A 72,089-nucleotide genomic window follows, 5' to 3' on the forward strand; every position below is an offset into this window, starting at 1 on the left:
CACTGTCTGCTACGAGGAATTCCCTCTCCACTTTGGCGAAGTCAGGCAGAGGGAGAGAGAGTTGGTAATATTAGCTCCCGTTTTATTGAGAGATCCATTAATCGTAGCCTTCTGCCTCTGACCCTTTGACCCCTGCTGACCTCCGGACATCATGTTACCAGCCGGGCAAACTGGAGTTAAAGCCAGCAGGGCAGACGCAGCTCCCCCCAAAAAACAAATAACAATTTTCAGCTCACTTGTTTGTCTCCTTTCTTTTTACATTTGTCCAACTTCTCACAGCAGTTCTCGTTATTAGGAATGAAACATGGCATCTGAACTCGGTGGGTCACATTCTACCCGTATTGACAATAAATGTGATATTTAAAAAATAAAATACTAACATGCTGTTATACTTCTGTGCATTGTTTTTTTTTTCCCATCATACTTTACTGTATTTAATTATGTTGTTTATGTTTTCAATGAGTTTTAAGAGCTGGGGGAATCAAGAAACTTCACCAATGAAAATGATTGAAGATAAATATATTGTCTGTGTTGTGTGAATAAGTATTCTTAGGTTTTTATTGCATCAAAAATAAATATGTGTAGATAGTTTTCCTGTTTTTCCTCATTGATGCTCATATTTGTTTGAACATTTTTATTATCTGTTCAATCTTAAAAACAAAAAAACATTCTTGTGGTCTTTTCTCGAAAAGCTTTTGACAGTTTTATTGTGTCGATGTGTGTTATTATTTTTTTGTACCCCAAAAAATAAGCTTCTTAAAACAGGGAAGCATTACAGGAATAAATAAAGCACTTTTTATTTATTTATTTCCTTGGTGCTCATGAACTTTTTAGAATCATACAGATACAAGTGATATCCAAAATGTCAGGTAAAATGCCGACTCTCTGTTGTGTCCATTTCTGTTTTAATTAAGATACAGAGGGTGTCAGCAGTCTGAAAGATGACAAATGCTGCTTCCAGAGAGCCGCTCAAAGCAGAAAACATTAAGGCGGCACGAGAGCACATGCATTAGGCGATGGAAAAACATCCAGCCAGGTGGGGTGGGGCTATGTACAGTAATATAACCCCATTAACTATCCTACTCATCTAATGCTACCATTAAGTATGCCACGTCTTGAGCGTAGTATTTCATTGAAATAACCCTGACATGATTGTGAGGACTGCGTGCAAATTGTGCTGATAACACGTGTTGACAATGTGAACTTTTTATAGAAGAATACGGGCACGCTATTTCATTTCCAGCTCCTTGACAAGCTATTCTCCAAGATGATCACTGAACACATTTATTGCAGCTTCATGATGGGTCATTTAGGAAGTATCATTCCTCCGGTGCTTTGCAGAATCTCTTTATCAGCTGTCGAGCGCCCCACAATAGAAGACTTGTGTAACTTTATATACGCCTTTGTCTGATGGCTACATAAACTGCACTCTACCTGTTTTTTCGACAGCCGAGGCCCGGGCCCGGGACGGGCGTTGAAAGCAAATACCTGATTGTATTAGTGTCTCCCCTTTAAGCTGTTGTCACCTAGCTGACCGATTATGGGCAATTACCTGCTCTGTCGGAATCCTAGCCGAATAGATTGAATTCAGATTGATTTTTGCCCAGGAAAGAGGAGGGAATTTAAAGCCTTTTTTAATTGGGTATTTGGTGTGTGCTGATCTGAACACCGTGGCCTTCCCGAGGGATCCTTTATGGGCCAATAATGGCATTGGAGTGGGGGGGCGCTGCAGTCTCGTCTGCCGACTCCCTCCCAAGGCCATAACCCTGCATTTGCTCTGAGTGCTTTTCTATTATGCATTGATAGTTGAGCATCAATCAATAAGAGGGGAAACAGAAAACCCAGCGAAACCAACTTCTTAAGTGTAAAATGCCTCTTAATACCCGGGGCCTTTCAAACAACTTAACCTGGACGCTTTTTACCCTCGCCCTTCCTCCCTCTGCTCTTTGAGGGACACTTACCGGCGCCTGGCGACACAATGTTTTATTTAGGAGGGCTGGAAATGTGCAGCTCTCAGGTGAAAATGTACCGCAACCCTCTGGTTAAACCTCAGCAATACATCACTCACGTGTGTGTGTGTGTGTGTGTGTGTGTGTGTGTGTGTGTGTGTGTGTGTGTGTGTGTGTGTGTGTGTGTTTAGACGCAGACACAAACACAGACATACAGAAGTAAAATAGATCATTGCATTTGCATTATATATATACGCAGTCTGTTTTTTCTCCTGCTGTAAAGAAAACCTTTCTGACAAAAGACTCTGAAAATGTAGAAATAGGAAGTTGCCTTTCATTAATTTGGCCTGTTTGATTTTGCAGTAACATCAAAAATAATAATAAAGAAGGTCAGCAGAAACCCAGTTGATCGGATTGTGAACATAGCATGTCTTGAAATCAAATCCTACAAATGATTTAAAGACGATACTGAAAAGACGGCTTCTTTACTTGAACTTTTGCACACAAAAAAAAAAAAAAAAAAAAAAAAGGCAACAGAGTCACCTTTCACACGAGCAATGCCACAGTTCACTGAACTGGGGACGATTCCGGGAAGGAAAAGGGGAAGAAGGTAAGTCCAACCCGCCAGATAAGAGGAGCGGTGGGGATCGGACCCCCTCAGTGGACGAGATAAGAGAGAGACAGTCACAGCAATGGCCAGCCACATAATACACAGGCCCACCTCCAGCCGTCTAAATCTCCCATCAGCACCAGTCCCCACCGGCCCTCCTGTCACCACTAATGCACCTTTTCCTATAGGACGAAGCCCCAGATGCAGTAAGGTTATCTGGGGCTTTGCAGGATTTCTCGGAATTTGCAAGTTCACCTTTCCTTTAGTCCCGATGACAGGAGATGATACAGTTGGCGGGGCGGGGGGGGAGGTCGATTGTTGGTCGCACTGCGCGTCTTCATTCGACATCTTCGATCTTCATCAACCGTTGATTACTGCTACGGTTAGAATGTAGACTTTTGGATACAAACAAAAAGATCATTTCTTCGTTCCAGTGATTATATTAGCAACAACATGTTACACAACGCTGGTGTGATTTCACACAACAACCCTGTCTGCTGCCAAATTACATTCCCATACAACTGCACTCTCAATTAGGTTTCAAGGGAAATATATATTTTCTCCTGGATTACTGTCGCAGTTTGAAAATGTTTGAAACACGTGATTCATGTTTCAAAAATCAGTTCAAAACTTTTTGGTTACGTTAAGTAAAAAACATCACATTTCTGCTTAAAATGAAACGAAAGCAAAAACTAAAAATCTCAAAAGAACAATACAAAAATCCAACAAACTATTTGGTTATGTTAAGGCTACACATGTACTCAGTTAACACACTCTCCTTGGTGATATATCTGTGTTTTTTGACCCAACAACCACCCTGACCTTGTTTTTGGTTTGTGCTCAGAGACACAAGCCAAAAACTAATAAAAGAATACCAAACATAACTTAAACACATCCACATCAGATAAAGGAAATAAAACCTTCCTGGCGTTTCTTTATAAAGAAAACTAAAACACTGTGCATTCACTTTTTATGCTCTGAAAAAGTAGAAAAAGTAGGAATCGTGTGGCAGTCTGTAGACCAATTTAAAAGTTATTTGTGATCCGTCAAAAACATCGTTTTTTAAGAGACAGTACTACCCAGAAAGCATCCTACTCCTCTGCAGTCCTTGGTAACATCACAGCCAAAAGTAAACCATTAAAACATTTCTGTGTGATTGATTATCCCAATAGAAAATGCCCCATTCCAATAACCAAATCATTTTGTAATCAGCATATAAAAAAGCTTCATTGTCTTATTCTTGAAATGCTCCCTTCATTGCTATTGAAAGACGGGAATATGAAGCCGGTTGGGGCGACGGTGTGGGGCCAAAGAGACGATGCCCCCAAACTACTTTGGTTACACAAACTTTGTTTTCGGCCCTCGATGCATCAGAGCCCTCTCCCTCCGTCTGCCATCTGCTGCTGAAGAATCTGTTTCACTCGATGAGCCAAGCCCAGCCTTTATTGGTCCTAATGGCACTATCAGCTGAGCCGCCAAACCCAATTACCTTTTAAAAAGGGAGGCCACCCCAGCTAATCATAGCTGCCTAACCTGATTTGCCTGTGATGAAGAGACGGGATAAAGAGCAGTTAATGGAGGGAGAATGATCTCACAAATACAAAAAACTCAATTCATTTCTCCGGGAGAGCAATCTGTCCGATTCAGCGGTAATGGAGTGGAGATTCATTAGTCCTCGGGCCTTAGTAGCAGCACCGTTCCCTTATCAACTGAATGACAAAAGAACATTCATGGTGCTCCTCTTATAGACTACATGTTGTTGGGAGGTAAAACGGGAAGGTGCCAGACTGGCAACTGAAAATGGACATCAAAACAGGGTGGTGTTGAAGACTTGAAGTCATTGTAATGAACTTCAAATACAAGTTGTGCTAGAGTTTGAATTTCTCTTTTTCTAGCAAATGGTCTGGAAAATACATATTTAATAGACTTGAATTAATGAAGCTGTAGGAGAAACTACTATTCGTTGCTTGTCTTCTTTGTGGGTGGATAATTCTGCAGTTAGCTAATGGTTTATATGTTTGCAGAAATAATTTGTATTTTCAACATTATTTTTTTAAGTCCATTTTGGGCACTTCGCTGGTACTCTTCTAGACTTGTAAAGCAGAGACACAGAGAAGGAAGAAGTGCAGAAGTGTAAAATTTTAATAATGTTCTACATATATTCATTATTCATTGTTTCCCAAACATTTGGTTACATTTTATTACTTAACGTAATGTGATGTTAAGCCAGTTTTTTATGATGTTGCACCACGGTTGAGCCAAAGTAGATACCATGAGTGATCTGTGAACTGTGCATCCAGCCACGGGAGATCACTGCCTCTGCAACAAAACATGGGCTTCTACTGTCTGTTCGCCAACTTTGATCGATGTCCACACTGTCTCCTAAAAAAAAAATCCGAGCTCTCAAAGGTCTCATCATTCAGCATCCAGGCCTAAACTGGAGCTACATGTCACCCGAAAAACATCCAACATCCGCTCTGTGCTCCGGCTCCGGCTCCGGCTCCAGCTCCAGCAGCCTCATTCACACGCATGTTCCCTTGATGATGTAAGTGACACACATGAATGACCAATTGATGCCAAGAATGTCGTGCAAGGGATGAGTCACCCGAGAGCGCGAGGCGAAGGACACGGATGACCCCTGACCCCCCCAACCCTGCTGAATCCATACAGCACTGCGGCTCCAGCTCGGCCTGGCCCCAGATATGATCCAGAGGACGTCGGCTGGATGGGGCATAGGGCCACAGCCAGGGTTTGCAGACGGACATTAGGCCGAAGCCAGAGTTAAAATCCTATTAGTTTGAGTTGGGAATCCGATTATCGTCGTCGAGAATCACTCGTCTGGCAACTAGTGTCTAATTTACGCCAATCAACGGCAATTATTGAGGGGAAGGGAGCCCCTATTAGAGAGCCTCATCCACTTAGTCTAATGAATGGGGAAGATTCAATCTTGGCTTGGTGGAGACGCATTGGAGAGCTGCAGCTGAACGCGGCTGCTCCAGCAGGCTGAAGAAGAGCTGCTGTTATTTATCAATGGTGGGGTGCTGTCAGAGCAAACGTGCATGAGCCATGGGGGCGCTAGGCTCTGGTTTCTGATGGTCGGGGGGGCACTCTGTCCAGTAAAGCGGTTAGTGTGGCTCTCTACAGCCCATTATGTGTAGCCCATATCATACGTGGAAACAGAGGCAGTAGGGTTTAGTTCTGGAGGGCCCGAGGCTCGCAGATGTGCTGAGCTTGTCAGATTTGACAGATTTTGCGCCCGAACTAGCTAACGTGTATCATAAGGTCACCTCGCATGATCCAACAGAGACTTGATAATGGTTACAACATATATATATTACCCAGCAATAATCATTGCATATCTGTATATCACAAAAATACCAAAGAAGTGAGAAATAATTAATTTAATATAGAAGTTATTTTGTATAATTTATGTAGAATTAGCATATATTTACTTGTAGATGTTGACTACTTTACCAAAAAATAAAAGATTAAAGTCGTGACTGAGATAGGTCTGCATGTTTTAGAGAATGTATAGCAAATAGTTCCAAATTGGTATAATGTTGAACTTGGCCTCAAAGATATATATACTATATATACTATACTATATATATTTATATATACACTTGATCATCAAGGTTTTGCTCTTTGCTTATCGCTTTGTTGGAGGGCCTGCTGTTCTAAGACACCTCCACCACACAGGCCCCAGTGAAACCAGACTGTCTGCACTGACTGTATTTACCGCCTGCTTGGAAAGAAGTGCCTATGTGTGCATCGTGTGATAAGCCCTGAGAGCGGGCTATTTTATTTCTTGTCATAAATCTGAAATATGGAAGTCTAGAATGTTAACTTTTAGAGCAAATTTGCTGTCTCAGGCTGCTCTCACTGGGTGCTGAGAAAATACTGTGAATGGCATTAAATATAGCTGACTAAATTCCCAAAATGATTATGTTTTCCATATATATTCTGTTTTGAGCACAATAAAATAAAAGTTTAAATAATTGCACCTTTGCAGTCTCATTAAGTTATTTAGTTTCATGATTTCTATTCCTCTTAAATTTAACTTAATTATGCATGTATTTCATATATACTTTCATAGAATGTGGAAGTCTTTGATGAGGTCAAAACCGAAAAAAAAAAAAAAAGGTCAAAACCGAAAAAAAAAAAAAAGCCTGCCATCATCACTCCTCACCACCAGTATTTCACACTGAAAGCGTCCTCACATTGTACATGATTGCACATGAAGTGTGCAACATTCAGTTTGTGGCGTTGACTGTAGTTTTTACTCCACTCTTACACTGCCCTCTACTGTTTCAAAAATAAAATACCATGTTGTGACTATTGGTGGAGTTTGAATTAAACAAACACATGGATCAATAAGTGACATACTGTGTTTTAATGACATCAACATGTAAATGATACTGGGAAGTATTAAACAGTGTTAGATGTTGCTTAAGATAGCCTGTTATCGGTATATTAATTAAATTGCTGCTGTGGGTGGAAGCAAAAATAAACCTGCAACCATGAAAGATTAATATCTAAATATACATCATGCATATGCAGTGGTTTGTTGGTATCTCCAGATAGCATCAGATTCTGTGTGTCATGACCTCTTGACCTCTCGCCCTTTGCCTTTTTGTATGAATGCATGCTTAATTAAAGGGGGAAAAAAAGGTTCTTTGTGAGTTTGATTGTGATGATGGAATCCTGAAAATCTCACTCAGTGGGGGAAATTCCGCTGCCATTAATGGCTGTCTGTTGGGGTTTAGGCTTTCCAAATTTGTAAGAGGGTGCAAATGTGCATCAAGTTATTAATAACAGAAAATATTTCCAGAGTTGAGGGTTTCATTTCCGATTGAGGCTGTTGTGATCTTTCCGTGCCGAACAAACAACCCCACAACAGATTGATAAGCTCATTTCAACCTTGAGCAATTACTCCTTCCAGAAAGAAGACAAGAAAAGAACAATAGTTTCTCCCCCAGCTTCACTAATGGGAACACAGGGTTGTGGTTATGGCCACAAGTCAGGTGACTCAACTTTTTCCTTTGTCTTAACTGCTTGTGGGGAGAGTAGCAGAAGGATGGAGCGTGCAAACTCATTTCAGACCACGTCCTTTCCCTTTTTCAAAGTGTGACTGATGAGTAAAGTCAATTCAAAATACGTCCCTACAATCTGCGGGGGTGTCAAACCGTATTTGTTCCTGTGGTGACCTTCACTGCTCGTTGGCTGTGGGCTGCTTGTTCCATTTATCTCGTAATTGCTAACTGTTGCCCCCAGTGAAGGTATTTCATGGTTCTAGGGTGGGGGGGATTGAAAACACTGACGCCAGTAGCCTTTCTACAACCCCTTAACATACACAAGTTTCATTTCTGGCAGTTCCTGTCCACACGGACCATCAAGCCCCTAACCACAGCCTGCCACCCCCTCACAGTCTGCTGCACGAAGCCCACTGTGTCATATTGCTATCTGTGTGGAAAATACATAAATCAAAAGCCCCACACCAGGTTAAGCTATTCTCCACACTCAACTAACCTTAAAGCAGAGGCTCTCTTACTTTTTCTATCATGCCCCCTGTTCTCTTTTTTGTCATTAGTAACTGCTTTCCACTGTGCCTGCAGGTTGAGACAAGAAAATAAACTTTATCCCACCTCCTTTACCCTGACGAGCTTATGATGCTGAATGAAATGGCAGATAGATGGAGAAAACGTGACTAAGAGGGCACTGAGAATCAGGACAACTGATTTGTGTCATTTTATTTTTGTGAATGTACCAATAGGAGTCAGAAGAACACAAAATATGAATTCACAGTATCAAACATACAGGTTTAAATCAGTTTCTTAATTTAAGACATAAAATATACATCCTTTATTAGTGTTAATAAACAGATTGCACAACAGCGTCACAATCAAAGATGATATACTTATTTCACTGCCTCACAGGATGTTTAAACTTAATCTAAAGTATGATGTCAGCAAAGCGTGATGAAGTTATCATCAGCGGGTCTGCAGTGTCTGTTGTTCTCATGGTGATAATACAAGGCCAAGTGTCCCGTGACCTGCCTCTTCATTTTATTGTTGACTATGACGAGACCAGGCCTTTTCTATAAATAACAAAATTGGAAAGTGTAAACCCCCCTCAGTGTTAGTATCAGTATGAGGTGACACAACTATTTTAAGTGACCTGGATGTTGTTGGGAAATTCCTGAACTAGTAGTTGTTGGGACTAAAATGAAAATGACTCCACTGAAGGTATTTAAGATGAGTTCATTTTGTCTTACAGAGGGTACATGACGTTTGCAAACATCTAGAATAGGAGGGTGAGCGTATGTCTGAGAGGACGAGAAGGAAGCTGCCCCTGTGTACCGCTACAACACCACTGTCATCATGCCAGCGGAGGTGGTGGGAGGGGAGAGAGGAAGTCCCTTTTCAATTACCTCCCACTTCAATGTTTCATAACTTACTATTATTATTATATTCCTTTATTGATCCCCATGGGGGAAATTCAAGTGTTGCAGCAGCTCAACTACACAGAAACAGATAATAAATACACATATTATACAATAAAATAAAAATAAAAATAGAATAAAATAAAAAATAAGAATACAAATAAAAAATGTACAGTATATCCACATGGGGGGGGGGGCTGGTCAGCATGATGACAGACTGTGGTCTCCGCTGTTGTTGTACAGTCTGATGGCAGTGGGCACAAATGAGCGTCTGAAGCGCTCCGTCCTGCTCTTTGGCAGAATCATTTGGCTGAAAGAGCTGCCCAGCTGCCACAGTTCCTCATGGAGCGGGTGAGAGGGATTGTCCAGGATGGCTCCGAGTTTGGCCTTCATCCTCCTCTCACCCACTGACTCCAGACTGTCCAGCTCCAGACCCACCACAGAGCTGGCTTTCCTCACCAGCTTATTGAGTTTGTTGGCATCTCCAGTCCTGATGCCACCACCCCAGCACACCACAGCAAAGAAGAGGGCGCTGGCTACCACAGACTGGTAGAATGCCTTGAGCAGTTTATTGCACACATTGAAGGACCTCAGCCTCTCAGGAAGAACAGCCTGCTCTGTCCTTTCCTGTAGAGGGCATCAGTGTTGTGTGTCCAGTCCAGTTTATTGTTTATCTGCACCCCAAGGTACTTGTAGGACTCAACCCTCTCCACTTCCCCTCCCTGAATGAAAACAGGGACAGGGGGTCTTCTGTTCCTCTGGTAGTCCACCACAAGCTCCTTGGTCTTGCTGATGTTGAGCTTCAGGTGGTTGTTGCTGCACCATGTGATGAAGCTCTCAATCAGTCCTCTGTACTCGTCCTCGTCCTCGTTGTCCCTGGTGATACATCCAACAATGGAGGAGTCATCGGAAAACTTTTGGAGGTGGCAGGAACCAGAGTTGAAGCGGAAGTCCGAGGTGTAGAGAGTGAAGAGGAACGGTGCCAGTACAGTTCCTTGGGGTGCGCCGGTGTTGCTGATCACAGACTCAGAGACACAGCCATCCACCCTGACGTACTGTGGCCGGCCTGTGAGGTAGTCAGTGATCCAGGAAGTGGTGTCGGGGTGCAGGTTCATCTCCAGCAGCTTCTCTCTCAGTAGGGAGGGCTGGATGGTGTTGAAAGCACTGGAGAAGTCAAAGAACATGACTCTCACAGTCCTTCCCAGCTTCTCCAGGTGAGAGAGGGCCTTGTGTGTCAGGTTTACAACTACAAAATCACTTAAATGCATCATTAATTCACTGGAAACAAATCTAAAATGTCATTTAAATAAATAACATTCCTAAGTGAAGTTCATAAATAATAATAATCATTAACAAATAACAAAAACATCAGATGGTATCAGACATTCCTCCAGGAGAAAAAAACTCAATCCACAATTTTCCAAACAGTGTAGTTCATCCTCTCTAGGAAGACGATCTCTGCACGTCACTGCGTCAATCAAACGTCAAACGTCAACCGCCGACGTCACTTGTTCCTGGAGAACCACGTGATCGGTGAGGCCGCTTTGAAAATGTTCAAAATGATACAAAAAATTTTTTGTTTCAAATATTTGTATAATTACTGTTCAATTTAAATAATTCAATGTAAATGTAAGAAACAATTCAGCATTATTTATGTTGTTTTGCGTCATAGCAAGTTGCCATGACAACGCAAGTGATAGCTAGCCGGCTAGCTTGGCTAACCACGTGTGTGAAGCTAGCTTTAGCTTTAGCTTGGCTAGCTAGCTTAAAGTCACAATAAAGGGCAGAACTGTCACATTGTGGTGATCTACTGCCCTCTGTGGGGAATTATGTTTATGTTTTATGTGATATTCTATCAAATGTTTGAATGTGGGATAAACTAGCCTGCATTGGTTCATTTTCATTTGGTCTTGGTATTTTATCTTATATTTGTTTACTATATTTTACCATTATCACTTGATTTTATTTATTTCATTATTTTATTTTATTTATTTCATTATTTTATTTTATTTATTTCATTATTTTATTTATTTTATTATTTTATTTATTTCATTATTTTATTTATTTCATTATTTTATTTATTTTATTTATTTATTTCATTATTTTATTTCATTATTTTATTATTTTATTTGTTTATTTGATTGTCACTTGTTATTTCATTTTGTTTCTTATGCACTGTCTTGCTGGCTGGTTTGTCAAAGCACTTTGTAAACCTTGTTTTAAAAGGTGCTATATAAATAAAGTTATTATTATTATTATTATTATTATTATTATTATTATTATTATTATTCAACCTGTGGGAACCATAGCAAAGATGACGTCATAATCAGTGTTTTCATTGAGTAAAGTTTGTTTTTTCTCTTGTGTTTCAGTATTCATTCAAAGCTCTCAGGATGTTCCAGGCCCGTGGGTCATTCAGAGGCTCCAGAGGACTGTCTTTGGCTCAAGTCCTCATGAAGAATGCAGCTTCCACATCAGGACTGACCGACTCCTTCAAACCTCCATCTGTCCTGAATCATCCTGGCAAACATGGTTTTGACCACCAAGGCAAAAGTACATTTAAACGTGGTGGGTTTCAGGACATGGTTCACGTGATCAGCAACATCCATTACATTACATTACATTACAGTCATTTAGCAGACGCTTTTATCCAAAGCGACTTACAGGAAGTGTATTCAACATAGGTATTCAAGAGAACTACTAGTCACCAGAAGTCATAAGTGCATCTCCTTTCTTAAACAAGCATCTTAAAGCATAAACCAGAGCAAAAGTATAGTGCAGAGGCAAATTACTACGAAAACAATAATTGCAACAGACTAATACGAATACAATAAGTGCTACAAACTACTACGAATAGGATAAGTGCAGTAAACGAATACGAATTCAATAAGTGCAGCGAACTGATACGAATACAATAAGTGCAACAACTGATACGAATGCAATAAGTGCTACGAGGAAGGCTCAGGGTAGTACTTCTTGAAGAGGTGAGTTTTCAGCCTGCGTCTAAAGATGGGCAGCGACTCTGCTGTCCTGACGTCAGTGGGGAGTTCATTCCACCACTGAGGGGCCAGGACAGAAAAAAGCTGTGACCGGGTGGATCGGCCGCAGGGACCTCTGAGCGACGGGGCAACCAGTCGCCCCGAGGCAGCAGAGCGAAGTGGTCGGGCGGGGGTGTAGGGCTTGACCATGGCCTGGAGATAGGAAGGAGCTGTTCCTTTCACTGCCCTGTAGGCTAGCACCAGAGTCTGTAACTGGATGCGAGCTCTTACAGGGAGCCAGTGTAGAGAACGGAGAAGGGAAGTTGTGTGAGAGAACTTGGGGCGATTGAACACCAGACGTGCTGCAGTCATTCATTCAGATAATTACATTAACAACCAGCTCTGCTCCCAGCAGACCACATGACACGTGTGCAATACAATACACTGTGCAATTATAGCTTTAATAGTTTTTCTGTCTGTACATATAATATTTCAGTTATTGTGGATTTTTTTATTGCTTATTTATAATACTTGTTTTTTTATTTTATTTCATTTTATTTTTATCTTGTCTTTCTTTTACTATGTATCTTGTGTGCACTTTTCCCCACTGCGGGACTAATAAAGGATTATCTTATCTTATCTTATCTTATCTTATCTTATCTTATCTTATCTTATTAACACTGCATTCTCCCCTGTGAGGGCTTGATTCTGTTGCAGGGCAGGTAACACGACCAAAATGGACAACTATGTATAGGTGTACATAATGTTTCGTTTTAATTGGTTTTAGTATATTATCTTATATTCGTTTACTATTTTATGTTTACCTATTTCGCTACATTTTAATTATTTTGTTCGTTTATTTGATTGTCACTTGTCATTTCATTTTGTTTCTTAGTTTAGTTTTATCCTAACGATTGTTCTTAATGTTTCTTCTATTGCACTGTTTTGCTGCCTTGTCTGTTGAAGCACTTTGGAAACCTTGTTTTTAAAAGGTGCTATATAAATAAAGTTATTATTGTTATTATTATTTAAATCTGCCTATTTTTCTCATTTCACCACCTAAGGTTATGCTGTCAAGTCACCAGCTTCGCCAAAAATGCTGATTGACAAATACGCTCAAGGCGAAACAGACGCCGTGTCTTTGCTCCATCAGCTTGCCCGGATTTTGCAGTTCCACCTGGAAATGAAGGAAACCGTGACTACAGGTACAGTAAAGTTCAATTCACTCCAGAGACCACACCTGTTGTTATTAGTCCACAAAAGCCTGTTGATTGATTATACTTGACAATTTAGGATTTATATGTTGCCTGTGTTCAAATTCTTATTTGGGTCAGATGACTTCTGTCATTAAGTAATTCATCAAAACAGTAATATGTTTTACGAACAATTATTTTCATTTTTGACAAATTTGCCAATTGTTTTCTTTATTCATTGTTTTGTGTTCACAATTTCCCAAAATGGTGAAAAGCTCCACACAAAATCCTAAAGCTCAGAGAGTGGTCTTCAAAGATTTAGTCCTGTCTGAACAATATTGCAAAACCACAGATGCTCAATTTACCATCTTAAAAAGACAACAAAAAGTAGCAGATCCTCCCAATTAAAAAAAGCTAGAACTAGTTCATGTTTAGCATTGTAGCAGAGCAGATTTTTCAATTTAGTCAAGCTTTTTAAACCATTGGCACTGGTTTCCCTTTCTTTGTCCAATACACAGTACAGCACATCAAAATAAAACAGCAAAGTACTTTGCTCAGAAAGATAATTTATTTTTTTATTAAAAATTCATTTGTCATGACTCTTGTTTCCTCAGGCAACATACCAGGCCTTTATTTTGCCTTTTGTGTGGTGATTGATGGGGTCAAGTACAAGACCGGCATGGGGATAACAAAGAAGGAGGCTCGGCTCAAAGCGGCGCAGCTCGCTGTGCCGGACCTGCTGCCCACCTTGGAAAGTCTGAAGTCTTTCCTCCCTGAAGCTTCAGGTTAGGATCTAATGCTGGTCGTCAAAGTATAATGAGTTTCTGTAGCAGACTTCATGATGTCTCTAGTACTGACTCCGACAGTTCGTGTTGATGTGACAGTAAATGTCATTATACATGTTGAGCCAAAATTTGACTTCAGTCCCTTTCGGGCAATATAGCTTTAAATTCTGTATATGATCTATTCAGTTTCAGGCAGGCAGAAGATTATTGAAAATGGTCAAAAATGACTTTAAAAATAATTGTAACAGTAAAGTGTAGTATTGTATAAGGTTGCTCTCATCCTCATTCTTTTCCATCACTGTTTTCCCCCCCCCTAGATGCCCCTCCACCACTGCCAGTAAAGGAGGAGCCCTCCATCTCTGATATACGTCCCTGTAGACCCATTCATGGTAATTCTGGATTTCTAAATGACTCTCTCACTCTTGAATCTCCCATTTGCAAGATGTTAAATATAAGAACAGTGTCACTTTTCTTTGTTCAGTTTTCTCAGTACTCTGTCCCTATAAATCCCTACTTTCCAATGTATAACCAAAAGACATCTCCATATATACCTCTTTCATAGTGGTATCTACAATGAGATCATTTAATAAAGTTGTTGTTCTTTTGTCTTTCTTGCTTTTCAGAAAGGACGAGTTCCGTCAACCTCCAGATTCCACACGCTGTCAGGGATCAGCTCACTAAACTGATGAACAGCCACCCAGAGTTCTCTCCTTGTGCCGGCACCACAGCAGCTTTCATCATTCAGACTTGTAAGTGAGCTCTCACAAAAGCCGGAGGGCATCATGGTCCGAAGGTTGCTCTGCTAAAAAAAAACTTTTGCGTTGTTGAATCATTTTATTGGAAACGGCTGCAGTTGATACGTTTGTCATTGGCATACACAGAAAAAATATTTTCTTTAATAAGCCTGTGGATACTTTACTGACTACATTTTGTTCAGAATAATTTTGATTTTAAACAAAGGCAATTAACATTAAAGAAAATGTTATTTTGGCTAGATGTTGACTATTCAGTACATTGACTCTGCAGATATCTTTGCTTATTATGTTTTTTCTCAGCCTGTTTAAGTAATTTTGTTCACAACCTATACAGGATGTCACTGATAAGAAATAGGAAAAATAGGACTGGTATTTTTAGTAGGCTCATTTGAAGTGTTAAGTGATTGTTGTTGACATAATAACAGTAAGCTTAGAATTATAATGCATTAAATCCAACCACACCACAATCTACTGCATAGCCTCAAACATGCAACTTCCAATACATTGGAGTGAAATCACCATCTCTCTGACACTGTCTCTGCAGAAGGTGGACTTAAGCTTTACAAAAGTACTGTTCATGGTACTTTGTCGACCGTATGATTTATAATAAATATGATGACCTATATAAAGTAAATGTCATCCCATGCATTTACCGGCATATAACCTCCTCTCTCTCCAGCCAGCGGTTGCGAGGTGGTCGCTCTAGGCACGGGGAACTTCAATACCAAAGAGAGTGCCTCGTCTAGTGGGAGAATCGTACACGATTCACATGCAGTGGTGAATGCAAGGAGATCACTAATGAGGTAAGTTGCCTGCAGCCCACATAGTCACACAGATGACACATTTGTTAAATGCAGACCTTTTGCCGGTGAGGTAAGCAGGTGTACGTGGACACGCTTGTAGACCACAGCAACCTAGCAGCCTACAAACGTCCCTGAGAAAGAACTATGTGAATACATTTCCTGTTTTTTTTTTTTTTTTTTGTTTGAGCAGTCCTCTGAAGCTCTTGGATCACACGTATGTTAAGATTTACCCTATTAAGAGAGGGAGGAAGAGAGAAACCGCAAACCGCAAAGGGCCAAAATAGGCTTCCCCAACTTATTTTAGAGATTCGTACATGAATCAAAATAATAATTTCTGTGCTCTGGTAGTGCTCGTTCTTATGCGAGTGCTCTAATTAATAAATGTAGGCATATTCTCTGATTCTGAAATAGCCATGTTGTTATTTATAAATGAGGAATGATTCTTTGTTTCATTACCAAATTCACACCCATCACTGTGATGATTTGACTATGATATTGGCCGTTCAATCAGGCTCCCTTGGATTGAAAAGTCAATTATTCTGGGTCACAGCTAATTTGGGTTAGTACTTTAGCTTTAAGATTAAGTTACAATATTGTTTTATTATTATTTAACTTTTAGAATGTATGAATTTTGCCACTTGGAATATGTTTCACACACAAATCTTTTTAGCTATATTCTAGATGGTTTGGATTGTTCATAGGAGACGAAGTGATGACCTAAAGTCCTTTTAACGGTGTAGGTCTTCGCCTATAGTCACCGTCACTTATTTCACGTTATTTCAGTTGTCACATCATAATGAGCATCTCTCATGCTGCACCGTCAGGTTTCTGTACCGGCACCTGCTGATGTTCTTCAGCAAAACGGCCAATCTGACAGAGAAGTCCATCTTCCAGCAGAGCAGCAGCAGCGGCCTCCTCAGCCTGAAGAGCGGCATCACCCTCCACCTCTATGTGAACCAACTGCCAAAGGGTGCCGCTCAGATCCCCTCTAAGCTGTGAGTGTATGATATTGGCTTCATTTTTTTAGAGGTTCTCACTGCGGTTTTCTCACGAGGCATTGTAGATCAAGTGATAGCTTCACGGTCGCATGTAAGGGAAAGTTTATGACAACCAAGTATTGGGAGTTGTTTTTTCACTCTACCTTATTTTTCGCGGTTAGGTCTTTGTGGCTACGTTCTCACAAACGTGGCCTAAATTTTAATGTTTTTGCGAATGTGTGACCCAGATCAGTTTTTTTCCATAACAGTTTGAACGAAACAAATCACATTGAATCTGACGTTTTCAATTCTTATTTGGGTCCTGGATCAGAAACAGGTCAGATTTTTTGCGATGCGTAATATATACGACTTTAACGTCTTTCACTCTGAATCCACACTCGCCTCCGTACAGACTTAGCAGCCATTGCGTCACAAAAAGCCATAAATGTGGCTTGCTTTCGCGTCATTATCCTCTGCTCATAAATTTGCTGTCTTCCACTGCAAATCTACTTTTAAATGAAACATCTAAATGGCCTTTTATTTTTATTTCCGTACCACACCGTGCTTCCTGTGCCGTCTTTGTTATCATTTTTCACATGTTTCCCATTTTAGACCTGTTCACACTGGAATTTAACATTGACAACCTTCTAAAAACTAATGTGAACCGCAAAACAAACACAAATTGGAGCCAGGCAATAAATCTGGATTGAGCTAAGGCTTCCAGTGTGAACACAGCCTGTAACAGCCACAACATGCCAACTCTGGGTTAAGTAGCAGGAACTATGTTAGTAATTCTAAATGCTTTTTCTCAGCTCTGTGCTCTATTTTTAGGCGCCTGAACCCGCTCTCCATTTCAGCATGGCAAGTCAACAATGAGATCAGCCTACACCTGTCAGTGGAGGGAAAGGTGTTGTACTGTTACTTTCTCTCATCTATGGGATGTCGCTTTTATGACGTATGCAACCAAAGTGACGTTGAATATTGCATCATGGAGCTTTAATACAAATGGCATTGCAACTGTTACCTGCACTATCGCTGCATAATTACAAGTTGGTTTGTTTCTTGTTAAAGGTGTTCTCAGTTTTCTCGTCAGCCTTCGATCACTCCACCTCCAAGGTGGTCAGCATGTCCGCCACAGACAAGCTCACTCAGTGGCAGGTGCTCGGGTACCAGGGAGCCTTGCTCAGCCACTTCATTGAGCCCATCTATGTCCAAAGCATCCTCATAGGTAAACAAGCCAAGTCATAATAGGATGACTTGATTAAGAGTCTTTATTAAGAGCATTTGTCTTAATAAAGCACTTGTAAGAGATCATTATGAAACTTTAAAGGTACCTCCATAAAGGTAGTAAAGGAAGTCTATCAGACAAATAGCACGAGAGGAAATTGTCTTTGTGGGTGTCAGCTCAGAACCTACTCTCTGTGTGCAATGATGTCAAAACAAGGTGTGTCATTTTGTGGTACTTTTCGTGAAGATCATTCTTAAAAGAATAAAATAAAGATCACCTTCAGGTAGTAGAAGCTAGTAGAGGCTGAGTTGGCAGTGGGCCTCTTGCATCTGCTAAGGAGCTGGTGTACTTTGGAAATATTTCATTAAAAAGAAGAAAGACAGGGAGCAGGGAAAGATGTCTTTAAAAGTAGCAAGACACCAGCGTTGTCACATTAGCAATGTATAAATAGCCCCTTAGGTAACACTGCAAAAAAATGTTTGCACCCATTAGCTTTTTAACTACTTACTCATGCACTGATGACACAACAAGACAACATTTTACATTTTAGCAGGTGTGAAAATATCCTACTCAAGTTTCCTAGTCAGCTTTTACAGAAGACAACAGTGATAGATATTATTTTCCATGTGACTCTTCTCCCCTTTTCATAATCATAATGGCTATATGACCCACATAATCTATAAGAGAGGGAAATTCCAAAATTAGTTTGATTGTAAATGTGTGAAATGTTGCAAAAAACTCCTACACGATTGATTTAAGTTAAATTGTTGCTCTGGTTGAGTGCTCTGCTAGGTGACACTATTGGGTCAGTTTCAGACGCACACAATAAAAGCATTCAAAGAGAGAACAAAATTGGAAACCAACTACTGGAACATTCACTGTTTGACAGATACAGGTACCTGCCATTCTTTGAACAATTGAAACCTCTCGCATCTCATTTCCTGACTAACATCACTGCTGGCCTACAAAGAACCCTTTTTCATTTCCATTCTACCTACAGACACGAAAAGAGTGCCAGCCTTTTTTATTTGATAGTTTGATGGAATAAGGAATGAGTTCTGCATTTTGTTCAAAAGCTTGGAATTCCGCAAATAAAACACAAGATGGGTCAGATGTAATACCACAAAGACCGTGTTTACGCTTGGTTTTAACATGTGACTTGGGCGATGACATCACAAGTCGACCGCTAAATAAAAGTGTGATTGCTCGGTGGTTCGATCACTCAAACCGCTTGCCATGGTGGTCTGGGACGCGTTTGATCACCTGTCTTCTGTAATGTAAACACTGATGCGAGTCCTGTAGGGTTGAAGCTTTCAAATATTCTAGTTATCATGTATTCAACAGATCATTACATGGATTATTAGAGTAATTGGAGAAGAAATACTTTTGCTTCATCTTTATTATTAACGAGCAATAGTAAATACACAAAAGAGAAAATCAGACGGGTCTAATAAAAATGAACAAATAATTTGTTTCCTTTTTTAAATAAATTAGCAATTTTGGGTTTTAAACAAAACATTTTCTGCAGTACAAACAAAGGAATTAAATAAATAAATAAACTTTTAGTAATCGAATTACTCAAGGAATAGTCTCAGCTTTAGTGTCTTAATGCATCCCAACGCATCCTCAACAAGGACGTAACAAGAAAATTACGTCATCGAAGCGGCAGCTCTGCTTCTGTTCTTACTTTTTCTCTTCTTCAGTTGTTTCTCAAATCTTGTAAGCTGGCTTGGTCCACAACGTCGGGAACATTTGTAAATGCCCAAAGAGATATATGAAGGATGCGTGAAATATCTCAGGTGATATGGTTTGCCTGGACCATGCTAAGGAATAGACCCAGTCTGCATTGTTTATAGTTTATTCTTCTACTTCTTTTAGTCTTTGCAGCCTAGTCACTGGAAGTGCATTGCTCCCTCCCACCGGGTAAAAACAGAAACACATTTGGTCTTTGCAAACCGGCATTTTGCACTCCTGTACTTGCATATAGACTGGAGAAGTGAGATCCAATCTTTAAAGTGGTCCCTCGAGACGCATGTGGGGACACATTCTAATGTCAGGTGAACAAGGTCATAGAGTCAATATTCAACAATCCCCAAATTGTAGAAAGAGAATGAAGTTTGCTAAAAGATATTCACTTTCAAAATCTTAAATCTCACAGGTGACATTGGCTGCAGTGATGTCCGTTGCATGAAGATCTCTGTGAGCCAGCGCGTGGAGGGCATCACCTCCCAGCTGCCCATGTTCTACTGCATGATGAGACCGCACATCAGCCTGGTTCCTGCTGTGGCTACCAACAGCACCGAGGGGGGCCGGTTGACCTACGGTATCAACTGGAGCGAAGGAGACAGCTCGTTGGAGGTCGTGGACGGCCTGGCGGGCAAGACCATAGAGGAGTAAGGATCACTGTATAGGAGGTTGACCGTAGGGTTCAATATGTGGCTGCCAAATTTAGCATTGAGCTATTCAGTTATATTAGCTGGCAACTAGTTTATTTTTAGTCATGGTTTTCCATTCTCAAACTGTCTTGGATTGCACTAAAATTAAAGAAAACCCTTCAGAGCTTCCTGTTGATCACAGCATAATTAATGACAAATGACAAATAAGAAATGGATAAGTGGATTATATTCATTTCAAGGTTTAAGCGATGCAGCCTGGAAATCAAATTGGTAGGTTAAGAGAGGTGAGAAGTTCAGCTGCAGCCAGTGTCCCTCAGCTTGCCATGCTCTGCTATTTTGATAGCTTTTGTTTACACGGATTCTCTTGTGGTAGATCTCCCTTTAAGAGTGGATCTGCTCTTGCAAGCCGTCTGTGCAAAGCGGCGATGCTGCACCGCTTCAAGTTGGTGGCCAAAGAGGCCCAGAGGCAGGACCTGCTGGCCACAAGCTCCTACAGAGAAGCCAAGGTAACCTCTAGCAGCGCCTCCCCACACCTTTTGTGTCATGTTTAACAAAGTAACACTTAAAGCATTAACAACACTGATCCACTGACATTCACTCTATTTGTTACCGTACCTTGTATTTCTAACTTAATAACACACATACATGCAGTATAATTCTCAATTGTCTTTTTGCAAACACTTCTCAGGCGTCACGTCTAATTTCACTTCATCATTTCATATTTAAAATTGGATTTTGTAAAGATCGTTGCATTATTGCTTTAGAAAAAGCGTTCTGTAAGAATCGTAGTGATTCTTATTACTTCTATTGCTATTTTGTCACTGAAGCGGATGGCGAAGCCGTACCAGGAGGCCAAGAACGTGCTGCGGGCGTACCTGTTGCAGCAGGGCTTTGGTCCCTGGCTGGTCAAGGTTTCTGTTAGTGATAACTTCAACATGTGAATAAAAGCCCATTATTCTGGGGATGAAAAAAAACCTCAACATTCTGGAAGTTTTTTAAACAACAAATTTAAGTTAACAATAAGCACTTGTTGCTGTGGGACTTACCGTGCTGGTAATACGTTTCTGTTGTGTTTTCTAAAGGGATTAAAGTCAATCCCTGTTCATTTTAAGAGCTATTTTTTTTGTTTGTGAAGTGATGTCTATGGCCTTTGACCTGACTTCACAAGGTCTGATTTTCAAGTACAAAATACTAAATATTTGTATAAAATAGCCATTTGAAGAGGCAAACATCTTGTGTTTCTTCTCACAACAGACCTTTATCTGGGTAATAGTTCTGCTATCTTCAGTTTATTCATGTACATGTATGAGTATGACAAGTAAGTTATGATTGTTATATAAAATACTTGAATTTGACCTCACTAAAGTTACTGTTTGTGTTTTCATCACCTGGAGAAAAATCCCCTTTTTGGTTGATATTCAGTGATTTGACTTAACGCTTGATACTGATCAGTGTGTGATTTGAGCCTTAGTTATCCATAATGCAATAATATAAATCAATAAAATAAATCAGTTCAAGCTCAAATGATGATAAGTACATGTTTATTTTGCAGAAATGTCAAAATTACAAAGAAAAAACACTGTAGACACACAGGAAACCAAAGCATTTCAGAGCACAGAGCAACAGTGCTTTACTCTTCACTTTGTTATATTCATACATCGTAGTCTGTTGTGCCCATCAGATTAAGAAATCCGGTAAGTTATCTCTGTCATTGTCTCTATTCAACTTGACAGGTTTGGTGTATTTTCTGATATACTTCTTTGATATTATATAATTCTATTATTAATCACAGAATAATGCAACAGATGTGTCTGTGACTACAAACTTACTAGAAAAAAACTTTCAAGAAAAATGTATAGTATTCTGCATCCAACAAGTATCAGACATGTTTTCTATTTTCCCAAATCTCTTTGTTTGATTAAAGAGACATGCATTTGTGACCTCTAACATGAATGATAACAATTTGCTAACACATTTTCATATTCTGAATGTGAGCAGTGATAACCAGAGGTGGAAAGAGTACTAAAATATTTTACTCAAGTACAAGTACTGTTACTCTGTTGAAATTGTACTCAAGTACGAGTAAATTTACCGGTCAAAAAATCTACTCAAGTAAAAAGTAAATAATTTAAAATGTACTTTGAGTAAAAGTAAAAAGTTACTTTTTTACAATCAGTGTTTTCTGCCTCTACTGTGATGTGCAAAAGCCCACCTGGGAAATCCAAAGCCCACCTGGCAAATTCCCATTGTCATTGTGACACAGCACACAGTGCTCACTGCACACAACAAAATTGCATTTATGCCTCACCCATGCAAGGGAGCAGCCCCAAATGGCAAAATGACTACTCACGGTAAAATCATTTCCAAAACACATTTCTTTTTATTTAAAAAAGTGCTACATAAACTACATAGTGCTACATTCAGCAAAAAGTGCTTGTGCACTGACTGTGGTTTCATTTCAGTTTCAACTCGCCAATAAACATTCCACAGAAACATCTAACATCTTAACAGAACATCTTCATAGAAAAACCTAAAGAGACTCATCAAAAGTGCAGACATTTAAAAAAAAGAACAGGTTTCAAAACATTCCATAAATAAACAATGGAAATAGAAAACAAACAAATACTCTTGTTGGCTGTTGTGGCTGTCTGTGTGTGAGAGAGAGAGCGCGAGAGAGCTCTGTGTGTGTGTGTGTGTGTGTGTGTGTGAGAGAAAGAGAGAGTGAGAGAGAGGGAGCTCTATGTGTGTGTGTGTGTGTGTGTGTGTGTGAGAGAGAGAGAGAGAGGGGGAGCTCTGTGTGTGTGTGTGTGTGTGTGAGAGAGAGAGAGGGAGCTCTGTGTGTGTGTGTGTGTGTGTGTGTGTGAGAGAGAGACGCTAGATGGACTATGAATTAATCTCTAAACTTCCTGTTCAGTTTGAGCAGGAGTTGGTTCTCAAAGTTCACTGCGTTCATCCTAGCGCGCTTCGGGGTGAAAAGCAGGCCGGCACAGCTAAAAAGCCTTTCACAGGCAGCTGACGCAGGCAGACCTGTGTTGAGTTTGAGGGCGAGTTTCTTGATGTGTGGAAATGACTGGAGGAGATCCATCTTACTTGATGCACAGGCAAGATACCCATCCAGCTCCCCCGTGCCTTGTGATCTTCTGACCTTCATGGATGTGAAGAAGTCCTCCTCATCATCAGATGAAGTTTGCCCAACGACCTCTTCCACCTCTGCCATCCTGTCAAGGTGCTGCCTCACATAGGTCAGGCCTGTTGAGAGCCAAACACACAGCATATGCACATATTGAGTATTTCTGACATGTTTTGATTAATTAGACAAGAGGAGTTTATACAAATGCAGAAATCACAATACAATTTTTAGTAATTTATTTCCAGAATTCATGCATGCCTCTCGTCGCTGTTTCCACCCCCACCACCCATGCTTACGTACGCGCCAACACTCTTTATAAAAGAACTAGGTTCTAGGCTAGAATTCTAGAGCTGCCGGCGCGCAGGGGCACAACGTTCAGTTTTTTACATCCCATAATTCATTACCAGAACACGTTTTTTTTGTTTCAGTGAGATTTTTTTTTACTCAGTAACGCTTGTGCTGTAAAATGTACCGAAGTACATTACTCCAAAGAAAATGTACTTAAGTAAAAGTAAAATTACACATTTTAAAAAGTAGTTAAAAAAGTACAAGTACACAAAAAAGCTACTCAATTACAGTAACGCGAGTAATGTAATTCGTTACTTTCCACCTCTGGTGATAACCCACTTTGAGCTGGGACAGGAAATGTTGAATGTGCTAGTTATCAGTTGATATCACCAATGCTATTGTTTGTGTTTTTCAATTCTGTTTAAGTTCAGATTTTTTGATGTGGGGTAGTATGAAGTACTTACTTAACACCTGTACAGATGCTATAATGCGGTTAGTCAGCTGTAATCAGAACATTGTCACAGAGTGACTTTTCATCATTTACGTAATGTGCAAGACACTTAAGTAGTGACAACATGAGAGACCTATTTAAATAGAAGTTAATGCACGCTTTTTCGTGTGCTGATTTCTCATCTCCTGTTGTCATTGTATTGTGCAGTGGCCCTTTCATATCCACTGTAAAAACACAGACTGTGATATGCAAAGATCTGGCTGCTTGCCACTGGATTCAAACTGGTTGACCCCCCCATGTTGATGCAAAGTGTTGATTGTCTCACTTTCTTAATACTTATACGCATGCAGGAAATGCTTTGGTTTCCTGTGTATGCGACGCAGTGGATCATTTACTCTTGTAGTATTGAGCTTGTGAATGGAGTGGTGTGTTTCCCTCCCACTGGTTTGGGCAACAGATGGAATTACCAGTGCATTCAGGGAACTTGTTTCCAAGGATCAAGCCTTGCAGTTGTATGTACAGCTCCAGGTTTCGTACTTGTTTGTTTTACTATTTTTATTGGATCACTTATAACTTTTGCGTGGCGATGTTTCTGCTAATGTTGATATCTGATACTTACGTTTTAGTTTTTCCTGCATTTATTGACAATGCAGTGGGAAAACCTGCATGGCAGCACATTGACAAAGTAGTATACATGTTATACTAAAAGTTTGTATGAAGGCGCTGCATGTAAATTGCCTGCCTTCCTGCTGCAGCTAGTACATCATTGTAAATATTTTATGTTGGAAATTCCTTTGGTGGCTTCACAGTCATAAGGGGAATTCGCTGCCTTGTAAATCAGAAGAGTCAAGTCTTCCTTAAATCCACCTTTCCAACTGTCCATTTTTAAGACTTGCTTAAAGCTAAATGTTGTGTGTATGCGTCTAACATCAGGCAGCCAACTCACAGTTGACCTTTCTGTTTAATGACACCAACCCACATCATTTTAATATTGTGATCTGAATGTTCGAACTGTAATTAAATTCTGCTTTCTCTTGTAAATCTTGTGTTGAACTTGAATCTATTGTGGCTCATAGAATAATTCATGTTGTCACTAAACTTGTAATGTTAAAGGCTAATGCTATTATTATTAATATTATTAGTTTTTTATGTAGTAGGTTTACAGGTGAGTCAGAGCATTGTGTTGGTTAACTCCACTAGGATCGAGAGAATATAAAAAAAAGTCACTGATTCAGTTCTTTATAAACAGTAGCAGATAAATGCAGTGTTCAATGTGTATGAGCGCCCATCAGTCACTGAGGTGAGACTAGTAGGTTTAGAGATAAACAGGATATGCAACCCTTTTGATGTGGTTACAAAGTGAAAGAATTTGAGACCCATGCTCTTAGAAGCTGTGCACCTATTCTGAGGTGTTGTGCAGAAGGATGTGTGATGTGTATTGCATTATTGTAAATCGTGGCTGGATTGAGAAAACTCAATTGGTGCATCTGTGTGGCTTTACGTTTCTGGCATTTTTTCTTTGAAATCTACTACTTAATATTTCAATAAAAGATAAAACAAATGATCTAAAGGGGCACAAAATGATTTCTTACTTGATAATGGTGGTTTCAAATATGGAAACATCCCATTGAGGAAAAAAAAAAAAAAAAAAAAAAAAAAAAAGCATGCTCAGTGTTTTTTTAGGAGGTGACTCACACTAGTCCTGGTGCCACCTATGGCACCCTCTCCATATGATTAATATACTTTTCTGTAATGATTTAGTCTAGATAACATTAGCATTTGCTTTTTTGGCAGTACAGCTAGCCATACACAAGCTAATATGAATAGTCATAACATAAACTTTTAACATAAACAGAGCGCAAACTCGGCAACGAGCAGGATTCATAGGGTTAAAACTATCCATAGAATGAACAAAAAGCTACATTTTGTCTTTTTAGGATGGGACTTGTAACCATGCATGAAATTATTAATGTATTGGTCCATTGGGGCTGGTCAATGCATGAGATTTTGATAACCACTGTGCCCCAACCTTACCTACTAGAGGTGTAACAGATCATAAAACTCACGGTTCGGATCATATCTGTGGCACATGAGGTAGAGCGCTTGTCCCGTAACCACAAGGTTGGTGGTTCAAGCCCCTCTACCGGCAACATGCCGAGGTGTCCTTGAGCAAGACACCTAACCCCAAGTTGCTCCCCGGGCGCTTCATTGCAGCCCACTGCTCCTCCGGGATGGGTTAAATGCAGAGAAATAATTTCCCCATTGTGGGACTAATAAAGGATTGATTATTATTATTATTATTATTATATCAAGGATCAGTCACGGATCAGATCTCAGTTTGGATCAGCACAAAAGAAAAAAGGCAGCAAATATATAACTTTTAGATTCCTGATCACTTTTCTTTTGCCACCGATACTAATAATAGATCATTGATGATCCATATAAATAAAAAATCCTTAGTTATCATGCTACTATATTATGAAACCAAATAACAGCAAACCTGCCGACACTGGCAAAAAGTAAAGTGGATCTACCTTTCGGCACAAACCGCTAAGCTCTGTGGGACTGTACAGAGTCTGTGTTTGTTCTAAAAATGACTTGACAGTGAATGTATCACTTTGACTTTCCATGCTCAAACTTCTTGTGGACAGCCTGACTGTCTTCATTTGCCTGTAACGTTGAGGAAACTCAGCCTCCAGAGCCTATGCATCCACTCCCACACCAATTGCATCACTGCTAAAGTTAGGAGGGGAAATCTGCCTCTGAAGGCCCTTTACGCACTTTGGGCTGGGTTAAAAAAACGATAAGAAAATGCAAAATTGATGCGAGTACTTTGCATCAAAATTGTTCAAACAGGCAAATAAGCAAAATTGCGACGTTTGAAGCACTTTTTCAGTAAAAAGTTAGAATAGATTTGTGCAGGCAGAGAACCATCTACCAGGATCCTTTTGACCCAGTGCAGCGTCTGTCTGAGCTAAACTGTTTGTACAGTCTAAACTACTGTAAGCCATTTAATTGAGTCTCCTTTTAGTGAAATACTCTGAGTGTATTTGTGTTCCCTCTGGTAGATCATAACGCAGTATATTTAGGGCTTTTATTTTGAAAGGTAAGAGTGGATCTGTTCTGCTGTTATAAGAAGTAATAAGAGTTTGCCGTCTTGGTACTGTGTTGTTTACACACAGTGTGATAAGTTGATGCCTTAAGTTGCGGTGCGAAAGTAGAAAAACGTAAAAAAAACGTTTTCTGTGTGAAAGTACACGTGTACAAGTATATTTTATAGGAAGCTTAATCCAAAACATAATCCAGATAGCATTTTTATGCCACAGAGTCTCCATCTAACAATTCACAAGAGCTTGGACAAAGATGTTTAGCTTGTTTTCCATAATTTATTCATGTTCTTAATGGCAATTCACAAACGATAGAAAGATAGCCTTTCATTAAGTTATACCATCAGGTTTAGCGCACCAACATACATTATATTAAATAAATAATAAATACATAAATAGAAATTCAGAGCTTTACAGGAGCTTACATCAAATACATCCTCATTGTTGTAAAATTGATCGAGAACTTTTAAATACATTTCACAGAGGAAAACAATATATATATAATTGTAGAATTATAAGATTAATAATATGTAGTAAAAAATACATTCAGAATAAATAGTTGCCATTTCTCCACATTGCAATGACTTGGTTACAAATGTAAATATTTGAAAGCAGTGTTAAGAATCAAAGGATCTCTAAAAACAGATATACCTGAGATCACTCCATTCGACATGTGTGGAAGTTGCTTGATTACATCAAATCCTTAAAACACCCGGATACATTCTTGAAAGGTCCGTCTGCTTCGGAACCGATTGTTGGTCACATCATCTCACACAAGAGAAAGTTCAGTTGTCCTTTTTCTTTTTTGCATTTCATAATTGCGAGGATTGAGTTTTATCACATTGAAGCAAATTCAACGTCTTGTCCAGAAACTCATTGTAAGGAACTTGAGGCCATTTCTCGCATGCACATTCTTCAGAGTCTGACAGCGCCTGGGGAGGAAACGATAAGTTAGTTCAGTCCAATGGAGCACATTTCTATTTACTTGGCACTTGATTTGGCAACACAGTGTGTAGAAATACTTACACGGTCTTTTCCCAATCGTTCTAAGTAGTCGATAGCCATGTCAGTGTATTGATTGGGGTCGTTGCATTCGTGTTGCACGGTTCCTTCAAGTTCTCTCCTAACGCAGTCCAGTGCTTTAGTAATGCATTGTGGCTGTTTGAGAGAGAGAGAGAGAGATGTTTTAGCTTCCTTTTACTGCTCTGACTGAGGCAGATGTGTGGCTGCACGGGGTAGAAGTCAGCAAATAGAAGCTGTCACATATGTGTGAAGTAGCAACACCTGCCAAGCTCATTTCCTGTACTAGAGAACCTTTACATGTGGTTTATAAAAGTTCATCTAAACCCTGACACTTTGGCTTCTTTGATGCTGGGGAGTACCCAAAATGACTTTTTTTGTTCATGACTTAGTGTTCACAAACCGATCAATCCATCATCATCATCATATTTGGTACAGTATATATATATATATTGCATTTTCAAGTTTTTTTGGACTGCAACATTATATTCTAGATGTAAAACAATACAAAATATAGCCTTACCTTCACATCTTTTGGAGCATAGAAAGTTGAATCTGATAGCTGTTTGGACAGAAAAAAGAAAAAAACATCAGACTGTATTAGCAACTGGCAGAAACTTAGCAGACTGAGCAGGTAAATACATTTGGCTTAAAAGGACTCACACATTCAACCTTCCGCAAAAGGTGTACACCGAAGTCACTAATGGGTAGGGAATTTGTGAGAAGGCAACCAGAGAGAACTATCCAAAAGGCAATCCTAATGAAGTACCCCATCTTCAGCTTCAAGGCTTGTCAGTGTGATAAGCAAGTTGTCTTGTGGAGGTGTGGTACTGGTTTACTTACCCCCCTGTGTAATATATATATATATATGTGGGGATGGAAAGGGTGGGCTGAATTATTTGTATATTGCCTAATGCACACAGCGTAATTTTTTTCCTTTAGATGACTCTTGGAATTTTTTTTTTCTCACAGTGCTACTACAACATGGTAAAATCCCTCAAGTGGCCTTTTGTAGCACAGCATTTTTGACTTCAAGCCCTTGTGAAAGTAGGTTGGCTTTCCCTAGTTTGTGGTAGCAGAGGGTTTTTCTCTCTTTCTCTGTGTGCTCTGCTGGGCCATGTTTTTGTCATGAACTAACACTTTATGCCTTTTTGAACATATTGAAATATAGTTTTTTTCTTTATGTGAATTACAATTAAATAAGGCACAGCTCACTGAAGAGAAAAAAAATGATAATGAAAAGCCTCCACATATTATGACAGAATGCTTGGCCTCTGTGTGCCGCATGAGTTTGGTTTAAGATGTTAGTTGTTTTTTTTTTTGTGTGAGATCTTATCTTGCGGGCTCAAATTATTTCTATTAATCTGCTTTTTCAAGCAAGCAAACTAAAAGTGGCTACACACACATTTTTGCTTTAACTTATCATTATGAAGTCAATGTTGATTTGTTTCACTACGCAGTTCTGTCTGCCACCGGGATTAATCTACCGGGTAAATACATGCTTGATTTTCAGCACAAAGCTGTGGAACACAAAATGCAAATTGTCCTGTGCATCATGCCAACTGTTCTCCAATGAAAGTAGCTAGTCTCAAAAAGTTGCCAGATGATGTCATGCGCTAATTGGCATATTGGAGGCGCCATGGGGGCATTTATTTGCATAAAGTGTAGTGGTTTTGTCGGTTGCAGCGAGGGAGAGACGGCCTTGGAGAGATTAGGAATGAAATGCAATATAATATATATATCTGAATATATTTCTTGCTTTTTCCCTGATTGTCTGAATAATTAGCTAAATTTGTTTTTAGTAGAAGAAAACAAATAGAAAGCGTTATAGTTGTCTTTTTGACAGTGGCACCAGCAACTATCGCATCTATCACAACGTTTATGTATATATCGTTTTCAGACTAGAAGTTAGAGGAAGAAGAGGAAAAGGGGAAAAAATTCATAGAGTATAAGAATAGACAATATATGTTTACAAACAGTGGAATAAAGTGTACAATTCACAAAATATAATGATATATATAATCCGGAAAATATCCTAAACCAGATAATTAAAATACTGTTACAGAACTCTTGAAGTCGCTCATAATTTGGACTATATCTGCTTTGACAATGGGGAAACGGGCCCTTAAGGTAATTTTATCATGATGTGATCAGTGGATAATATTCACTTATCGCACCACAATCAGTGGGTAATATTCACCACAGTTTCCTCAACGTGGAGGTATGAAAACCTTTTGGTGCCTATAGGGGAATTTTCCCAATGAGACTCATTAGTGAACATCTTTGTACACCAGATATGTATTTTGCTATAAAACGTAAAATCTCAAGCTTAGGTTGCATAATCTAGTTCTGTAAGCATAGAATTTATTAAATGCCAGTTTTGAGCAGTTAAATGCTGTGTGCGCCTCCTTTGTTTGCGTCTTGTGCATGTTTTAGTATTAGTTTGTTTCTGCACTGTACTTTTGCTCTGGTTTATGCTTTTAGATGCTTGTTTAAGAAAGGAGATGCACTTATGACTTCTGGTGACTAGTAGTTCTCTTGAATACCTATGTTGAATACACTTATTGTAAGTCGCTTTGGATAAAAGCGTCTGCTAAATGACTGTAATGTAATGTAATGTAATGTTTTACCAACGTCCTTATGGTCAAAGAGCATATTCAAATTAGGTCAGCTATAATTTTTGTATCCTTTTTTTAAAATCTACACATAATTAGACTGATGTTTCATTGTCTGATCAGTACGATTTCTAATCATGAGTTTTAAAAGCCTCCTAAAGCTGTGTCACCTAAATTTCATCAGTCTACAAAATGACTGGGATAACTCACACAGTCATTGATATAAAGAGTGAAAGGACGCAGCCTTGTGGTACCTTTTTTATGTGGCGCCTCATTTGCTGCACAAATCGTAGATTTATTGTGACTTTATATATCTATAAATTTGTATTTGTATATATCTCTAAGTGTTGGTTGAAAGGAATATGTCGCCCGCAAAATGACCAGTTCTATATCAATTAAACACCCTTTTTTACCTTAAATTCTTGAAGAAAACTTTGTTTTTCTCACAAACCTCCATGGTGAACGAAAACTGAAAAAAGTACCACCCTTATTTTAGTCTTGTGTGTAGTAGCAACAGAAGTGGATAGAAGAGGCTCGTCTTTTAAATAGTTCGTACACAACCAAAGGAAAATCTTTGCGTGTGCACATTGACAGAGAAATTGACAATATCTGACAAGCAGCCATTTTTTTTCCTCTTCTGTCACTATGAAAGACCACCACCATTATTATTCTTTTACAGATGATTTCCCTTTTTTTATGAGCAAATTAATTAGTACCTGAAGACAAAATCATGACTCACAGTTGTAATCGCTCACATTTTATTAGCAAATTTTCACATATGGTGTACATAGAAGTGGTACATCAGTTGCATAATAAATAAATATATAAATAACTTGAGAAATATATAAATAACTTGAGAACTTTTTGCAGTGTTTCTAAACCGTCACTTAACGATTAATCGAATTTTAGTGCAGTGTGTAATATTAAATAATGATAGTAGTAGAAGTAGAGGAAACATCAGTTGGTTTTGTTCGAGTTGAGAAGTTGAACTACTACGATCAGGTCTTTCACAAGGTCCTTGAACTGGCGTTCCTTCGTAATCAATTTGCATTCTTCAGAGTTCTTCAATGTCTGAGGAGAAGAGGCAGCTTTAGTTTCGGATCATGCACTTTGAGTGAGGAACTTTAATCCAAATAATATGAAGGTAATACTTACAGAATCAAAATATGTTTCCACGGCATCCAAAGTGGAGCCAATTCGTTGGTTTTCATCTACACACTTCTGTCTGGCGTTATCAAATTCATCTCTGAGGTGTTGTAGGGCTTTGGTAGGGCAATCCTGACAAAAACACAGCATTCAGCATTTAGTACAGTGAAGTCAAACGAAATCATGAAAATGTTTTAATTGGATTCAACTGTTGTTCCCCATCAATGTTTAAAGCTTATTTCAGATGTTGGTTTTAAGGTTAGATTTACTGTCAGATAGGACAGGCCTCTATTTACCAGAGATAATCACATGCAAACAGATTTTATGTTTAGCAATTTTGAGAGAACAATCTCTTCCCCTGAGCAGTTGAAAGTAGGATTGCTAACATGTGAGGCCGGTCTCTCAATTCAAAACAAAAAGTGTGCACAAGCAGGATCAACATGCTTAATAAGCACTTAAACCCGATATGCAGTGATCTCTTACCTTCAAGTTTGTTGCTGAAATGAAAGTCCAATTTGCCTAGAACAAATTGGAGAAAAAGACAGTATTAGCATTCACTTTCAGTCCAATGAATTTCCTTAATTAGACCACCTGATCCTGGTCAGTTTACTAAAAATGTAAAAAAAAAAAAAAAAAAAAAAAAAAGTTATCATAAAATAACTTACACATGTGACTTCTTCTAGAAAGCCAAAGCCATAGTCGCCCTGTTCTTTGGGGACAGGGTTAGCTTGAAGATAGCCAATGAGAAAAAGCATCCAGAGGGCAGTTCTGAAACAGTGCTCCATATTGATGGCTTGATTTCAGTATCCTGTGAAGATGTACAAGAGGTCTGTAAAAAGTGGTTTGTGGTGTCCTCTGCTGCAGCTTTCTAATTTATAGGGTGAAGCACACAAGAAAATGAGTAGGCTGGTTAAAGGGGTGTACTTGTAGGTTGTCTTATTTTTTCCTATTAATCATGTCGTATTTTTCCCTTATCCACTGCATGGTGAAACCCCAAAGTAAAAAAAAAAAAAATCAGGTGGGCACAGTGTGCCCTCACTGATCTGATTGTTGAAAACTTTGGCAGTGTGTCCACATTTGAACAGATAATTGTTTCTAAATAGTGACATCCATAGTAAAAAAAAAAAATAGTTGTGTTAATGACATTTGTAGTAATTGTAGAGATTTGTTTTGTTGATGATTGCTGTGTTGACTGGTGCTTCACAGCGTTTTTATCCATGACAAAGTGAGCATAACGACAGATAAAGGAGGTTTGGTTTCCTCTCTTCAGAGAATTTTGTTGGTATTTCTTTTTGTTCAACATGAAGAACGGCTCGCAAAAACCACACACTTATCTTTGAAATGTGTGTCTTTCTAGCTTTGGGGTTTTGTCTTGAGGTGTATAAGCATCTGATTTCTAACTCTGTTTGACATTGTTCAATTTCAAAACTCTGTCTTACCTGGTGCACTATGCATTACAAAATTGATTGTGGTACTGCAAGTAAATGAACTATACTCCAAATGACAAAAATCTGAAAGGATCTGTCTGAATTCTCTCATACTAAAATGCAAAATACAAACAATAGAATAGCATAGGTCAGTAAAACATGTTCTAGGAAGTCTATTTATTTAGTTTTGCATCGCAGTAAGAAAAGTGTTGTAATGTAGTAAAATTAAAAATAGACAGGAGCATGACTGGCCGTATCATGAGTTACGTCACTAAGCCCAGCAGAAGTGAATGAAGGGTTTCTCTTACACCTACGACCACGTGGGGATTCCCCACAGCAATCCCAGGTACCAGAGGAGACAACCACTGCTTATTTCAGCTTGTCACATTGGGCATAGGCGTCACTTTTTTTTTTTTAACTTTGTGCCTCACTGGTTAGGTTTCAGTTTTGAGGTTTCCCCAGGAGTTGAGGAAACTAATGAATGTGACAGGATTTTAACGTGAGCGAAGGGGGGCGGGGAAATTTTCTATCCATGGAATTTGTCGCTACGTGGGGGCATCCCTGCTGTTTCCGTGTCTTACCATGAAGTCGTTGCCCACGCCATTCAAGATGCAAGCGTCTCCTTTAGTGAGTGGTCAAACACAAAGCTAAAAAGGCACATTTTACAACTCGCTTGATACCCTTGTATTAAATTATTGTCTTTTTTTGTAAAATAAAGATTACACTAAACCAAACTGTTGTGGATGCACAACATTTGAAATCCGGGGTTCAACTCCAGTTTGACCCTGTGCAGATTTCCTGTTTTTAGTTGCCTTCTTGTTCAGTGAGGTTCCGTGTTGTGGGTTTCTTTCATGTTTAGAACCACAATCTTAAGAAAATTGAAGATGCAGCTTGTTTGTTCACACACAGTGAAATATTGTTCCCTGTAATATTTAAAGTTCTGAGCTCAGTTCCTCTTTTCAGTATTTTGATGTGTTTTCTTTGTTTCATTTTATTTCTTTTGTTGTATTTACAAATATAACTGATATTACTTTGTTCTTGTTCCTTCTACTTTCTCTGCCTTTTTAATGTTGCAATAGCTCGAAAAATGTTTCCCATGTGATATTTAGGCTTCCGTGACGCAAATTTTTCATAGTGGGGGATATATGCAGAGATAAGGCCTGAGCTAATCACAAATCACTTTTTGTGACAAGCACCAAGTGAGTTTCCTTGGCGCAAGTTCAAAGGCTCCAAAAAAGTACTGCGTCATCTTTACCACAAGCACACACCTACTGTTCTGCATGTAAATCATGCTGTCCAATTTGGGAACTTCCTCCTGAACTTTTCCATTAGTTTTTTTCTTTTTCTTTATTAACGCTATAGATTAGAACAGAACAGAACTTCAAGCATTGCTTTATTTCTTTTTTATATATCTTATATATAAATATATATGAATGACTGAATGAATGCTCTTAATTTATATGTTAACTTTTGTGCACAGAATGCCGCACAAAGTGCTTTAAGATTCAGCAGCAACACCAGTTTAAAAGCCATACACAAGGATAAAGGGAGAAAGAGTGTTTTATTATCAGTGTTACAATTATCAAAAATAAATAGAGAAAATCACAAAAGATAAAAACAGTCGAAAATATATGTTTTAGAGAGGCCTTTTGAAACTGTCCACTGATTCAGCAATTGTGATATTTTAAAGACTGCTTCATATATTTGGGGCATTATGCTTAAAAGTAGAATCCCCAAAGGTTTAAGGAACAATTAAAAGAGCAGTTATCGCGGATATTAGGGTTCGTGAGGATTATTTAAAAATGTTGTAGGTATTAAATCCCTGGCATTAGAATGCGCCTCGACTGACCACTTGTGATCGGATCTCACTTCCCTGATCGATATACATATTAACATATGAATGCGTTAACGTGAATGCGTTAATGTTTTTTAACCGTTTCTGTTTTGAATGATTTCATTTATTTTACGTGTGCCCAGCAAATATAGCGGTTAGCTAGCTAAACTCACTGTCGAGGGCTACCAGCAGCTACCAGCACCTTTTTTAAGGTGGAATGTTTTTTTGCATGTTACTCTATGCATGAGTTGATGTTGTGAATCTAACAAAATGTCAATATGTGAACTTTAAACCTTTAACATCTATTTTATTTGCTCTCATACGTGACATATACGCTTTGAGTGAGGACAACATCTTCCAGGGCTTCAGAAAGTGTTTTAACTGTGTTATGCAAACGCCAATATTCTGTTTTCTCACTTGGAGATAAAAAAGAGGCCGAGCGTCGTTCCAGTGCGTTTACAGTAGACAAGACAGCTAGAAACAAAGGCATGAACAAGCTTCTCACCTTTGCTCTCTTTCCCAAATGATTAAATGCAGTTTGGGTCAACGAATTAAAATGAGCTTTAAAATTGAAGTCAGAATCTAAAATGACACTGAAGTTTCTTTCTTGTTGTCGTGTATGCAAGGCCACAATTTGATGTCTTGTATTTTCTGACTTAATAGTCCATATATATTCACTTTGCTCTTCTAGTAGTCCTAAAAATACAGTGGACAGTGATGACATTTTTAAAAACTGTAACTGTAACATTCTCTTTTTTTTAAAATACTTTTGGGATGGTAAAAAAAGGAAGTGGAGCGTGTAATATTTTAGGCCTAAAATGAGGAAGAACAATGGAGTGAATCTCTTCCCTGTTTCTCGGGGGCAAAAAAACTGCAGGATGTCTGTTGAATTGTGATTCATTCACTCTGCAAAGAGATGTAGTGGATACAATTTTTGTAAAAGTGATTTGGTTGTTTCACTTCCTGTGACGCTTTGTGTGTGGGGGTAAGGTTTTCTGAATTGCACGCTGACCAGAAAATGCACTTCACCTAACGCATGAAAAAGGAAATAAAATCGTTTGGTTTCCGTGATAGTAATGATGTCAAGGGAGCCGGTGGAGGTGTGGTGACAGCAGCCCACCACAGCACAGACAAACCCTCATGGTCATGATGCTTCTGGATTACCAATAATTTTTTTTTTTTTTTTTTTTTTGCATGGTACCCACAAGCTTGTGTCATTTAAGGGAGAGGGGGCCTGTTCTTTGTTTTAGTCAAAGGGATTTTTTTTTTTGAACAAAAGGCACATTTTTGTTTTTAAATTTTTCCATCTCACTTCAGCAACAGTTTGGTCAGAGATTGGGCGCTCGGTAGCATAAAGTTTGAGAGTACTAAAATAGAATTTATGTAATCGTTGTACCTCGAAATAAGGGTGTGGCCACAATGACATATTATCATCATGCTGTATACACTCATATATCCACCCACTTACACAATGGTATTAATCAGTGATGATTAAAAAAGCTAAGAATATTTACTCAAGTACTGTAATCAAGTACAACTTTGATTCTACTTTCTACTCCGCTACATTTCAGATTGAAATAATGTATTTTTTACTTCTCTACAATTATTGTTAATGAGTACACGAACTACAATGCAGATTTCACAGTCAATTAAAACTTCTCAACTGTATAAAATTAGCTTTAGTGGAGCCAGTTACAACATTTAAACATGCATTAATAATATTCATTTAATATTATACTTTATAATAATGTAACAAATGGAAATCCAATTTAGCTGCATAGTTAGTACTTTTTAGTACTTAAACTACGTTTTCTTGATTATATATACTTGCATACTTTGACTTAAGTAAGATTTTGAATGCAGGACTTTCACTTGTAACAGAGTGTTGTTTTTTTAAATAGTTGTATTAGTACTTTTAAGTAAAGGATCTTAGTACGTCTTCCACCACTGGTATTAAAGGTGATTGGGAGCATTTCGATTGCCTCGCAACTGCTCTCAACATAGCAAAGGTGAGCTGCCGGCTCACAGCTAACAGCGCTAACCATGCCAAAAGTGTAATTTCCTAAAAGGGTGATGGGTGCGCTTTGTCGACAACGCTGTTTCTTTACATAGAAATAGTTGTTTTGCTCCTATATTAATCCTCAGAAGGTTAAAGCTCCTTTAATCAACGACACCTGCTAAGTTTCATCATCCATGGCGTCTTAGTTGGAACCTCTGGTTGTCTTTCCTTTCAAACCAGCCTCCTCCTCTTACTCCTCATTGTGCTTTTTAAAATAATCAGATAGACAGCCTGATTATTGTTTTGTTTTTTTAACATGGTTAAATGGATTGTTTTGTTGAGTTACGGTCCCTGAGTACATGTATGGAGTATAATTATCCTCAACCTGTGCAGATACAAATATTATTCACGTAAAACCTGCCCACAGAGTGAGCAGAAAATCAACCTCAAGTAGGAGCATTTCTGCGGACAAATGCGGTCTTGTTAGCAGAGAGCTCTGAAGAGTTGACCTTTGAGACTTTGGAGGCTGAGATGAAATAGATACAAACTATTTTCTCCACTCCATAATGATCATCACATACTTTTTATACATATGTGTATCTGTACAGAGTGACACAAAAAGACTCAAGTTCCTTGTATGTGTACACATAAAACTGATTAATATTCTGATATTAGCCATTACAAGATCTCTTCCTTAAGCAATTTTAATGCAAGTGATGGGGGACACCATTCCCAGACCTTTTTCCAAGTAAAAAGTTAATATGAGACTTCTGCAGTCCGAATTATTCACATCAAGTCGGTATCTTACAATGTTAATTGTGTTACTTTCTCTCCACTGCAGGTAGGCAATGTAAGATAAGATTTCGTAGTAACTTGCCTCTGCACTATACTTTTGCTCTGGCTTATTATTAAATCTTTATTATGGACTCAGATGGTCCACTCACATCCAACATACACACACACATATGACACATTAAAATACATACTCAAAAATACTGTACTAAAATAGGTGCAAGCTATCATGCCAATGCTTTCGAAGCCTGGATGTGAACCGATAGCCCATCATAGGGTTGGTTAAGGCTATAATGATGCTATTTTCTGATAAATCCAATCGACACATGAAATTGAACATTAACTTTCGTAACAGTGCCTGACATGTAGGTACATTAGAGGACACAAATAGCTGGCTAGCACTGTGCCACCTAGGAACATGGAGCAACAACCTCATGGCATCATTATATGCCACTTTAAGCCTCTGCATACTTCTCACTCTGTAAGAAGACCAGAGATGAGCTGTACAGCGGCGTGACATAAGCCCTAAACAAAGCACACTTAACATCTGTGGAACACATGGAAAATTTCCTCAACATCACGTTGGCCTGTGCATATATTTTACACCATTGACGACGAATGTCACCGTCATCCATGAGATCATCTGAGAAGACATGTCCTAGATATTTTAATTCCCTGCATATTTCTAAGAGGCCATCTGCGAGGTGGAAAGCAGGAAAAGAGGATTTTTTGTCCTCTCTAGATCTCACCACAACAACCTTACTCTTTTTGGAATTATAGTTGATGTCAAATTCTCTTCCATATTGTGTGCATATCCTCAACAGCTCTTGTAACCCAGCAGAATATGGACAAAGTAAAACCAGGTCATCAGCATACATGAGATGATTCACAACTTGATCACCCACAATACATCCTGTTGTACATTCATTTAGCTGTCTTGAAAGGTCATCAATATATACATTAAAAAGAATAGGGGATAATATTCCTCCTTGACGGACCCCATTCGCCACATGAAAAGGATCAGAAACAGTATTATCCCATTTGACCTGGAATGTTTGCTGAGCATACCAATACATTAGAATTCTGACAATATATTTAGGAACATCTCTCATGAGTAGTTTTTCAAATAGTTTTACATGGTTGATTCTATCGAATGCCTTAGAGGCATCAATAAAACAGAGAAACATAGTGGTGTTTTGGCGTTGATATTTAGCGACAATCTCCTTTAAAGCATAAATGCATAAGTCAGTACTATGTTTTTTCTTGAACCCAAATTGATTGTCTGTAGTTAATACATACATTTCGATCCTATTTAAAATAATTTTTTCCAGCACCTTAGACAGGGTACTGGCAAGGGCAATTGGCCTATAATTGTCCATGCTGTTTAATTTGCCAGCCTTCTCCTTAAGCACAGGAACCAGCAAAACAGACAAGATGGAATCAGGGAGAACACCATGCACCATGATACCAGAGAAACACATGGCTAACAGTGGAGAGAGCCTATAGCTGGCATGCTTAAGATGCTCTGCAGCAATACCATCTGTACCACATGATTTGTTGTTATCAAGCATCTCAATAGCATGTGCCACCTCCGCTGGCCTTACTGTAACATTAGTGTCCAAATCAACATTATTAACAGCAACAACATTACTCTTGACACAATTGAACAGCTTGATATAATGCTCACGCCATAATTTTGCAATATTATCTGAACCAGAGATACCTTCAATGTCGTATGGTAAAGACGTTTTATGGTTATTCATCACTTTGATTGCTTTCCAAAAGTCAACATAGTTGTTCTTTTGTAGATTCCTAGCAAGCAAGTCCGCTCTAATAGTATTCTCTTTTGTCTTAATATGACGAAGAGCATATTTATATCTGGCATTAGTTTGTTTTTTACACTCAAACACATCACCCTGTCTAGGCCTTCCTGCATCAATCCAAAGTTTAAAGGCTTCCCTTGCTGCAGCATGGTGTTCAGACACATACTCCTTCCACCCAGGTTTGATGTTAACCACCTTCTTATGATTGCAGAAAGACCTAGCAGAGGCATTTAAAACTTTTGTAATGTTATCATATAAATCACAAATGTCAGCAGCATGCTGTGTGTCAGCACAGTTCATGTTAAGACACATAATGGCATCCTCGGCAATACAACATGATTTAGTAGGCTGTCAGTTAAGCCAGTATATCTATCAATGTCCTCTTTAGATAGCTTAGCCCAGTTTAATTTCACTGAGTTGCCTGAATTCTCAGTATCCACCAGGAAGGGCACAGTGTCAACATTTAACAACATAGCTATAGGTATGTGGTCAGAGGTAGCCAGACCATAGCAAATCTCCATATTTTCTAGAGAGGCATGAGCATCTGCTGTGCACAGACAGTGGTCAAGCCAGGAGGTTGTGTGCCATGCCTCACTTACATAGGTAAAACTATTATCCGGTAAGAATATTTTACTAGATAAGATAAGTTTATTGTCATTACAAAAATGTACCAGATGTTTTGCAAAAAGAGAATTGCTATCTGATAAATCAGCATTAAAATCCCCATAGACATACACACAAGTAGAATCATTGTCCTCAATGAAGGAGTGGATAAAAGCTAGTCTGTTCAAAAATTCATCCTCAGCCTTATATGATTCACATGGTGTATATATATTTAAAATGGTAATCCTCTTGCCATTAAAGCATACTTCTAACCCTATGGCCCAATCAACATTTAATCTAATCACTTTCACCATTGGGTCATATCTACGGTTCCAAAGGATGGCCACTCCACCTGGTATTCTACCTTTAACTATTTTCATGCTTAGATCAGTAGTGGATTCCCCAGCACCATGAAAATCCTTGTGTATTGTATTTAACTTGTCTAAATCCTGTTTGGCAAGCCAGGTCTCTTGGAGACACAGAATATCACACTCATTCAACAATTTATCAACAACAAAGCGTCTTGATTTATCTGTAGCAGTGTGTCCCACACGTAGACCGCGTACATTGTACGATACAATCCGCATATTGTTCTTCATTACGGGATATTGCTCGGGCGCACGAGTCACATCAGCATTCGCTTGTTAGCTGGCTGACAGCAGAAAGGGACTCCACATCACAAACCACAGGCTGTGGCGCAGGTAACTGGTAGCGCGGATTAGTTTCCAATCGAACCGCCCCCCCACCAGCGACTTTAGCCCGGCGTGGCTCAAAATACCGGCGAACAAAAGCACCAGCCGGCCACAGATGAGGATCATACATCTCCGCTACATTGTCACATTCAGCAGTGACACAAAAAGAGCTGAATCTACTTAAAGTTGTTTCGATTTTGCGACATTTCACTTCCCGATTCAGTTTATCTTTCAAATAGTCAGAGAGAGTGATGGCATCTAGATTAGGGTCAAACTTTGAGACAAAGACACTCACCATCTTTGTTGTGATAGTTTTTATGTTGCCCGCCGTGCCCGTACCAATTATGCTTTGAGATGCTTGTTTAAGAAAGGAGATGCACTTATGACTTCTGGTGACTAGTAGTTCTCTTGAATACCTATGTTGAATACACTTCCTGTAAGTCGCTTTGGATAAAAGCGTCTGCTAAATGACTGTAATGTAATGTAATGTAATAAGATAAGATAAGATACGATAATCCTTTATTAGTCCCGCAGCAGGGAAATTTACAGGATTTACAGCAGCATAGGGTATAGTGCAAACAAGAGACATAGTAAAAACAAGATCAAAAACAAGTATTATAAAACAGTTAAGAATATTAAATAAGTAAAAAAAAATAACTAAAATTGTATATATACAGACAGAATAACTATTATATTGCACAGTGTATTTGTATTGCAGAGGTTGTTAGTGTCATGTGTCATGTGGTCTACTGGGAGCAGAGCTGGTTGTGCAACCTGGCAGCAGCAGGAAGGAAGGACCTGCGGTACCTCTCCTTCACACACCGGGGGTGAAGCAGCCGGTGGTGAAGGAGCTGCACAGAGCTGCCAGGGTGTCCTGCATGGGGTGAGAGGTGTTGTCCATCAGGGATGACAGCTTAGCCATCATCCTCCTGTCTCCCACCACTTCCGCCGTATCCAATGGACACCCCAGGACTGAGCTGGCCTTCTTGACACGTTTGTTCAGTCTCTTCCCGTCAGCTGTCGAGATGCTGCTGCTCCAGCAGACCACTGCATAGAAGATGGCTGATGCCACCACAGAGTCAAAAAAAGGTCATCAGGAGTGCTCCCTGCACTCCAAAAGACCTCAGTCCCCTCAGCTGTGAGCCATAGTTGGCTGCCTATGTACAAGAGGTTTGTACACAGGCAGGATGTGTACCAGGCTGTGATCAGATCTTCCTAGGGGAGGGAAAAGTGATGATGTGTATGCCTCTTTGGCGTTGGCATCCTGATTTTGTTGTCTCAGGTGTGGCATGTGACGTACTGGGGGAATGTGGGCAGAGTGAAGGACGGAGGGGCATGGTTCAAGTCACCAGAGAGAAGGACTTGGTCTTGGTCAAGCCCTACACCCCCGCCCGACCACTTGGCTCTGCTGCCTCGGGGCGACTGGTTGCCCCGTCGCTCAGAGGTCCCTGCGGCCGATCCACCCGGTCACAGCTTTTTTCTGTCCTGGCCCCTCAGTGGTGGAATGAACTCCCCACTGACGTCAGGACAGCAGAGTCGCTGCCCATCTTTAGGCGCAGGCTGAAAACTCACCTCTTCAAGAAGTACTACCCTGAGCCTTCCTCGTAGCACTTATTGTATTCGTATCAGTTGTTGCACTTATTGAATTCGTATCAGTTCGCTGCACTTATTGAATTCGTTTACTGCACTTATCCTATTCGTAGTAGTTTGTAGCACTTATTGTATTCGTATTAGTCTGTTGCAATTATTGTTTTCGTAGTAATTTGCCTCTGCACTATACTTTTGCTCTGGTTTATGCTTTTAGATGCTTGTTTAAGAAAGGAGATGCACTTATGACTTCTGGTGACTAGTAGTTCTCTTGAATACCTATGTTGAATACACTTCCTGTAAGTCGCTTTGGATAAAAGCGTCTGCTAAATGACTGTAATGTAATGTAATGTAATGTAAGGAGGAGGGCATTGGGGTGCCTTGTGGCCAGACAGACTTAGCGGTCACCATCATTGGCCAGCTGCCCTGTCACTCACTGTAATAGGCGAGTAGAGGGGCTTTGACAGTTTACATTAGAGTGTACCCTGTGCCAAATTTAACCCCAGAGGGGAGGGGCTGTTTGATGGAGGGCAGGCTGGATATGGTAGAGCCTAATTTTGTCCTCAGCTGAATTTAAGAAAGTGTTTGAATTGGATCTTGTCCCCCATCACTTATGTTGTGAAATTACTTTAGGAAGGGATCTCTTTAGGACTTAATCTGTTAAAACAATCTTTTTTATGTGTGGTGTTACATACTGTAGTTGGAGGCTATATCGTTCCCCAACTGTACAAAAAAAAATACAAACATGAAAATTGTTTCAGTGATTTTAGTGACACAAATAGTTACTATAGCAATACTGTCTAACAGGGTGAGGCAGGGATGAGCAACCAGCAGTCACTAAGACTGAGGCACATGGTTATCTGGTTTTGTCAGATCTGTACGTTTTATGTTGAGTTTACCCATATTACTAATGTTACTGTGAGCACTGCGGAAAAACCCTTAGACCCGCTGAACACAACCACACACAGCAAGAGGGAATTGAAAAGCAAGAGATGTTCATGGTCTTATGGACAAGATGTTTGGCAGGTACACAGCTGTTTGGCTGTGCACTCATCATCTGTACAACACAGCTGCTCGGTTTGCCTGCTTTCACCACTGTGTGGTTTCAGCTGTAAAGAAGGCAATACCACACTGGATAGCAACATTTTGCTAGAATTTCTGCACTTTTTTTCTGAACAAAAGCAAAACCAGTTTTTGAGTTAATCAATATGCCTCATATCAACAGTATGTTTCACATGAACTCTGATTCTCTTAACAGTCCACTTAAGATATAATCGCAACATGGATATTAACACAGTTATGTCATTTCAGGTTTTAGATCCTGAAAATGTTGAGAACTTTAGAAATTAAAAGGAGCCATCAAAAACCCAATTGTTTTGTATGGTCATAAATACTAGTAAACTTTGTTGCCATCATAGGCCATATCATTTTATGGTAACTATTAATATTTGTAATGTTTTTGAGGTGGAACAGGTGCACTTGCTGAATTTCAGCTCTCTGATTTGCATCTGAAAGATAATTTCAGTGATCGGTAGGTAAAAAGGCGACAGTACCATTAGTGATAAAAACAAAAGAACGTTCACACCTATTTTATCTACTATAAGCTGAAAAATCAGATTTGTTTCAGTGTAAAGCCTTTAAACGAAGCGGATGTAACATGAGCAAAACGTAAATCTCATGAAATCACATAGAGAACATTTATACATGTGAGGATTAGAAACGGAATGTAGCCTACTATATTGAAGATTGAGTTATTCAAATCACGTGAGGACAAAATGTTATGGAGATTAACTAGCATTTCTATATCACGTCAATAAAGACACCATTTGCATGTGGACGTAGTCTTATTTGTATCCATTTGACTCCTCTTCAAATCAAGCTATATCAAGATTCCACTCTAATGTGTAATGTTCTACAGACTTCTCAGCATAATCTTAAACTACTGAATGCTGACAAGACTAAATGTGTATTCTTATGAACACCTAATTTCAAATAGCATGTCCCTGCCATCCATACACTTCTGTATAAACAGTTTCACCCTTGCATTGGTGCACTACTGAACCGTGCGAGTCCAGATTGTTTTAGATAATAAGGTTTCCTTATATAACTGGATTAATGACACTTGGATTATAATGCAAATACAGACTTTCTCAGTTTTTTTTATTCTGTTTGCCGTGGAGGCATGCGAGGAAAAACTAAAGTTATCTTAAAGAATTCAAAGTGAGATGAGTAATTGATATACAAATGGTCATTTTCTTTGGGGTGAGGCATTCACTTAACCTTGCACTACAATACAAAAAACCAGGTTCACAGGTCCTCTGTTGTAATGGCATGGCGTGATGTTATTTGTATTAGGTTTATCTAATAGATTGAGTCAACACAGGCTGCTGTGTTGAAGAAAACTTTGCTCACAGGTGTGAAATACATCTCGGTAAAGTTTGTTTTTGTGTTGCTGCTGCTGAAATCCCCCTTGTCATCTGGGAAGTCCACAGTAGTGGTGTTTGTTGTGAGGACACCTGCTTGCACTTCTGCACCTGTCATTGTGAGAGTTGTCAGAGGTATCTGGATTTCTTTGTTTCTGCATAAAGCTGCTTTTTTTGAAGTGTTTGAAGTTTTTTGTGGTAGGTTTCTCGTCGCAGAATTGATCCGTGTCTGCAGCAACCATACATACACCTGGTTTTAATGATTTAAGACCATGGTGAATTACAATATACACTGACAAATTGTATATAGATTTGGTGACACAAGCTTGATATCATGTTGTTCTCATTAAATATACAGTAATGTGAATACAGTACATATAACAAGAATAATTAAAAATACAAGTGTTTTTATTGAGTCTGAACAGTGTGAAAGCTGGATTTGAACATTACATTACATTACATTACAGTCATTTAGCAGACGCTTTTATCCAAAGCGACTTACAGGAAGTGTATTCAACATAGGTATTCAAGAGAACTACTAGTCACCAGAAGTCATAAGTGCATCTCCTTTCTTAAACAAGCATCTAAAAGCATAAACCAGAGCAAAAGTATAGTGCAGAGGCAAATTACTACGAAAACAATAATTGCAACAGACTAATACGAATACAATAGGTGCTACAAACGAATACGAATGCAATAAGTGCTACGAGGAAGGCTCAGGGTAGTACTTCTTGAAGAGGTGAGTTTTCAGCCTGCGTCTAAAGATGGGCAGCGACTCTGCTGTCCTGACGTCAGTGGGGAGTTCATTCCACCACTGAGGGGCCAGGACAGAAAAAAGCTGTGACCGGGTGGATCGGCCGCAGGGACCTCTGAGCGACGGGGCAACCAGTCGCCCCGAGGCAGCAGAGCCAAGTGGTCGGGCGGGGGTGTAGGGCTTGACCAAGGCCTGGAGATAGCTGGACACGTTCGGTTACCAGGGCGCATCATAGACTCTTTCCCAACATTCTTTTTTTTTAGCAAAAGTAACGTCTCGTGTTTTATCCTTGACACACATTGCACTGCAATAAAACATTAATTAATTACCAAACTCTGTGATTGGTGCGAGCTGAGATGTATTGCTAAAATAGGGTCGGCCCCTGAACCATCGAGACATGAGGTGACGCTGTCGTTAGCACGTTTAACTGTGATTTCCACAGTTGTTTCAGAGCGATGAGACGAGTGATTTGACTGGCTGAGAGAGTAAGCTATTTATTGATCATCCTTTTTGTATACAGTTCACCTTCACACCAGCCCGTTGCACTGCTGCACAAAGCCTACACGAACCGAAATAGAAGGTGCGCACGGAAAGACACCCACATATTAGCACCTTCTGCTTTACATCATGATAGGAATATCAACTGAGGGTGCAAAATATTAAATCGAGGGTGCAATGCATGCATCTTGTAAAAATGCGGCTATCATAGATGGGATCAGTTCCTGGGCTCTGGGGGTTGAATTGTTGTCCCTAAACAACCACCAACTGAAGGTGAAGTCCCTCGCCGAAGCTGCGGAAGTAGCAGTCGGGCTTCAAGTGTCTCTTACTTATTTGCGTTGAAAACCGTGCTTCTGATGTTTCTGCTTCTGTGCAGTGGTTTTTCAATCAGTCAACACCACTTTTAACAACTTAAAAAGGGAAGTCCTGTCAGTGGAACAAATAAAGAAAATGTTAATTATTCGTTCCAATGGGAAAATCAAGTAACTTTTGAAATGGAGATCATGAATATTTAAACCATGCTTTCCATTATTATGTAACGTCAACACAATTTCCATGCTGCCTTTTGTTTTTTGAACACAATAGTAAAATCAGCAATGGTACACTTGATACTTTTGTGACATGATGGACTTAAATGATTAAAAGCATCTAAAATAATGTGAAAACGTTTACACCAAGTCAGAGTATTTGCTTTTAGTCCAACACTTATCTTGCTGGCAAAGCCCATAAGTGGTTTTAAATCTCTAAAATACCACAATAGAAAACACTTGGCTAAAAATGTACATTGGCTGCCACCTACTGCTGAAAATGGAGAACAGTGTATCTTCTGTTTTCATTTTACACCTTCATTTCTATCTTTACTAATGATTGTAAGACATTTCTCCTTTTCCCCAATGTTTTTCACAGAGTTTAAAAAACTTGTTCAGTTGATAAGAACTTTAAATGAAGACGTCCTACAAATAAACCAGACAACCCAAAAAACGTATGTATGTAATGTGTTTAATATATTAAAATGGTACAATTATTTTCATAAAAAAATCATCTACTAAGACAAGTCATACATAGTAGAAATGTAATTATATACTTCATATTCTTTGAGAACTACAACATATATATTAACTTTCACTTTCAGTGAAAATGAGGGCAAAAATAAAGACTGCCAAGTCCACTAGGGGGCGGCAAAGCAGCTTTCCTGAGAATACAATCTTCATAGCTTTAGTGGGTTCAACACCACTATCTAAATAAATAATAAATAAGTTAAATATTAAGAAGGCAATAACATGTCAGCGTAGTGTCTTCTCTACATTCAGTCCTTGGTTCCATAAAGATCTCCATCTCTTCTCAGTTCATGCTCAGTCTGGTTATGCCCTGAAGTGTGGGAAAAATATATTCACATCAGTCATTGTTTCATATCTTTACAACATTTATGACATGTAGCGCTACAGATTTCCAGCCACCTTATGCAAAAATGCTCTCGTATTTCAGGTACGTTTTTGTGAAATGTGTCCGGTAAGAAAAAAAAAAATGTTTACCTTTTCAATAAGAGACTCCAGTCTGTTGTAAAATTCCCTCGCATTTTCCTTGGGATGAGAGTCGCAGGCTTGGCAGGTTGCCTAAAGGGGAAACAGTCGAACGCAAGATAAATTATAGTTATGACCATCTACTGTGAGAGCAACACTTCATGCCACATTCATTCAACTGAAATGTCCAGTTAATAAGGAAATAACAGAATAAAATGTTCTCTTACCTGAACATTTCCTGAATTGGTAGGAATGCAAAGACCACTCACCTGAAAGGGATCAAAGGAAGTTGTTAGTTTTTATGCTGTACATCAAACCTGACATTAACGCTTTTAGATCCATGTATGTTGTTTATTACGTCCGTCCCACACCCACCCATTCACTTACAGTGAGGGGACTCCTGAGGCTCTTGTTAAGTGGTTTTCTTGCTGTAATGTTGAAATGATCCCGCAGATTATCCCGATAGCATTGCAGGGTTGACAGACAGCAGCCGTCCTGTTTATATAAAATAAAAAACAATGTTTGTGAATAAAACATCAATAATACACCAACATATATCAATGTTCTTTGACCATTTTGGCTTCTTGAAACACATAAAGCAGTAGCTTTTTGTTGATTGTAAACATTTAAAAAGTGTTGTAGAGATGATATACAAAGTATTACACAATTTCTAAAAAATTGAACATGACATTTTCTGCTCTAGTCAGTTTTCAATTTAATTTACCTTTTCACTGTTAACTGATTTAAATCAATGGCAAAATTGTTGCCGTTTTGTTTGTTTAATTGGTTTAGGGAAGTTATTTTAAAGGAATACTGGAACAGGCAAATGAACCATCAAAAAGAGGGTCGAAGTTTAAGAATTGTACTAGGTCAACATATAGATCTAGTCCACAACTATCTATAACACATGTTAGTTTTAAAATTGTATTACTATAAGATTCTACATGTATTCATTTGAGGGAAACATCCTCCCATCACTGGCATCAAAACATTTCCAAGAAAGCTGTAGTTTCTGGTTTCATGTCATGACTTTATCATTGCAGTTGACTTTCCAATCAGAAACATGCAGAACACTTTTACTTCAAATGAAACTTAAGATAAAGTTTCCACTATTTTTAAATATTAGTTTCTTTTCCCTAAAGTGTTTAGGCGCGTTTTTTTTTTTTTTTTTTTTTGTCAGAATTGTTTCCCTCCAGAAATCTTAATGAAAGTGTCGACGGCATGACACGTTTTTTCCAAGTGATTGTTTCTACTTCGAATGCTCGTACTGAAATGTTCCTCCTGAACCCAACCAGCTTGGGTCAAATCATAGTTTTAGATCAGTGTCTGAAGGGTAACAATAAGAACAGCTGGCTTCAAACGTCCTTACTACTGTGTATTTAAAAAAAAATCTCTATAATGAGGATTTAGCATTTTACAGTCATAAAAATCAGGTGCGATCTTTGCTCTATTGTGTGTTGATTATTTGTTCTTAATTATAAGCTTTGTTGTGCTAAATAGTAGCTTCACACCCACTAAGGCATCCGATTTCCTTTGTGGTTCAAGATGAGCCGTAGTTTGCCATTTTTTTTTCAACAAAAAGTTGAGTCAAATGTTTTCTATCGCGCCAGAGAACGTTTCGGTGAGGAAGTGTCATGGTTTTGTTTGCTTAATTACTCATCACATTTCACTTGAGCGTGCAATGGAAGCTGTGAGAAAATACAGTAGCTCTCGACTTGACTCACTCAAGAGAGCTGACAAGAAAGAGGGCTGATCTGAATTTACAAGTAATGCAGTTGATCTTAAGTGGCTTTCATTTGAACACAAAAGGGCATTTCCTTACATAACAAAATGTAGGGTTGGTTTGCTTTCTACAAGGTCTAATAATAGTAAAAATGCAAGCACTGTAAGGCAATGAAGTTAAATATAATTGTTGTCATAAAAAAAAAAGCCTTTTTGTGATTCTAATATATTAAATGAATCTGATAGGCTGCAGTTTTTTTCCCACTAGTACCAGTAATTCTTTAATTCAAATATAAATGGATAGTTGTTAGTTTGCGCAAGTTTTGAGGATATTAGTTTGTTCTATAAAGCACTGTTACAAATTAAATATTTTTACCTCTGAACTAATAAATAATACTAATAATAATAATTTCCGATGCAAAATTATTTTTGGTAGATTTCATGTTTTCTCTATCAAATACAAAGAAAACTGTATTTAAACTGACTAAACTTTTTTTTTAGCTTAAGCTTTGTATATTTATTATAACTGTACAGTATGGGAAACCTTACCTAGTCCGGATTTTATTTTATTTGTATTTCCTCAAAATTAACTACCATAAGATGTGAAATAATAAAAAAGGAAAAATAAAACTGAATATATTTTAAAATGCTCTATTTCTAAGGCTGCAAGGTAAACTTCTTTTCTTTTTTTTTTTCACAGCTGATTCTATTTGCGAATCACCCAACACATTTTGTCATTTCTCACATCATTTGATGTACTCCTACAGTGGTGGGCACATGACAATTAGCAGCTGCAGTAAGTGGGAGAATATCGACAATGACTAAGCAACCACAAATATGTGTCGGTGACCAGGCTGTCAACATTATTTTGAATACTATTACTACTATTTTGAAGTTAGATCTGCTTACCTCGACATGGTGCGGTGGAGTACTCAGCATCTTCTCATTGTTCTGTGAGAAACAAACGAGAACATTGTACTTAGTAATTAGAACTGCGACCAAACATGGGCCAAGCTGAGAAAAAAGAAATGTAATTGTAGATGAACCTACCTGCAGGCTGTCTTTCACGCTTTTCAACTGCCTCAGGAGCTCTTTTAATTTTCTCCTTTCTTGTGTGTTCCTCGAATGTGTCGATGTGCTGGCCAAAGAGCTGCACCAGACTGCGAAAAGGCAAAAAACAACCAACTTCATATTCTCAGCGTGAGCAGCAGGCACCAGATCACCAAAGGAGGCTTTTCGAAAGATTTACTGGAATGTAGACCGTTGTGCTGCTTACCTTTTTTATACTCATCCCTGAGGACACAGGAAAACCACTTGGAAAGCTGCAGAAACTGGTGTGTGTGAGTAATGAAACTTTCTTTTCCACTGGCAGTCACCACTACGTGATCCGAGAGTGGCGTCAAGCCGCGCCTGCGTGGGGCCTATAGAAGCGTGCGTGTGTGTGTGTGTGTGAACGTAAAGCTGTTCTAGTGCACCCGACAGGAAACTACAGGAAGACGGCACTTCCCATTTTCATTTTGAATCAGTGGAGCCGCTGCGGCACCGTGTCATAGGTAGAGTTTCGTAGGTGTGGTATTGACAACCTGAATGTATTCACTGCATCATGGCCGCCTACACGAACACACAGAGCATGCTGCAACAACAGGAAACCCTGTTTTAAGTATTCATGTCGAACCAAAAGGAGATGTGAGGAGATGGTATGTTTTGTCAGTGGAGGAGGAAGTCCACTGTTCCACGACAGCGGAGACAACTTAAGCCATATTTAGGAATATTACCTCATGTCTTTTTTAAATGACCCGTCTTTCATCTCACTGTTATCCATCAAACACAATATGTTTTGTTCTGTTGGGTCCATTGGCAAAGATGTGTTTCAAGTTTTATGGAAGACGTTTTTGACAGTTGGACAGTTCTGTCCTCATTTTTGAGGCAAATTTCACAATAAAAGTTTAATTATTTTAAAGATGGAGACAGTGGAGATTAGTATCAGTAATGGCATAAAGGGTGATGATTTATTTCTTCGGGTTAGTAAACATGTTTTTGATAAATACGTCATTCTCAATGAATTACTTGCAGCAACTACGACTTAAATAGATTCCAATGATCAATATAAGTGAGACTGAAAGTGTCACAGTGAGGATCCTTAGAGGTAGTATTTCAGTCGTGGATTTACTGTGTAAATAAATCCACAAATATGAAATGACGCACACGTTGTAGCTCTTAGTTTATTAGTGCCACATGTTTAAAAAGTGATAGCACGAACTCTCAATCAACAGTTCCAGAGCAGACATGTTTTTGATTTTAAAAAATCTGTAAATGACTTGGAACCCCTCCAGGTCTGGTTCTCTCGTTGCTGCAAAAGGCTATGTCACTATACTTTACTAGTGTCAAACATTAAGGGCTACATGCGCTGCTGAAGATGATGCCGGCAGGACACCCGGACCGATTGATTTCCCTGTAAACCCAAACTCCCAGTGTGTCTTGTTTCCAGGCATCAACACGAGTCAACTCACCAGAAAACTAGCAATTTTTCATATTTGCTCCAGAGTTCAGCACATCCTGACTAATGTACCATGGCTGCTTCTTATATACGTTTGGTTTGTCCAGTGCTTAGTATAGGTAGCACGAGATGGGACCCGACCGATGTCATATCTTTAATTTGCATCCTTTATTCTTCGTACGATTTGATCATTTCTTGCAGGCAGGACACGTTTCAAAATTGTCCCCTGCATCTGCAATGCACTTTATTGGGCTCAAACATTTCTTCAACACAAAGAACAATGGTGTTTGGTATTCTGTACTCTTTTACCTACTTTAATGCGAGTTTGTTCGTTGGCACTTCTTTGTGTCCAAGCTGGAAAATAGAATAATAACCTCCCTTTATTATTTTGAAGTCGAGGCTGGAGGCACTATGTTTTCAGGATGGTCTGTCCTTCGGTCTTATTCTCGTTAACGCGGTATATCTCAGGAACGCTTTTGGGAATTTCTTCAAATTTTGAGCAATGTCCATCTGGACTCGAATATGAACTGTTTTTAATTGGGCGGTCAAAAAGTTCTCTGTGACCTCAACAAAACAAGTTATGGGCCATAACTCAAAAATGTATATATGCAAATTATGGAAATAAGACAAAATAATGACATTTTGAACTAACTTGTATGTAAACTGCAATAATAGTTGAACACCTGGAGTTCCAGCTGGCAGTGGGTTCCAGCTGCAGATGTGCACATACTGTACTACAAAAAACCCGGAGGAAGAGAAAAAATTCATGGTATGAAAATAAATCAAATCGGCATTCGTTTACGTGCGCAGAGTTTAAAGTCTGTGTTCATTGAACACTTTAATGCATAGACAAACACACTTTTCATACACATGCCCCGAGGTTTTCAGAAGAACAGATGAAGCATGCAGTGGTGATTAAAACTCATTGGTGTTTTCAGGTTATACAAAATCATCAACATTTGTATGGAAATATGACATCTCATAGGTCATCTCCTCCAATATGCATTAGCATTACACATTTGGGAAATTCAGGAGGCATCATTTTGTTAGTCAGTGTACATAAGTAGCTCACACACTGTGTCGTCTGTCCGCCCTGTTCTCTGCACACGCGCACGCACACACACACACACACACACACACACACAATCTTTACATCGGGGAGGAAATGAGACTGAGAGAGAAAACCCCTCTCGTCTGTTCTCACTCTTCGTCAGCGTAAAGGAAAAGGTGGGTGGGGGCTCCGACTGGTCTGAGAGGTGCATCACCCTTAGAGGCCCGTCTTATCAGGAGTCCCTTCTGTGATGCACGTACAGGAGAGAAAATGTTTCCTCAGGTAGATTTCAAATTCAGAAGAATTTTGCTCAAGGAACCCTGTCTAACCCACCTGAGTGTGTGTGTGTGTGTGTGTGTGTGTGTGTGTGTGTGTGTGTGTGTGTGTGTGTGTGTGTGTGTGTGTGTGTGTGTGTGTGTGTGTGTGTGTGTGTGTGTGTGTGTGTGTGTGTGTGTGTGTGTGTGTGCCTGCATAAAAGCCTTACTAAGCAGCTCTGTTAAAATGACCACAATGAAATACAAAAAACAAACGGAAATTCACGCGATGTTAAATATGTAACCTCCTGCACCGAAAGATAAGATGGAGTGGATATAGAATATCTTTTTTATAAAAAAATTTATAAATATTGCAGTGAGAAGTTAAGAGGTAGAGTTTTTTTCTGTACGACTTTCTGTGAAAGAGTATGTTTATGTCTTTTTTTGACGGTTGAACTGTTATTCCAAATGCTTTATAGAACAGTTATAAGACATTTATAAGACATACAAGAAAAATGTTGGTTTGCCAAGTAGTGAAAAATGTACATGATCCTCCTCCAGCAAGGCAAAAGACCCCATCTATTATCTAATTTGACTTTTTGAATACAGACCTGCAGAGCATCTGGACTAAAACGTATTAATGTACGAGGGTATTTCAGATTAGCTAGAAACACAAAAAAATTTGTTAAAGAAGGAGAAGTAACACCAACCAAACATATTTTGACCACCAAACTTCTAAAGCTATTAATAACAAACTCACAAACCCATTACAAAATGTTTCCTTAATATGAGTTAGAATTTCTTTTATGCAATCATGACCAAAGTCTGTCCTTTTAGGTTTTTTTTTTTTTTTACTAGGCCAGATGTAGATGTTTATCTCTCCACATGCTAACAAAGATACGTCCTTTCACGGTGGAGAAACGTATTCGTCACATGCGACTCATCTGCGTTTCAGAGCTCGAGCTTTTTCCATGTAATTTATCTGTTTTATTTTCAAACTCAGTGCAACATGTCTGCACACTTCTGGTGATGACTAAAGCTCTCGGTCAGGACTGAAGACATGTCACACAGTGAGAGTTTCTCTCTGTGGTCAGCCAGAGTGTTACACGCAGTGCAAAAAGTGTGACTTCAAGTGAGGCTGCAGGCGGGAGAATACTGACAGATAGAGGTCAACAGGAGGGAGAGTAAGGGGAAAAAAGAAACGTTTTGTCAAATGATGCAACACAGTGAACAAGCCTGTTTTCTAGAGCTGATAACCGCAGTTACCTTTGACAATAAATGTATTCAATGATTTAAATCAATTTATAAATATGAGCATACAGGATTCTTTTTATATTAAAGGGAATAAACAACTTCAAATTGATTTAGTTTGAAGTGAAATAACGACAGTAATGTTCCTGTAGTTTTTTTGTGTGCGTTTGCGTGTTTATGTTTACTTGTTTTTCTCCTTTTTAAATGGGCTGTAAACTTCCTTTGTTCAACAATAAATAAATAATGTTTCTATTTCAAGAAAAAAGTGTTCGGACTCTGACTGAAATAATAAAGTTACGTATTTAACTAAGACAGCTAAAAGCTTGAATTTACAGTTATTTAATTAAATAAAGGCCTTCTGAAGAAAAGTTGGGTTGTATCGCCGCCACTAAATGAAAGAAAAAACACAGATGTAGTAAAATAAATACATTTTCTTTATTACGGATCATACCTTTCATAAAGTACTTGCTAGAAGCATTTTAAACAAAAGTAATTATTGGCATGAGTTATGTGCTACTCTTAACACTTTAGTTCCTTTATATATATCGTATATTCAGAATACATGGACCGGCCAGATAATGTTTATGTAATTCTCTACTGTACAGTATTTCACTATTACGTAGCCTCTGCTATCAGTGCAGATTCTGTTTGTATTGTTTTGACTCAAAGTTTGTGGTTGGTCATACTGTGATGATGTGTTTTGTTATTTCATGTTTTGTTTACATGTATTTGCATCCAAATAAAATGTATCTCCAAAATAAACAACAAGTGCACTGTTGCTTTGTAATCAACCCAACTCTGGTATATGAGTGTGAATGTGTTTATGTGTGTATTTAAAACTCTTACACTATCAAGCAGATTTATTTAGCCCCGGTCTTAATTATGAAGTTTACTTCCTACTCCCACATGCAGTAGTATGATTTCATACCCTGCGGTCTCCCCTTCGTGAACGGTTTGCATTTTCCGGTGCGAGTGGGTGCGAAATTGAAATGCAAGTCGTACACATATTGGCATATTGCAGAATATTGTTTATTTGTTTGGAAACAAACTCTTCTTAATATTAATAAACGTTAAATAAAACGTTCTCCTTTTTTTTTTGTTTTTAAATACAAGTATTCACAGAACTAGAACAAGGACACATGAAAGTGATTTGGAAAAGCGAGTGTGCTTGATATTACCGTAAGTGTACAGGAAGAGTTCAGAGAGGCCGTGGGTGGGGGATCGCCTCGCTGCAGGCATGACACGGCTTGTTTATAACTGTGGATTAATCTTTCAGTGTCATCGTTAATGTTTGCAATCCAAATGTGGAATTCAGCTCTACTTCACATTGTTATTGGGCAAATTATTTACCGTTATCTTAATCATTAATTTAACAGAATGACAATGGAGACAGTCTGTAAAAACCTCCTGCAGGAAGGAAATTTGCTTTTGTCAGGTGCAACCAAGTATAAAGTTCAATGTACTGTGATAGCCAGTTTACCAATGTTGCTTTAAGGTTATTGTATAAAATCATTTATATGGCCAAAAAAAAGGGCAGAATTCTTTATTCCAAGATGATTTTTTCCCCCCCTGCCTTAATCAAGACTTTAATTTTTCCACATAATACGTCAATCTGTAATTTAATGTCACCAGAACACAAAAAAGTGCTGAATTGATGCCGGTTATTCTCCAGTGACTTATTATTAGAGTTCTCTCATAAAACCACTCGGTAATCAGTAATAATTTCTCATGTGAAAGTGTCATCACACCCACAGTTTCTTAATCTAGAGTGTAAAGGCTTTACTTCGTTGCGTTGACTAATTAGGTCTGATTAAATGTTTTCCTTTTTACTCAAATTCAGATGTCTTTACAGGACGTTCTGTCTACCGGCCACACTTTAGATTCGATTTTTTTGCAGTTGGAACGAAAGTCACCTTAAATCTGATTCCAGCCTCGGCACGTTTAACAGCTAGCAATGGTCGAGAGACAGGAGAGCTGCCTGCAGTCAGATGTCAAAATCACTCTAAAACAAGGCTGCTTAAAGGTTCACTTCTCTGTTTCATTTGATATTAAAATGATTTTCTCTCTCTTCCGTTTGGTTCGTCACGTTGTTCAACAGACAGCGAGAGATCTTAAGATAGAACTTTGGTAAATTTAAATAGGCATTTGTCATATTATTGACCTATTGAGTGAGAATATATATATATATACTAGCTGACTGATTTTAATTTACTTAGAAGAGGACTGAGAAAAAGTCCCCAAATTAACATAATTAAAGTGCAGAAAGCCAGCAAAAACCAGAGCTGCTCAACATTAATTGCAGATCATTTTTATAGACTCTAAGAATAAGAATGTGAGTTTTCATATCCAACATTTAGTGTTCCACACTTCACATCCACAGAATCAGTACTCCTCTCTAGCTATGAGGCATCTCTGGAGTTGACTCTTCAGCGTTGTAGAAATAGCTGCTTACTTCTTCATACAACCTCCTTCAGACACCATGCACAGAGTGAAAACTATTACAATACACGTTTGTTGAAAAAGTTGAAGACTATACTGTTTTATGATGGTTGCTTTCTCCCTGCTTTATATCATTATAATATTTCATTTGGCTTTATTTATACCAAAACCTGCTCATTAAAATTCTCCAATGCTGTTTTGTCGAGCAAGCATTTCTTTCCATAATCCTGCACACCTGATCTCCTCAAATGTTTATCGGTGATTGGTTAAGGGGGTGGAAACGGATCTCCCCGAACATGTGGAGCAGAAAATTACCAGACGCATTAAATGAGTCAGGTGTGCAACAGTCAGGAAAAAGATAAGGAAAGATATGAAGCAACATCTTAATATCACTTAAAAACACGGAAATATTTCAAATTCATTTTGGCTTCCAGCACTGTGGTTACCAAGGTTCATTAAAGATTCCTCTACATTGTAAATTTCCCCGCTGCGGGACTAATAAAGGATTATCTTATCTTATCTTATCTTATTGTGATCAAAGATGGCATTAAAAAGGAGATGTAAAACATATACAAGCTTTCTCATCGCAGTGTTAAAGATCAAAGGATTTGCTGACATTCATAATCTATTATATATTAAAGCTATTTCACAATTACAACAGGTTAAAAAGCAAACATACCACTGGTGCAGTCACTCTTGCTTCTTCTGGGCACAATGATTATGGTTATTAGTTTGTCTTCAGCTCGTCTTACTCAAAGGGGATTTGTGAAAATAGGTTGCCGACATAATGGTGACACATTCTTGACCTTTAAGCATTAATAATAAAATCATCTTTTACCAGCAACGACCAGACTTTCGGTGTTTCGTTGTTTTGGAAATTGATCATTTTATGGGAAAAGAGCCACAGCGGCGGAGCAGTGGGAGTATTGAACAGACTGTGAGATATGAATGCTGTTAAACCACAACAGAAGGGGAATAACACTCAGCTGAGGGGCTGTGAAGATATTGTGGGCCATGAAACTGCCACTGTACAAAAACATCTAACTCCAATAGGAAAGTTTTGTTCTAAAAAATCAAACATCCACCGTTTGAAAAAAACGCCCACTCTTCCGAAATGACTGCTCCATTCAGCTGAAGTACATTCTCCTTTTTTAATGTTTAAGTTTCAAAATAGTCTTTTTATCAGATTATTCTTAAAGCTGTAACCCATGAAAACAAATTTCAAAATTGGAAATAACTCTAATTAAGCTTCTTTTAAGAGCAAGTATTAAGCTCGAGGTGCTTTAAAAGGACATTCTTCCATAATACCAGGACTTGTTGTTAATATATTAGAAACATTAACGTCCACAATGTGGAACATTTTCTTTGGCTTCACCATTATCAACACTAAACACAAATAAATGGGAAAGCAATCAATGGTGCCCAAAAAGTTCTGCAAACATAATACATGTGCAAATTCCTTCAGGGGGTAACCCTGTATGATTTAATAATTTAAACAACCACATTTTTGTAGACACTTTTGGTGACTTGTTGCAGTCTAAAACACCTTCCTGAGAGAAGCAATGGATGGGACCGGTCACTTGTTATGTCACGAGCTTTCTTTTTCCTATTAGTATATTCCTGCTGCTTAGTGGCATCTGTGGCTTTAATGTTATTTTACTGGCAGTATTAACCACGCTTGACAGTTTCCTTTTGCGTCGAACATTCAGGTGACCATGTTATAATAATATAGCAGCAAACAACTAGCTGCTATGTAAAGATATAGTGGAGTAATGGATAACTGGGCGGATAATGAAGTCTCTCTCATTCTGTGTGTTGTAGTCTGAGCTTCTCTGTGCTTTGTTTAGGTGGCGAGTCTCTCTGTTGTCCCCACCGGTTAGCTAATGGCTGCCTCTCTGTACTGTGCTCATACAGCCGTTACCCCTGACAACAGTGTCCCGGACCACAGCGTTTGTCTCAGAAGCGTAGCGTCCTTCCTCTGTTCCTCCAGGTTTACACTGTTAGTTCCTGAGTATTTAAAACAGCTAACCTTTTCAGCAGTGTGTTCCATGATTGTTTCAGGGTTGACAGAAGTCTGGAGTGTAACGTTTACTGGATACGACCACGTGATTAGGGTCCGTTCACATGTTGTGTGTAAAAACACTCGGGGAAAACACCAGCCGTACCGCTTTCATTCTTTTATCCGGACTGCTTGGGTGGTTGCGCTACTAAGTTACCCTTACTAAGCAACCAAAACCTGAGCTCTGCGATGATGACGATGGTGAAGTTGCGGTAATTTAGCAGTAAACCTTACTGTCTGAACTCAAACCATTTCAAAACAAAGATAAATGGATTTCCAGCACTTGGATTTCACACTAGCTTTACTGCTGGATTTGTCTGTGTCTGTTTGGTTGACCTTTCAACCGGATGTTGTGACGTCCTTGGACGGCAAAGGGGGTTTTGTGTCCAAAAAGGCACTCAAGAACGCTCTCACACCACGATGGCCTCGCTTTTGCTTTTGACGGTGCTTTTCTTGTATCTAGATTGAGAACAATGGATTTTAGGGCACAAAAAATGCAACATGTGAACAGAACAGCCCTTTAAAATACAGTCTCCTACTTGCAGTGTCTCCTTAGATGAGGCTGACAAGAGCCATATCATCAGCATATAACTGAATAAAATCTGAATCTTGGAGTCTGAATTCACTGGTTACCACCAGAAATAACAAAGGTGCTAGAATGGTACCTTGGGGCACACCTGTGTGGTGAGTTCTGACACGTTGCCATGAACGGTCAGACAGAAAATCTCCAACCTCCACTCACAGAGTTTCAGCACCGCTTTTCAGCTCTCACCTGGCGTGTGGTGTACTTTGAACTCCAAGAAGGTGGACGGATTTGAGTCACAGGGGGTTAACATGAAGTAAACCTTTTGAAATACAGGCCTTTTGATTTGGCTCATCTATATCAATACCAAATTTCAGTTTGGCAGAGGGACGGAATGAGAGGAATCCATATCAATTCCATATTCTGGCACTTTGAATTTGGTCAAAAGTGAAGCCAATTGTCTTGTCTTATATTAGGTTTAAGAATATATGAATAACTTTTAAGTCATACATGTTCAAAAAGAAAACAATTGTATAATGTACCACTTAAATGACCTATATCTGTGAAAGTTGTCGATTTGGAAAACTACAATTCTTTGAATGTGTTCACATTTTGTCTTTTTATAGCGTCAAACATTTTATGTGCGGAATATTTAAAAATGAAAAAAAGTATATCTCATCTCAGGACAACACTTTTCATATTTTCCGCCCCGATGTTCCTCCACCGTCTATAACGGGTTATCAGAACTTTCATAATCAGTGGCAAGCATCCTCAAAATTATAGACAGCCGTCTGACGGCTCGGAAAAACACGTCACTACAATATCCTGTTTATTTTGACAAGGTACATGGTGTTTTGGTCAAAACCCGTCTTCCGCTATAATTAATCAGTAGGAGCATTTTTCCTATAACACGATCAGAACATGTAGGTAGGAGACAGTTGGACTCTATCTTCTACAGACGACTTGATTCAGTAACTCAAAATGTGAAGTGAGAGTGACTTTTACTTACTCATCTCAAGTTCACGCTTGTCATTTCTGTCTACAATAAAATCATCCTGGTTAGTCAACATCAACTTAGTCATATGACTTTCACTGTCTGATCCCCGACATCGAACATTATTGGCATGCATTGCTGTGCAGAATGCCCTGCAGCGTACAAAGTGAAAGACACACATTGTAAAACATTGTGCATCTCAGGGCAGCATTTCTCATATGCACATAGAAACTCTTGCAAACTGACTCTGAGGAACTAAGGTGTATGTAAAAGCAACAACAGACAGATGTGAGGAAATATATTTATTGTTCTTGCATTGTAGAAAAGCCAGTGCAAAAATACAGCATGTTAAAACATTTATTCACAAACCACAGATGCCACTATTCACAAACTAATCTGTCTCAAGAAAAGGTACTATATGAACTGTTCTGATAGAAAAAAAAAATTCCAGATAAAGATCGTAACACAGAACGGTTTCAGTAAAGATTAGTCTTCTTCATTATCCTCAAGAACTCCGGCTCGTTGATCTCACCATCACCGTCTTGGTCTGCCTCATCGATCATTTCCTTAAATTGAAAAGGTAAGTCTGAATGTACAATAAAAAAAAAAGAAATGAAAAGTGCACTGAAAGCTTTTCTTGATACGTCTCATGTGATAGACCAGAAAAACTTCAACTCTCACTCGGGCGACGTGTCATTCAGGGAATTTCAGTACTCAAAATCCTCAGAAATAACCAACCTTAAGCAACAAGTGCTATTTCATTACCACATGTAAGAACAGAACAACATAAAGGGAACTAGGAGATGACAGACACGAGAAACGAGTATCACTTTTGTTTGTAAGTTTGGGTATAATGTAAGGGTGTTTAAGGGTGCCTAGAAATCAAAACTTTTGTTCGGTACTCATCATTGTTTATTTCTCTATATTGTTAATTCTATATGAGGTAAAAATATTTCTAACTTCCTGATATATCCCATGAATGTATTGTTTAAGGCAGTGTCCCTTTATCACAGGCCACATTCTGCTGAATTTTCTGTGGTTTGTAAATAGGTCGGTTGTTGTTTTTCGTTTTGTTGCTTTGGACAGAAAGTGTGTTCCTTAACATACTGCTCCATATTCAGGGTTCAAAATTAATGTATATTTTTTTGTCCGATCGGCTAAGTGAGTTGCTAGATTTATGAGCCTATCCAAGCATTTTACTTGCTCCGGGAAATTGGGAAATCCTTATTTTTTTAGCCCTGATATTCCATACAAAGAGTCTATTTAACACAACAAAGATATGCATTGAACACATTATATGCAAAGTGAAACTACTCTCAATCATGAGATCAGTTTGACAAAATAAACCCTCTTTACAGTGAGTTTTTCTTTCACCAAAACAGGTTAAGACTTTGAGGTAGTAAACCCTGAGATAATTCAAAAGAAGGAAGTAAGAGCATCGACACAATAAGAGCATCGAGAGTCTGCATCAGAAAATGTATTAATAGGTTCCTTGGATGCCAGATTGTGAAATTTCTACAAATACCATTTGAAAGTGAGACCTTGTAAATACAAAAACATATTTTTGGAAAGGGCAAAGTCTATGTGCATGGAACACCAATAACAAACTATATTTAGTACAAGCGGAAACTTTGCACGTCATTAGAAAATACACTACCTGTAATTCGTCATCGTTGAGGTTTTCACCCAGCTCTTTGGCTACTCTCTTGAGATTTTTGAACGAGATTTTTCCTGTGCCGTCATCATCGAACAGTCTGAACGCCTTCATTATTTCTTCTTTGGAGTCTTTTTCGCTCTGTTGACAGGGAAGACATGACAAACAAAATTATAATCGATGCCAAAATAAGATAAAATAAGATAATCCTTTATTAGTCCCACAGCGGGGAAATGTACAGGATTACAGCAGCATAGAGGATAGTGCAAACAAGAGACATAGTAAAAAAACAAGATCAAAAACAAGTATTATAAATAAGCAAATAAGCAATAAAAACAGTTAAGAATATTAAATAAGTAAAAAAAAAAGTAAAAAAATCCACAATAACTAAGATTGTATATACAGTACCGGTCAAAAGTTTGGACACACCTTCTCATTCAACAACTTTGAAGAATGTAAAATATAAAACATATTCTGGTTTGTTGAGCATTTGTTTGTTTACCACATAATTCCATATGTGTTCCTTCATAGTTTGGATGTCTTCAATATTAATCTACAATGTAGATAAAAATAAAAAATAAAAATAAAGAAAAACCATTGAATGAGAAACTTTTGACTGGTACTGTATACAGACTGAATAACTATTATATTGCACAGTGTATTTGTATTGCAGAGGTTTTTAGTGTTTTGTGGTCTACTGGGTTGTGCAGCCTGACAGCAGCAGAAAGGAAGGACCTGTATAATAATAATAATAATAATAATAATAATAATAATAATTAAGCCTTTATTAGTCCCACAATGGGGAAATTCGGTTCTCTGCATTTGACCCATCCCGTAGGAGCAGTGGGCTGCAATGAAGCGCCCGGGAAGCAATTTTGGGGTTAGGTGTCTCGCTCAAGGACACCTCGGCATGTTGCCTGCAGAGGGGTTCGAACCACCAACCTCATGTGCCACAGCCGCCCAGTATACCAGTATACGGGCGGCTGTGGCACATGAGGTAGAGCGCTTGTCCCGTAACCACAAGGTTGGTGGTTCAAACCCCTCTACTGGCAACATGCCGAGGTGTCCTTGAGCAAGACACCTAACCCCAAGTTGCTCCCCGGGCGCTTCATTGCAGCCCACTGCTCCTCCGGGATGGGTTAAATGCAGAGAAATAATTTCCCCATTGTGGGACTAATAAAGGCTTAATTATTATTATTTATTTATTATTACCGCCCAATATAAGTATTATAAATAAGCAAATGAGCAATAAACAGGGGCGGCTGTGGCATAGTGGAGAGCAAGGTAGTTCTCCAATCAGAGGGTCGGTGGTTCGATACCCGGCCTCGGCAGTCGATGTGTCCTTGGGCAAGACACTTAACCCCAAGTTGCTCCTGAAGGCTTGCCATCGGTGTGGACTGGATGATGAATGTTAGTTAGAGTCTGATGGTGGCACCTTGATGGTAGCCTGTCATCAGTGTGTGAATGGGTGAATGATATGTAATATACTACTGACTGTAAGTCGCTTTGGATAAAAGCGTCTGCTAAATTAATGTAATGTAATGTAAACCCCCCAGTAAAAAAAAACCTTTTTAATCTAAATTTGGCCACTAAAATCCAATGCATGTGTGCTTTGTAAAAAACACACTGGATTCCACTGTAACTTTATCAGATCTGCTTCTGCGATGCTGTTTTTGCACCCAAAAGTGATGAGATCGACACGGATTTGTGACTTTACTTTTAAGTATGACACATTTTTAATTTCTAAGAAGTTTCCAGGTTTTGCCCAACACCTGTATGACACTCACCATTTTCAAACTCATCATACCGAGAAAGTCACTGAAGTCAATTGTTCCAGAGCTTTCTCTGTCGATGTCTGCTATCATCTTCTTGATCTCCTCTTTCTTGGGCTCGAACCCGAGAGCTCTCATGGCAACCTGTGACACAGATACATGGGGAAGCTGAGGCTGCTGTGTGTCTGTCAGCAGGGTGTTTATCATTCATCAAAGCATGCTGAAGCAGGGACTTACCTTCAGCTCCTTCACATCTATTGTTCCAGTCCCATCTGTGTCAAACAGATCAAAAGCCTCTTTGATTTCTTGCTTCTGCTCCTCACTGAGCTCTTGTTTGGGACCTGGTTTCTTCCTCTGGCTGGCAGAAGGAGCTGCTTTTCTGTAACCTGTAGCCTGAAACAAACAAACACACACACAAACAAACACATTGTTACCCAGTTAGCATTGATGCTAGCTAGCTTTAGCTCCCATGCTGCTGCACAAAACACGTTTTAAACAACTGTATCACATAATCACATATCACATAGTTTCACATAATGCAAATACATTGTATAATATAACATAATAATTAAACAAAACTGTTAAGTTATACCATTTAAATGAAGCGTGGGAGTGTTTCTCTGCTCGGATGTCAACAAAACATGCAGCAACCGCGGTGTGTTTGGAGACAGCCAATAGAAAGCGAGGACGCACCGTGACGCGGTCGAACCAGCCAATAGAAAGCGCGGACGCACCGTGACGCTGTCGAACCAGCCAATCGCAACGCGCAATGGGCGGGACATGACCGTGTGAGCCAATGGTTGAGCTCGTTTCTCGTCGCCCACAGCAACCAGGAAACAACGCGCATGCGCAGTGTGTAGTCAGTGCAGGAGCAGCTGGGCAGTGGACACAGATAGCAATAATACATGTTAAATAAGGTGATGTTATACCCTTTATAGATGCATAATGTTTGTTTTGCAGAAGTGTTTTTGCAGACACTTGTGTTTGTCTCGTTTTAGGCTAAATTGAGACTTAAACTGTGTGTGTTTTTTAAAGATATTAGCCTGTTAGCTTAGCTTTAGAGCATATAGGCTAATCCCTCAATCCCTCACATGCTTATTTACATGCTATGTTTTGTGTTGTACAGTGTTAAATCATTATTTTTGTAGCTGAAGTTGTATCTATGTTGTTGACCAAAAATATTAAAATTCACTTTTTCCCAAGAAATGTTAGGGTGACTTGTTATAACAGTAGAGATCTCTCTATAATGTACAGTAATGTGGTCAATGTAAATGTGGTTTTACGTAAAGTACACGTACCTAAACATTTTAAATTACTGAGATTTAACACTAAGCATGTTAACTTAGAAGTTGTACCACCTACCTTACTTTGTAACATGTGAACAAATATGTCTTGTCCTTTCACAATCCAGGCACCTGAAGCAATGCTGGCGAGTACAATTATAAACCATCCGCAACATGTTGGCCTGCAGAAGCTCTCAGCGCTGTCAGGAGTCACACATTCCTCCCTGGGCCCCGACAAAAAGTACAAGTTTATCCAAGAAGAAACGAGCGGGGACTCAGCTCTCGTGTGCTCCTGTTTTCGCATCTTGGAGAACCTGGAGCTGACCTGCGGGGTCGGTCAGCTGGTTTACGAGACCGTTCAAGCCCACCAGAAGGTCTATCACACTGGGTCGGGGTGCCTGCTGTTTCTCGCCGGAGCGTGGAGCCGTGCTGCTCTGGAGTGCCTTCAGAGAGGAATTTCAGTAGCGCACATCATCTCGGCCATGTCTGAAGGGATGGACGTATGCTTGGATGTGTGCAGGAAATGCAGCGTCTCAACTGACGGTCTCGGTGTGGAGAAATCAGAGAGCTCCACTGCGAAACATCAGGGGTCAAGACCTCAACTGTCAAAGAAACCCACTGTGGAGGCTTCACAAGCACCGGTTCACCTGCAGGGGACAAGCAAAGTTGGTGACAAGACTCTAAATGCCAGTGGGCGAAGGAAATTAAAGCTCAGCAGACATTTTTATGAGGCCATATCTGAAAATGTCTCCACGGTATCACAACCCCCTCAGCCTAAGCCTCCTGACATTGCACACATCGCTATGGGACTGAGTCACGGTTGTTTCGGTGCGATGAATTTAGTTGTCGAAGCCAGCAGAATACAATCTGAAAATAATCTGCAAGGTGTCAGCTGTTCTACGTTCGATGTGACTAAAGTGGTGACTTGTGTGCTTCCTGGTTTACCAGAGGAACATGCGTGTGTTTTACAGGGCTGCATTGTTCCAGTGTCTCATGAACAGGCTTCAGTTGCACTTCACTTAAAAGATCAGCACTTGAAGGTTGCTCTTATTAATGGAGATTTATCAGATACCTATCGCCATCTTGGCTTCAAAAGGCTAAAGGGTGTACAGTGTGTGAGTGACCGGTCGCACCTTTCAAGTTCAAGCAAAGAGGAAGAGTGGATGGAAAATATTTTGACTCTTCTGTTGAACCTAGAAGTGAACCTGATAGTTGTCAGTGGCCTCGCAAGTGAGAAAGTGATTCAGCGCTGTTGTACACATCACATACTTGCGGTGGAAAAAGCAAAGGCTTCCGCTCTGACGGCTCTGGCTAATGCAACCGGAGCGGTTCCGGTGACTTATGCCACACAGTTGAGTAAGCACTGTGTCGGCACTGGTGTGAAGGTTGCGGTATGGAGGGAGCTCAGCCGCCATGAGAGGAAACCCTCAACAACTGTGAATATTTCCACCGTTGAGAGCAGCGAGTTGGTCACTGTGATTCTCACGAGCTGTGTGGAGGGCAAGCTGCAGGCCCTGGAGGACCAGTTCTGGGCATGTGCGTATCGTTTACACCACGCGCGGAAAGACAAAGCCCTCCTGCCTGGTGCTGGAGTGACAGAAATGCTTTGTGTTCATCACCTTCAAAAGCAAGCTGAGCAAAAGCATCACAGAGAGAGGGATGTGGACTCTGTCCAACAAACCAAAGCAAGGACAGCAGATAACCCGTACAGAGGATTAGTGTTGCACCTCATGGCAGACGGTTTAATAGATTACGTATCCACTGTAATGGTTAACACGGGGAAGTTCTCAAAAATCCGAGCAAGGACTGTAATGAGCCAACAACTGCAGGACTATACAGAGAGTCAAGGCATTGCTGCGAAATTCTCACAGCTTTTTTTGGACGTTGTAAAAGAGGATGGTGGAGTTTCTTCTCCCGTGAAATCCATTGAAGCACCAGCAGCACAGATTTATGATAATCTGAGTGTGAAGCAGGAAGCATGGAGGAAAGCCTTAGACCTGGTTCTCCTGGTCCTACAGACGGATGCAGAGGTCATCACAGGCATTGACCAAAAAACTGATGGTGCACAGGACAATCTGATGCTGTTGTGACCTTCAAGCAACACCTGGGATGTTTAAACTGTACACAGATTTCCCAAAGTTTATTCTTTTTGTTTTATTTTCATTCTTTTTATGACTGGTACAAAGTTAAAGCAGAATAAAGTGTTTATATATATATATTTTTTCTTGTCATCAATAAATGCTCAAAGTTAGGCAGTTCTACCTCTATGCTACCACTAGGGGGAGACAAATTATTGTATGACACTTCTCATCCAAGCTGATGTAGGTAGATCTGCTCAAATGAATTGGCCTGTAGATTCTGAAATAGTCTGATTTCAGACCTCCACTGAATCAAATTAAGATGCAAGGTAAAGATTCATTAAAAAAAGAACAAAACAACATGGATGAAAAATAACGTGTCCACATTATTTTCCTCCTCCAGAGTTGAAAGTGATATTTATTTGATTGCCCTTCACGTTTTCTATCCTGACCTCCAGGTATTTGGAAAGCCACGCCAAATGAGCACAGCGCCTTAAATATTACACATGAAGTACGGTCAGTATATATTTACATATTTTAATCTTATTCATTTCTGTCTTGGTTATCACATTATCTATCTTAAAGGTGCAGCGTACTATACTCATAGGAAGTACCCTAAAATCCAGTTTATTTGTATTCTTAACCAAGCGTGTCTCAGCTGACACTTCCTGGTCCAAGACCTTGAACACACCTTGTCTTCATACTCAGTGGTGAAAACAAATAGTGCATGTCCAAAACCACACTTAACTTCCCCCCTGGAGGGGCACAGGGGGAATTCTGTGTTTCCAGAATGTTTTTACACTTGGTCCTTTATGATATTTACCTACGCTTTATTATGTGCGTGCAGCTCGGCTAACACTGTTCACATTGGACACTGTTTCCATGCCAACTGTGGTGGTTTTATGACCTGCTCTGCTATAATGGTCATGTTTGATGGACAAGGTACGCCTCCGGACAGAGTAAATGTTTTATGTTAAGTCATATTAGGTAGTGTCCTTTCAAAATGGGAAATACAACTTCCGGAGGTTATTTGAGTTGTTTGAATTCCAGAAAACCTAACATTTCACTTCCTACAGGATCATTGAAAGGTCACAGGGATATCAGCCACCAAGCGCTGACCCTTGCATTCTTTAACACTAGATCCACAAAGTTGTAGTTCAGCCAGGAATCCAGTTTGAAAAAAATAAAAATGCAACATTTGTTATTCTGAAGAAAAGTGTCTACTAATTGGAAAAATCAAAAACAACCCGAAAGCAATGACGGTTGATATGAAAGTAAAGCACACCCTTGGTTATCTTTAGATATTTTTTCCTATTGTGCAAGTTGTATTTCAAAGGCGACAGTTGAAGCGACACGTGAGACCTTCCATTTCCTCTGAGATCAGAGAGAGAGCGTCTTGTTGTGTTCTCAAAATAGCTCCGTGAAATAAAAATAAAAAAACGTTAGAAAGGCCATAACAACCTTGACTCAGCGGTGGTGTCATGAGAGGGTGGGGTGTGACGTAACATAACACAAGCACTACGTTTAGGAGGAAACAGGAATGGGGAAGTCTGACACATCTGAGAGTTCAGGCCGAGTCCACGTTTTACTGCCTGACCCATGATTCACACATTTGTAGATTATCTTAAAGTCAAATTTAAGTAAGATCTAAATAACTAACAAAACAATGATTTTTTTTATGCAAAAATGTGACTTTTTATTTATTCCTTTTACATTTGACTCTAAAACTTGTTCACACATTGAGGTATTTGTTTTGTGTATGGGAAAAACAAGTTTGATTTATAAAATCAAAAATATGGTCCACAAAAAGACAATTGTCCTTGAAAGTCAAATGTAGCTTCTGTCAGGTTTTAAAATAAAGCATTCCGTTTGGGAACAGGTGCCACAGAAATGTATTTTTAGAGAGAAACCACTTGCAAACCATAAATCTTGTTATATTTTCCTCAGACAAACATCCAACATTTGTAGACCAAGTATTCTAAAACAACGATGGCATAGGATTTCTTTACTTGCATTGTTTTTGTCACTTTGTATCTGCATATTTAAAGGGAATTATCAATCTGTTGATGGTTTCTTTTGTTTGATCTGTTTCAGAATTATCTAAACCAGGGGTATTAGCAGTGCTGAGCTGTGAAATGCAACGGTTGGAACATTTACATGTGGTTCACTAGACTCTTTGGAGTAAAAAAGACCCCGAACTTTACACGAACAGGTAAGCAGTCGCCTCTTTATCTTTATATTTGATATTATCCTGAGCTAATGACTACAGCCGTGGAGTAATCATACTGTAAGAACATTACAAATAATCAGTAATGTGGAAATAATACAGTATTTAAAAATCCTCAGCTTTTCCTTCAGATTTTTACTTTCAGCCGAGTGAAAAATCACTGAAATCACAGAGGCATATAATACTAAATATAATATTCATGCATACTTGAGTTGAATAAAATAGGTTAATATCATCTTTTAGTCCTCTGGTTGCTTTGTCTTTTTTTTTAATTGTCATTTTTAAGAAGGGGAATTCTTATCATGATTTTTGGCGACAAGAATTGCTTCACTTTAGTTTTGGTTTGGCAACAAAATGTTCAAAAGAAGACAGAAGAATGGAGGATTAGGTCTGTGATTGAAAAGGTTGCTAGTTTAAGGAACAGCATGGCTGTAACCTGTGTATCAAAATCAGTTCTTTAGTTATTATTCCCTCTAATAAGGAGAATTTATTGCATTTTAATTGAACTGTGCAGGTGTTAATGAAAGTCAGTGATGGTATTCTTGGCACTCTTCCTTTGTGATGAGATAAAGGACCATAAAGTGTGCCCTGTCTATATATTGGATAAACTTTCCTGTCTCTGTGGAGAGTTCTCTATTGATACAGTCTCAGGAAATACATTCTTAGGATCTCCCAAAAACACCTGAACCCTTCCTGTTGGACTCCAAGTCTTACAACTATGCAAGTCTCCGGGCTTAGTCACCCGTTCAGGCCGCCTGGCTGGATGTCAGATGGTTCACTGACCAGGTTCTGGGGGGGGGGGGTTGACGTCAACCGAGAGCACAGCTGACTTTCTACTGATCCAACACGAGTTTCAGATGTGGTTAATTTTACCCAGAAGCCCAGACCAGTAAGTGCCTTTATTTTGGCAAATGGATGTCGTTCTAAAATAACAGAAAAAGAACAAAGAACCTGCAGGAGTAACTCCCATCACTGATCCTCCACTCAGCTGCTTCTGAGGAAGTTGAGACTAGCAATTACAAGCAGTCATACATGATGCAGGCCTTTTCATCTCAAGTCTTATTGTTTTTTTTAAACTTATGAATAGCACTGATTCACTAGAAGGTCGACCGTGTTGGTTTTCCTTTCATGCGTCTCTCTTTTCTTGCTATTGAAGGAGCTGGATGAATGAAAACGCTGGTTCTGGTCACATGCTCGCTGCTGCTTTTGCCGCTCTGAAGGTTCTCAGTGAGTCCAAGTTGCACGTCCCCCCTCTTTGCACCTCCTCGACTTCTGCTGGGCTGGTTGGTTAAATCAGAGAGCATTAGTGGGCGTGTATGTGTATATGTGTGTGTGTGTGTGTGTGTGTGTGTGTGTTGGTGCTCCTAGGGCGCATGCGGACTGAGGCCCAGAGGGGAAAGCCTTCCACACAGATCTAAGCCAGCTGCCCTGATTTAAACACTTCATTGCAAGAAGAGTGGAAGCGAGGGGGGGAATCTGCAACAGTGTGCTCAAAGTACACTGGCAAAGCAGCTGCCATCTCTGAAAAACAACAACAACAACGAAGAAGCAGCTTCTAATGGTAGATTTAGACGTTTGCTGTTAGGTAGAGGCATTTAGGATTCTGATTCTCAGGACTCAAAGGGCACTTGCTGCCTTGAGAGTGGGGGTGTTCGAGCAAACTGACCTCCGGGGTTATCCAGATTTCAGTTTGTGTGGAGCTCTGTGGAGGAGGGGAGGAGGGAAGAGGCAGCAGTTGGTGGGAGGTGGGAGGCCACGGTGGGGCTCCTGCACTGCTCAAGAAGGAGACGAGGCAGTTCGCCGGGAAGCAGGGGGGAATAGAGGAGGATTATGGCCACGGGAGAAATCACAACGCTTCCCTCCACACCTGACGACGGAGGCAGCGGCGCTTTCCCTCCCGGGGGCTTCAAGGATCCCAAAAGGCTGTACTGTAAAAACGGGGGCTTCTTCTTGAGGATAAAGTCAGACGGGGGTGTTGATGGAATCCGGGAGAAGAGCGACCCCCACAGTAAGTACTTCCAGTCGTCCATCTTTTGCTTTGCACAGCACACAAAGCTTCTTTATGCTCTTTTTTTTTTTTAATGTGTAACAGGGAAGTTAGAGTGAAGCAAAAAACATCATCATGGAGGAACGATGTGAATTCTTTCCAGCTTGCTGAGGTTTATCCTCCACATTGTAAACACCGAAATGTGTGTGCAGGCCTTGCTTCTGGAAAGTGTAATAACTGCAGTTGAAGGGAAGTACACCTTAAATGTTTTGTAATCAATGAGAACTTTGATGGAATATGTGTGATGTTTTTTAGTGAACGTAGATCTCCATGTTGAGTCACTCTGCTGACTGTGTGGTTTACGTCACACAGAACAGCACAACATGGAGTTAAAAGACAGAATGAGTGAAGTCCTGATCAAGAGATCCCTGACAGAGTTTGGGGTTTATGAACTTCTACCACTTAAAATGATA

The 72,089-nt window shown here is 39.3% G+C and overlaps 4 protein-coding genes across 4 annotated transcripts in view; 3 read left to right on the plus strand and 1 right to left on the minus strand.

Moving 5' to 3' along the window:
* The first annotated feature begins 10,464 nt into the window (after positions 1-10,464).
* Positions 10,465-21,374, plus strand: adad1 (adenosine deaminase domain containing 1 (testis-specific)). The gene is made up of 13 exons (XM_054597827.1): positions 10,465-10,534; positions 11,374-11,569; positions 13,044-13,184; positions 13,787-13,957; positions 14,275-14,346; positions 14,581-14,706; positions 15,392-15,515; positions 16,340-16,510; positions 17,324-17,399; positions 17,564-17,720; positions 19,879-20,113; positions 20,490-20,622; positions 20,944-21,374. The coding sequence occupies exons 2-13, from the start codon at positions 11,395-11,397 to the stop codon at positions 21,055-21,057; spliced, it is 1,695 nt and encodes a 564-aa protein (XP_054453802.1). The 5' UTR covers positions 10,465-10,534; positions 11,374-11,394; the 3' UTR covers positions 21,058-21,374.
* Positions 21,375-60,903: 39,529 nt separating this feature from the next.
* cetn4 (centrin 4) lies at positions 60,904-64,714 on the minus strand. The gene is made up of 5 exons (XM_054597097.1): positions 64,634-64,714; positions 64,279-64,434; positions 64,057-64,185; positions 62,273-62,410; positions 60,904-61,181 (listed from the first exon to the last, which is right to left on the minus strand). Exons 1-5 carry the CDS (start codon positions 64,634-64,636, stop codon positions 61,092-61,094), a joined length of 516 nt encoding a protein of 171 aa, XP_054453072.1. The 5' UTR covers positions 64,637-64,714; the 3' UTR covers positions 60,904-61,091.
* A 156-nt stretch (positions 64,715-64,870) lies between these two features.
* On the plus strand, positions 64,871-67,473 carry bbs12 (Bardet-Biedl syndrome 12). Its single transcript, XM_054597992.1, has 2 exons — positions 64,871-64,958; positions 65,453-67,473. The coding sequence occupies exons 1-2, from the start codon at positions 64,947-64,949 to the stop codon at positions 67,412-67,414; spliced, it is 1,974 nt and encodes a 657-aa protein (XP_054453967.1). The 5' UTR covers positions 64,871-64,946; the 3' UTR covers positions 67,415-67,473.
* A 3,610-nt stretch (positions 67,474-71,083) lies between these two features.
* Positions 71,084-72,089, plus strand: part of fgf2 (fibroblast growth factor 2) — a 5,684-nt gene continuing 4,678 nt past the window's right edge. Inside the window, exon 1 of the mRNA XM_054598036.1 lies at positions 71,084-71,637. Coding sequence (XP_054454011.1) covers positions 71,460-71,637 — 178 coding nt within the window. The 5' untranslated portion in view covers positions 71,084-71,459. The remainder of the gene's footprint in view (positions 71,638-72,089) is intronic.

The sequence above is a fragment of the Anoplopoma fimbria genome, chromosome 4, assembly GCF_027596085.1.
Source record: "Anoplopoma fimbria isolate UVic2021 breed Golden Eagle Sablefish chromosome 4, Afim_UVic_2022, whole genome shotgun sequence".
Classification (NCBI taxonomy): Eukaryota; Metazoa; Chordata; class Actinopteri; order Perciformes; family Anoplopomatidae; genus Anoplopoma; species Anoplopoma fimbria.

Bases quoted from the DNA above. Each gene is read 5' to 3' on its own strand.
- adad1 (XM_054597827.1), top strand. From the start codon at position 11,395: ATGTTCCAGGCCCGTGGGTCATTCAGAGGCTCCAGAGGACTGTCTTTG. The intron at 14,347-14,580 runs GTAATTCTGGAT...CTTGCTTTTCAG, and splicing joins TCCCTGTAGACCCATTCATG to AAAGGACGAGTTCCGTCAAC. The intron at 17,400-17,563 runs GTGTTGTACTGT...TTCTTGTTAAAG, and splicing joins ACCTGTCAGTGGAGGGAAAG to GTGTTCTCAGTTTTCTCGTC.
- cetn4 (XM_054597097.1), bottom strand. The intron at 64,186-64,278 runs GTAAGTCCCTGC...TCTGTGTCACAG, and splicing joins TAGATGTGAAGGAGCTGAAG to GTTGCCATGAGAGCTCTCGG. The intron at 62,411-64,056 runs GTGAGTGTCATA...CCCTGTCAACAG, and splicing joins GTATGATGAGTTTGAAAATG to AGCGAAAAAGACTCCAAAGA.